At 48.3% G+C, this 70,121-nt stretch overlaps 3 protein-coding genes across 13 annotated transcripts; 2 read left to right on the top strand and 1 right to left on the bottom strand.

Moving 5' to 3' along the window:
- The first annotated feature begins 12,737 nt into the window (after positions 1–12,737).
- On the top strand, positions 12,738–41,235 carry Bmp8b (bone morphogenetic protein 8b). 2 transcript variants are annotated; one of them, XM_063236157.1, is made up of 7 exons: positions 12,738–13,362; positions 26,785–26,900; positions 27,388–27,505; positions 34,307–34,501; positions 34,847–34,926; positions 35,471–35,581; positions 37,954–41,235. In XM_063236157.1, the coding sequence occupies exons 1-7, from the start codon at positions 13,032–13,034 to the stop codon at positions 38,101–38,103; spliced, it is 1,101 nt and encodes a 366-aa protein (XP_063092227.1). In that variant the 5' UTR covers positions 12,738–13,031; the 3' UTR covers positions 38,104–41,235. The 2 variants fall into 2 exon arrangements, with proteins under 2 accessions (XP_063092227.1, XP_063092226.1); XM_063236156.1 differs by having other exon boundaries at positions 26,785–26,974; positions 27,357–27,505.
- Positions 28,450–30,431, top strand: Oxct2 (3-oxoacid CoA-transferase 2). The gene has a single exon (XM_003462270.5). It carries the CDS (start codon positions 28,699–28,701, stop codon positions 30,250–30,252), a length of 1,554 nt encoding a protein of 517 aa, XP_003462318.1. The 5' UTR covers positions 28,450–28,698; the 3' UTR covers positions 30,253–30,431.
- A 625-nt stretch (positions 41,236–41,860) lies between the features above and the next one.
- On the bottom strand, positions 41,861–55,300 carry Ppie (peptidylprolyl isomerase E). 10 transcript variants are annotated; one of them, XM_013142550.3, is made up of 10 exons: positions 55,218–55,300; positions 54,126–54,224; positions 52,623–52,714; positions 51,918–51,944; positions 50,703–50,784; positions 50,090–50,190; positions 48,316–48,439; positions 45,801–45,986; positions 42,377–42,519; positions 41,861–42,225 (listed from the first exon to the last, which is right to left on the bottom strand). In XM_013142550.3, the coding sequence occupies exons 1-10, from the start codon at positions 55,246–55,248 to the stop codon at positions 42,157–42,159; spliced, it is 954 nt and encodes a 317-aa protein (XP_012998004.1). In that variant the 5' UTR covers positions 55,249–55,300; the 3' UTR covers positions 41,861–42,156. The 10 variants fall into 10 exon arrangements, with proteins under 10 accessions (XP_012998004.1, XP_003462317.1, XP_063092228.1 ...); XM_003462269.5 differs by having other exon boundaries at positions 52,623–52,666; XM_063236158.1 differs by having other exon boundaries at positions 54,116–54,224; positions 55,218–55,294.
- Positions 55,301–70,121: the final 14,821 nt, after the last annotated feature.

Genomic DNA, 70,121 nt, shown 5'->3' with positions numbered 1-70,121 from the left:
TTTTTGGTACCAGGGATCGAACTCATGACTGCACGCTTGCAAGGCAGGCACTTATGCCACTGAGCTAAATCCACAGTTCCCCAGTGTCATTCTTGAAGACACATCTATCCGATAATGGAATCTGGAGAGTTTTACCAACACTGTGCCATACCAAGGACATAGGCCTACTCTGTGTGCAACCTGGACCAGCCCTACAGCCTGTGCGTTGCCAATGGATCCCACTGGCACAACACCAGTCTGTAGGCCTTTGATTGGAGGTACCCAATGAGGATATACACAGGGCATCTGGAGATGCGGACTGTCAGATTCTGTCCCAACTCTAACTACTTACCTGTGGGCTCCACCAAGCCCCTTGACCTGTGCAGCAGCATCAAGTGCCTGAGCTCTTTCTTGTGGCTCTTCATGTTCTTGGTGTTAGCTGGCAAGGACTAGGAGGTGAGCTGGAAAAGAAAAGGAGGCATGCACGAGGCCCTGTAGTTCAATCCCTGGCACATTCACCACCCCCACCAAAGATTATAATAGAGGATGATTTGGAGTAAATTGCAAGACAGAATGAGAAAGTGTTGGATTTTGGATTGACCACTGAGCAGAGGTTAACTTTCTAGCTCTTTCTCCCACAGTGAGTGCCTCTTAAAGGGAATCCAGAGTGTTCAACTGCATCCCTGGGAGACAGCAAGTTCCAAGGTACAGGAAAAGGATTAAATAGTTCTGTTTTTCAAAATGAATTATCTTGTATTTTGTTTTCTAGTAAAATGCATTTAGTTTCAAAATAAATAAGTCCAGAACTCTGTGCCATGCACGGTGGTGCACAACTGTAAACCTAGCAATTGGGAGGCTGAGGCAGGAGGATTGTTGCAAGTTCAAGACCAGCCTTGACTACAAAGTGAGTTTAAAGCCTGAACTGCGTAGTAAAAGCCTATCTCAAAAGACCAAAAAAAAAAGAATTCTACTTATAATGGTGAAAAAAGCAATAAAACACATCCCTAAAATGAAAAGAAAGGATATAATAAAGTAAGAAAACCAAGAAAGAGAACACATAAAGAACAAAAAATATTTTAAACTTAGATAGTTGAAAATTAATAAAACACACAAGGTTAGAGAGTTTATGCATAAACAGGTTAATTCTCCCAGGCGAACCAGTACATTTACACCTGAAGTACACAATTGTGGTTTTCAGTAACAAACATCTCTTCTCAGCTTGTAGTCATTACATTCTTTGCTGATGATGGGACTTGCTATCCTGATTGTAGGATCTGGCTTCCGAACACTGGCTAGGCTGTACCCACCCCTGCACAAGCGCTCTGCATGTATTATAGTTCTGAAACTCAGAGAAGTGCAGTGAGATAGATATTATTACCATTTCCCTTTAACAAAGATTGGGATTCATAAGGGTAAGAGCCTTGGCTGAGGTCACAGCAAGTCCTCAGTTTCCTTGGAGTTCCTCAGTGTTCAGCAGGTGCCATGGTTTGCGTCTGGAGATCTCCTCAAAGCCTCATGTGGTCATGGTGGGTAGGCCTTTCAAAGATGGCTGAATCTTGAGGTTGTCATTGGTTCATTGTTCAGTGGTCAGATTGGCCATGTGAGTGCTGCACCCGTCCTAAGGTGGACAGCTTGCATACAGTATAAGGCAGGAAAAGTGGCTTGCTCCTCTCTTTTGTCCTTTTGCTTGTGCCACTCTTGTTATCTGCCACACTGCCCGTCAGCCATGCCACCCTGTCTTGGAGACAGCTGAATATGGACTGAAATCTCCATAAACTGTAAGCTAAATAACCCTTTCTCCCTTCAGTTTGGATATCAGATATTTTGTCTCTGAGAGAAAAGTAAGCAAGACAGAATTTTGTACCAGGAGTGCTGTGACTATACCTGACCACGTAGTTCAAGAGCCTTTGGAAATGGCTTGTGGGAAGAGTTTGGAAAGGTTTGAAGATGTTGCCTCACTACTTAGAGCTGGAACTGCTTAAGATGTTCTAGAGGGGAAATTCTAATCAGAACTTAGAAGACCAGAAAACCAGTAAAGACCAAGCTTCACAGGTTTCTTCTGGAAAGAAGAACTTCATTGGTTTTTGGACTCCACACCACGTGTGCTATGACTTGACAGAAAGTTTGTCTGCATTTTGCTCCTGTCCAGAGAATTTTCTTGAGACTGAGATTAAGGGCATCAGAGTAACTGATCTGGCAGAAGAAATTTCAAGACAGTTAAATGTTGAGGTTGTGGGCATGGCTATTGTTTTAGCCAGATTTATGTTGTGAATGAAGAACAAAGAGCCCAGCAGGATGATTTAAAATGTGATTTTCACCAGAAAGGAAACTCCAGTAAAGCTGTGGACTGTAAAGATGGAATTGAGATCTCAACTGCTGAGATAGAGCAGAAGAATAGAAAAGATGGTGTGGGCATCATGGGAAGCAATGTGTCTCCACTCTTTGCAGCCTCAAAACTTCATGGGTGAAAGATTTTGCTTTGAGGAGAAAGCTGCAGAGCACCAGTTCCAGAATGGCAGTGGAGGCCACGGGAGGTGCCAAAATGGCAGCAGTAGCATCAGGTTCCAGAATGGTGATAATATAGATAATTTGTTCCTCAAAATCAGGTTCAGACTGCTCATCAATCCAGGCACTTGATCCTTACAACCAAGGGAGAAGAAAGCCCGGCTACTGCTCTAACTGGCAACAGATTTTGGCACCATCCATGTGGTGCTGGTTTTAGGTGCATACAGAATGCAAGAGTTCTGAGGTTTAAAAAGGCTTCCACCCCAATTTCAGAAGGCCTAGCAGCCCAGGCGGTACACCCCTGAGAGGGCAATATGCAAAGCTGAGTCTAGCCAAAGGTGCAATGGAGGACTCCGAACTTTAGAAAAGCTAGGAGTGTAAATGTCTAAGGAAACCTGCAAGGAAAAAGCAAAGCAAACCCAAGAGAGAAGCTATGGGAGCTACAATCACCAGAAGTGCTGTGGAGTTGGAGCTACTCAAGCCTTTTGGAGCTCACAACCAGACTGCTTCAGATACTGAATGTGGAACTCCAAGGACTTAATGTTTGCCCTGCTGAATTGTGATCTTACTTTGGTTCCATTCCTTTGTAGCCCCGTTTGTACCCTTTGGAATGGTAATGTTTATCTTGTGCCACTGAATATTGGATGTGTTTAACTTTGTTTTCATTTGTACAGTGGGTTACAACTGAGAGTTTGCCTTTGATCTCAGAGGAGACTTGGGACTTGGAATTTTCAGCAATGCTGAAACTGTTAGGACTTTGGCAACTCTTAAAGATGGACTGAATGCCTTTTTCATAAAAGTATGTGCACAAATCTTTGTGGGGGAGGACAAGGATGCAATGTTATGGTTTGTGTCTGGATGTCCCACAAAGCCTCATGTGGTCATGGGGGCGGGCCTTTCAAAGACGGCTGAATCTTGAGTTTGTAATTGATTTTTTGTCTAGCATTGGGACTGGTGTTGTGAGTGCTGCACGCCTATGAGGTGAGTAACTTGTATACAATATAAGGGAAGGAAAAATGGCTTGCTCTTCCCTTTTGCACTTTCCTTGTGCCAATTTTGGTATCTGCCACAGTCGTCATGAACAATTGCCCCTCAGCCACACCACCCGGACTTAGAGCCAGCTGAGTATGGACTGAAACTTGCACAAACTGTAAGCTAAATAACCTTTCCTCTCTTCATTTTGGACGTCAGGTATTTTGTCACAGCAATGAGAGAAAAGTTACCAAGACATCATTTGCCCTGCATGCTAGGCTGCCCTTGTCCACCAGGGGGCAGAAAGAGGTCAGGGTTTCATACAGGCCCCATCTGAACTTCCTTTATGCTGAGAGATTTTGCTGATCTCTGCTGAGATCTGACACTTTTTCTTACTTGACCCCAGGCTCACCTGAAGGTCAGGAGGGTTAGTGACCAGCCCAGGAGGCAGAGTCAATTAGCGCAGGATTGGGATCAGAACCCAGGTCCCCATCTTGCCAACAGTTTTGGCCCTAAGCCTAGACCCAGCTTACCCTCTGTCCCCTGGAGGAATCTAAGAGAGGTATATGGTAGGCATGGGCTCTGAGCCCAGGCTATGAATTCCACAGGCACTGAGCAGCCACACAACTCCACTGTGCTGTGCACAGAAAGGACAGAGCTGCCACGTCGTAAGCAAGGCTCATGATGACTGAGTCATCTCTGGGTGGGGGTGTGCCTTCCTGGTGGGCTATTGTGATGAGAGGTGCAGGGCCTGAACATGGAGGATGTGCTCGAGAAACAGTAGTTGTGTTATTGCTGCTGTTTTTATCATGCATAGCCAGGTGCCCAGCAGTGGTGCAAGGCAGGTGTCTGTTGTGCCTGTTGTCCTGAGAGCACAGAAGCTGAGTCCCACAGCCTGGGAGAGGTGGGGCTGGAGAGTCACAGGGCCCCAGGCTGTAGCCCTGCCCACCCCTGTCTTAAGAGGGCTGGTCTGCCTGTGGATGTAAGTGTTCTTCCCTGCCCATGGGCAGGCATCTGTGCAGGATGTGCTTTGAATGTGGGCCGCCTAGTGTCATGCCCAATGCCAAGGCCCCTGAGGGTCAGCTGTAATACTATTACCACAGCTGTCTGAGTGGGCACAGTCATGATCCCATGGTATACAGAAGTCGGAGAGTGAGAGAAGTGACATGTAGAGTCTTGGCATGAACTCCAGTCTCTCTAACTACAGAGTTTGTGTTCTTGACTAAACAGCTGCTTGCCCTCACCATCAGCCTATGCTACATGCATGGTGTAAAGGGTTAATGCAGAACTGGGGTCACCAGGATGTGTCCACATGTATAGCCATCACACACTAAGATGCCAGAGACCTCTGTCAATCCACTCTAGAGAGTGACTTAGTACAAATGGCTGGATATTACTCTTGGTTGTGTTTATGGTGTGTAACATAAAGTGACCATTATAGTTATTTTTAGGTTACAGTTCAATGGCATTAAGTGTATTCCCACTGTTGTGCAACACCATCACCATCCGTCTCTAGGACCCATTTATCTTCCCAAACCAAAACTCCAAATCCACTCAACAGCTGCTCGTCTCCCTCCCCAGACTCTGATAACCACTGTTCTATTTTCTACCTGTAAGAATTAGAGTGGCCTAGGTGCCTCATATGAGTGGAGAAGTACAGTGCTCTTTTTGAGTCTGGCTTCACTGATCTAATACAATGTGTTCATGGCTTATCCATACAAGGCTGGAGATTTGGCTCAACAGTGTAAGCGCCTCCCTGGAAAGCGTGATGTCAGGAGTTCGAGCCCCAGTACCAAAAAAAAAAAAAAAAAGATTTATTCATATTGTAGCATGTGTCAGATCTCATTTCTCTTAAGGCTGAATGATGTTTATTGATGGATATACTGTGTTTTGTCCTTTCATTTGTTGTTTTTACCTTTTAGCAATTGTGAGCAATAATGCTATTAATAATACATCAATGCACAGATATCTGCTTTTGCCCTGACTTTTCGTTCTTCTGAGTATATATCTACTAGTGGAACTATTTGCCCTGTTTAATTTTTAAGCAATTCTCATACTGTTTCCCATATAGCGTCACCATTTTTACATTCCCACAAACAATGCACAAGGTTCTAGTTTCTCCACATTCCTACCAAAACTTACTAATTTCTGCTTTGTTTTTAAAATAATAATCCTAGGGGAGAACATGGCAAATAGATAACAGCAGCTATGGAGGCTCTCTGAAATAGCCAGCTTAGATTCCAGGAATGGTGTGGTGTGGGAAGTCCTAACCAGGGGGAGATATACCCTGCTGACCCAGGAACAAACTAAGCTGAGAGAAACCAACTGGAAATGCAATCCCGGTGCTTTAGAACAGCTAAAGTCTCAGTGCTGAAGCTGGAACCCGCACCTCTGGAAATTGCAGCTTGAATTTCCTGCCGCCACTGCTGCATCTGAATCAGCACAGCAGGGATAGAGATGCAAAAGTTCTGAGAGTGGGAATCAGTGAACCAAATTGAGAGCAGAGCTGGCAGGGAGCCCTGAATCGACCTGCGGTGAGTGAGAGGAACGGGGACCCTTCCATAGACTAGGAGGCTCCAAAAGATGACATTCTGGGACTGGGCAGACTAGCCGGAACAGGATGCTGCAGTGACTTCAGTCACACATTCCCCTCTCAAGCAGGATTGGTAGGGAGTGCCTGACCTGGGTGACGCCACGGACTAAGACCCAGTAGGCTAGCCCAAACCAGGTCCCTGCATCTGGCAGTGCACTTTAATGCAGTGAAGCCTTCAGCAGGTTGACTGACCTGGAGGGGCGGGCCCAGCATAGGCTGCTCAGGTCTGTGTCTCCGTAGTACACTGCAGTGGGTGGGAACACCTAGCTGGCACGATTCAAACAAACTATAACTGACAAAAAAAAAGAAATGGGGCCTCCTATATACGCTTGTATGGAAGGAACAAAAAGTATGGGAAGAGGGAGCAACAAGAAAGGGTCCTCGGCCCTCAATCCCGAGAACACTGATCCAGGAAAGGTAAATGTAAAGGAGAATGAGGACAGAAAACATGCAATGTCAGACATGGCATCAACAGTCTTAAGCGATATCTCCGGAGCCTCATAGACGAGTTCAAAAGTGAAGTATTTAACGAAGTAAAGCAAGATATAAGTAGAATAGTTAGAGAAATGCCAAGCATCGCCCAAGAAAAAACGGATGGTGGAATGGAAGAACAGAAAAAAAGGGGAGAATTGTTTGATGGAGAAAATAGAGAAAACATAGAATACATGAAGCAGGTTCAAAGAGATTACCAGGAAACTAAAATTCTATTGAAAGCTGGCATAACAGCTTGAAAGAAACTAAGGATAGATTATCTGAACTGGAGGACAGATTTGTAATATGGGAGCATGAAATAAAAAACTTCTTAAAAATAACAAGGAAGCAAACAGCAATAATACAAAGGCTACAAGATGATAAGAGGATCTATAACTTAAGAATTAAGAACATAAAAGAAGAAGTAGGGACACAAACAAATGAACTACAAAGGCTATTCACAGAAATAATCCAGGAGAATTTCCCTAATATGGGAAAAGGTAAAGATACTCAGATATATGAGACATACAGGACCCCAGCCACCTACAACCTATATACACCCAGGCATATAATAATCAAAATTCCAGAAATCCAATATAAGAACAGAATATTAAAAGCCATCAGAGACAAGAAACAGATCACTTACAAGGGAACACCCATTAGAATTACAGCAGACTTCTTGGCACAAACCATCAAATCACGAAGAGCATGCAGCGAAATAATTCAAGCTTTGAAAGACAATAACCTCCAGCCAAGATTGATATATCCTGCACAACTGTCCCTAGTAATTAATGGATAAAGAGGAACTAGGGGAATTTGCAATCACCAATTCAACTCTACAGAGAATACTGCAGGACATTCTAAAAGAGAAAAATACCAAGATTCCAGAAACAGTGGCAGAGAGGCCACAATGAATGGAGCAGAAAGCGAAATGAAGAAGACAAACTGACACCAAATGACAGAAAAAGAGCTCAACAGAAATGAGGCAGAGAAGGTTGGATGATATGAACAGTCATTTTGGAGAAAACAAGACATCATAATAGCTAGTGCTAATTTAATATCATCTTCTTTTGAAGTCCTGTAATGTCTCCAATGTTTTGGTTTTATTGGTTTTGTTCTTTACTGTTTTGTTTAATTTTATTATAACTGATGATATAGGCAATTCTTTTTAAGATAGCAAGAGGCATTATGGTAACCATTGTTGATCACCTTGTATTCTTTCTACATTATGTACTATGTCCATCCTTTTGATTTGACTGACTCTGTTTTGTTATGTCACATTTGTTTTCATTTTCTTCAAAAAAAAGTAATAAGAACTGTGGGAGTAACAAAACCCAAAATGTGTAATTGTTATTGTAAAAAAGAGAAGAAAAGAAAGTGCTCTAAAGGATATAACTGCACATATATTTAAGGGTATAAGATAGATAACCATATTCCTGAGTTTTTGTTGGATCATTGAACAGAACTGTTTGCAGTCTCACTGTTTGTCTTTTTTTTTTCTTTGTCTTTTTCCTTTTTATCAGTACCGAGGATCGAACTCACGACTGCCTGCTTGTGAGGCAGGCGCTTATGCCTCTGAGCTAAATCCCCAGCCCCAAGTCTTACTGTTTGAATGTCCACTTTATGTGCTTTAATTTTGTAACTTGAACAACTATTTCTAAGATGACAATATGTAATCTATTAACTAGTGATTTCCTACTGTTTATTTTTTTGAAATTCTGTATAACTTGTACCCTTTTTCTGTTTTTTTTTCTACTTAAATAAAATTAAAATAATGATCCTAAAGATGGCTGACGACTGTAGTTTGACTTGCATCTTGCTAATGATTAGTGATACTGACATTCTTTTCATGCACCTATTGGCCAGCTAGATAAGTTCTTTGGGGAAAAAGTTTGGGGGAAAAAGTTCTTTGCCCATTTTTATTTTATTCATTTTTTCTTGGTACCAGGAATCAAATTCAGGACCTTGCACTTGTCAGGCACGTGCTTATGCCACTGAGCTATATCTCCAGCCTCTTTGCCCATTTTTGAATAGTTGTTTTTTTATTGTTGCTAAGTTGAAGTTTTTTGTTTTTTGTTTTTTGTGGGTTTTTTGGTACCAGGGATCGAACTCACAACCTTTCACTTGCAAGGCAGGCGCTTATGCGGCTGAGCTAAATCCCTGGCCCATGTTGAAGTTTTTAAATATATGTTTGTCAGTCACTTAACAGATGCATGATCTGCAAATATTTTCTCCCATTCCATGACTTTCCTTTTACTCTGATGTTGTTCTTTGGTATACAAAAGTTCTCAACTTTAGTGAAGTTGAAAAGTTCAACTGATCTTTTTTTTCCATTGTCTGTGCTTTTGGCGTCATCTGGTCACTTTAACTGTATTTTGTCTATTCCAACATGAGATCCCTCTATATACAGAATTAAAAAACGTTCCTGGTCAGCTGAGCTATTTATTAAAATAGGTCCCTACTAGTGGTAGTTTGGCGTGCTTTTCTCAAGCATCACAAGTTAGAGGAAGCCCTGCAGTTCGAGGCCAGTTTGTGCTTACTTTGCAGGTGTTGATTGACTGGTTGAACAAGATGGAATCATAGCCAGCTGAGGACCAGCCCATGCCTGGGAACCTTGACTGAGACAGGAAACTCACAGATACCCATAAGGCAAGGGCTGGAGGGAAGACTGGTTCCATAGTTAGGTGTGTCTTCTGCTCTGTGTTCCCCACCTAGAGAGAGCCTGGCAGCTTGTATGCTGCTTGACTGAGAGGTGGCTCCCTGCTCTGGGTGCCCTATGTACTTTTGCTGGGATTCTGCATCAGTCACAAAGAATTTGCCAAAATTGATTTGGTTCAGATTTAGTTTTTTGCTGGTTTGTCTTTTGTCTTTTTGAGACAGGATCTCACTGCACAGTTCACTGGCCTCGAGCTCACTTTGTAGCCCAGGCTGATCCCGAACTCACAATGATCTTCCCGCCTCAGTTTCCTAAGTGCTGGAAATACAGGTGTGCGTCACCACACCTGGCTCAGTTCGGTTCAGATCTGGCAATGTGTAAACTTTACTCTGCAAGATTCCCTCTGCCTTAACCCCCCTTATCCAGTCCGTTTATTCATTTATTCATGGGTATTCCTGGCTGAGATTACCCAATGATACTCAGATTCAGGTGAGAATCTTCAGATACTGTTTTCCTCTGCAGGCAAAATAAATATGAAAATTTCTTCATCATGTTTGAACCAGACCAAAATTTAGTGTAGTCTGTGCTTGTTCTGTGGAGATACAAAATGTCCTGTTTTAGTAATATGGATTTTGATTAAGTGACATTTATTATTACCTCTGCTAATGTTCCTTTTCTAGACTCTAGTTTACCTGCCAGCAAGCCACCCAGCCTTCTTTCTCTTTTATTTACACAATAAATCCTTTTTCCACCTACTTATTTCCAACATATCTGCATGTCTTTATATTTATAGAGTATCTCTTGGAGACATCATATCACTTTTTTTATTTAATACATTTGACATCTCTGACTTAACTGAAGCATTAGTTCATTAACAGGGTGACTGATCTATTCCGTGGAGACTGTTCTGAAGACAGAATGGTATTAGTATGATTTGGGGGTGCTGGAGATTGAACCTAGGGCCTTGGTATGTCATTATGTTTATTTGCTTCTTTACAGCTGTGAGCGCAGCCTGGGTACTTGGTGAACTGGATTTTCCCAGCGTGCTGTATGCACCCAGCTGAGAAGACAAGCAAGGGGCCCTCAGCCGTCATCTGAGGAGGAAAGGCGGCCGCAGGGTCTGATACAGGAGCTCAGCACTGGATCCTCTGATGGGATTAAAGAGGCTCCAATCCCAGAATGTCGGTGACAACACTGGATCACCTTTCTTCCAACCTGATGGAAAACTGTTCTCTTTGCTTTTTTGAATTGCTATTTCTTTGTATATTTCTAAAGTAGATCTTGGCAGGCATGAGTGTAACCTTGTGGTTTTACTAACAAAAACTTGAGGGTTTATACTGGGACTGGTGTGCAGAGAATGAGCCTCACAGTTTTAACACATCTTTGTACACTTGACCCTCACTCCCTGTGAGATAAGGATCAGGCTTTGTGTCTGTTAGGCAGGTGTTTTACCACTGAGCTACATCCTTTGTTTTTGTTTTTGTTTTGTTTTGCTTTTGTCTTTTTTGTTTTTATCGGTACCAGGGATCGAACTCACGACTGCCTGCTTGCAAGGCAGGTGCTTATGCCACTGAGCTAAATCCCCAGCCCCAACTGAGCTACATCCAAGTTCACGATGATCACAGCTGTTACAGTAAGGACTGCTCAGGAGTCAGGTCTTGTTCTGCCTCACTCTGCAAGGGCCTGGCTCAGAGCAGAGTATCCTAGTGGCTGTCCAATGAATAACAGGCCAGGCTGCCACTTACAGAGTTACAGGAACATGCTGCCCTCGGGAGAGCACATAGCCACCTACAACACATCCTAAGTGGAAGCCTGATTTCTGTCTTTGCTTTAACACAGGGCTGCTTGCAGTCTGTCTGGCAGCCCAGCGCACAAAATGCAGCCCGAGAACGACAGCCCTTGACTCTGTTCCCTCACCGCGTCCTGTGGAGTCAGCCTCCTAAACAGCTTTCTCCTCCGCCCTCCAACCCTCTGGGACCAGAAGCGACTGTCACCCTCCCGGTGGTTCATTCCTGTACCGCCTGCCAAGTGCAGACTGCAGACCCAGACCCGCCCTCCGCATCCTGGCTCTCATCTTGCCTTGGTCACTTTCCTCTGCTGCTCTGCGTTTTCCTTATAGGTTAAAACCTGTGTCTTTGTGGGGCTTGCAAGCCACGTGGAAATTTACCTGTTGGGTAAAAGACAAATCAGGGATGTGTTTAAAGCACCAGCAGACGATTACGTTAAGAAAGTGAATATTTAAAACTTTGAAGCTATTCCTACATTAAAAGATGATTTTAGGATGGGCAACACACCCTAATGTGTATCGCCTTAATCTCAAATCTACGTGGGAGATGCCACAATTGCCCAGGGGCCTCGTGTAGCCACCTGCAAGGCCCCTCTTAGGCGGCCCTTTCAGCCTGTGTCTGTCCTAGTTCTGCAAACATCTGATCTAACGGTGCCACCTGCCCCATCCCAACTCGGCTGATGCATGACCTGGGAGAAGCCCCTGAACCTCTGCGTGCCTCCTTTCGTCTGTTTAAAAGAAGGGAGTCTAGTGATGTACCCCTCCCCATCACGACCCGTGAGCATTACGGATAAGACAGGACGCAGTACATGCCCGTAAGTGCCACTGCTATGCTCCTCGGAGTCTTAGAGCCTGGACACAGCTCTTCCCTCTGCTGGAGGACTTTGCTCTCACTGAAGCCTGCTGACCCAGGACAGTTCCATGGAGCCTCGGGACTCAGGCCCGATGCGGCTTCCTCCGGCTCAGGGCTTTAACCACTCACCAATCAGGGCAGGGTAGAGCCGCTGGAGGGGTGGGGGCGGGGTGCAGGTGCGCGGAAAGGGCTCAGTCCAGGCGTTTTCGGGAGGCCCCGTCTCTTACCAACCGCTGACAACACAGAGGACGAACCGAAGTGACCCCTGGGTGCTCCGGGAGGGCCCCGGAGCTGCGTGCCAGTGGCGCTGCAGACAGAGGCGGGTGGATCAGGTGCACAGCAGGGACCAGCGGGGGCGGCACCCCGAGCACGCGGGAGCAGGGTGGGTGGGAGCCCCGGGCGAAACGACGGAGCCCAGACCAGACCAGGAGCCATCGCAGCGGCGCCCAGGGACAGCGGGGAAGTCTCGTGGAGAAGGCAAGGAGCAGCGGTGGCCTGGACCCCGAAACTGGTCCGCAGTTTCGTGCAGAGGAATGCGTCCCGGCCTCGGGCCACAGCAGGCACCTGCGCGCGCCTCCCCGGGGAGTAGGGTGCTTGTGGAGCCGGGTGGCGACTCCCCGCTGGCAGGACCAGCTGGGCGATGAAGGCCACGCCCCGCGGGAGCGCAAGTTCCAGCTTTCCCAGGACCGCGCGGAGGCTCGGCCTCCGAGGCCAGGCCGAAGGCGCTCGACGGCGCGGCCAGCGGCTGGGTGGGCGCCCAGGAGAGCCTGCAAGGGTTCGGGGGCTACGGACCCCCGTGCGGCGCGCTCACCACCACCCCGGGGCGGCACCTCCCGGCTCTCACCTTGAGGGGGCGTCGCAGGGTCCTGACCACGCCCCCGCGCCCCCATTGGTCCGCTCGGGTGGGCGGGGTCGAGGGAGCGGGGCCAGGCTGAGGCTCGCTGGCCGCCCCTGCCGCTGTCCGGACCTCGGCCTCGGGGGCTGGCGGTCCGCAGGGACAGGAGGATCAGCCGGTCGCCGCAGGGCCCGCCGGAGACGCTGTCCCGGAGCCACAACAGGTGCCCCGCGGGGGCGCCACGGGCATTTTGCCGCGGACGCAGGCGACCCCCGCCAGGTCCCGCCGGCCGCCAAAGCCGGCCCGCACCCGCCGTCGGGGCGGTCCCGCCCGGCCCAGGGCGCCCCGGAGCACCTGCGCCCGCCCGGCGTGCGCCCCGCCATGGCCGCGCGCCCCGGGCCGCTCTGGCTCCTGGGCCTGGCGCTGTGCGCGCTGGGCAGCAGCCCCGGCCCGCGCCCCCCGCACGGTTGTTCTCAGCGTCGACTGGGCGCGCGCGAGCGCCGCGACATGCAGCGCGAGATCCTGGCGGTGCTCGGGCTTCCCGGGCGACCGCGGCTTCGCGCGTTGCCTGCAGCCGCTAGACTGCCCGCGTCCGCGCCGCTCTTCATGCTGGACCTCTACCACGCCATGGCCGGCGACGACGACGAGGATGCCGGGCCCCCGGGGCGGCGTCTGGGCCGCGCCGACCTGGTCATGAGCTTCGTCAACATGGGTGAGTGCAGCCGCGGGGACGCTGTTAGGGCCCCGACGCTGACAGGGCACTCCCTCCTAGCGGGGAGCTGCTGAGGGCTGTCTGGGAGGTGACTGGTGCCCTCCAGCCTGTCCCTCAGGGAGGGAATGCATGAACAGGACATGTGTGGTTCCAGGGCAGCGTCAACCTCCTGGTCCGGACAAGCAGTAAAGGTGCAGGGGTCAGGATATGGGAGGTCCGAGGGATGACCAGGTCCCTGGGCAATGAGGGGCATAGGAGCAGCGGGGATGTGGTCTGCCAGATGGCCCCTTCAAGTGCCTGTAACACAGCCACGAGTGGAATCTGGTGGTGTTGGGCCACATGGGTGGCACCAAAAGACAGTCCTGGGAGACAGAAGAGTAAACAGAGGCCGGCAGTGGTGCTGTCACCGTGATCAGGGCAGTGCTGAGGAGAGGGACAAAGTTCAGTGGGAAACCCGTGCTCACATCATCAGAGTGACCAGAGCTGACCCGCGTGCCCTGAGTCCACAGCAGCCCTTCTTGTGCAGCAGGAAGCCTGTGGGTGGGGTGCACAGTCAGGAGGCAGCCTGGTAAGGTGTGGACACCCTCGGCTCAGTGGCCTGAGGACTGTGGTCTTGTCGGCTTGGGCCCCAGCTCCTTCAGCCCTCCTCTGTCTCCCAGGCCAAGCCTGGCTCCTCCTCTCTGCAAAGTCCTTTCAAACCATGGACCAGTGGTCCTGAGGTCTCAGAGATATTTTCCCACTGCTCTCTAATCTGCAGGCATTGGTACGTAAGCTAGGTCAGGTCCTCATCCACTTTCTCTCCATCTGTGGCTGGTGACAGGCAGGAGTCTGAGAGCATGGAGAGGACCATTGTCCAGGCCACTAGCCCCTTCACCCACAGTTTGCAATCCTCCCAGCACCTTGTGAGTAGCCATGGCCTTCATCTCCATCTTCTAGGGGAGATGCAGCCGAGCCAGAACAGACCTGGGGATGGCTGGAAATCCAGCACCCTGACATTTCTGACCTGTCAGGCCAGGGTGGAGAGAGCTTTCTGGAGATTTTGGGCAGAGGAACATGAGGGACAAACAGTAGCAGGTTTTGGAGGTCCTCAGCCATGTTTCCTACAATAGGATGGGAAGAGGGGACAGACATACCTCTGTCACCAACCCAGAACTGGCAGTGGCCTGAGGTGGGGGAGCGAGCAGTAGCCCCTCACCAGTGTTGACAGCCAGCCTGGCACAGGGCTCCACCCAGTGGGACCTGGGTGCTGCCTTTCTGCTGGGAGGGGTGGGTGGGGCGTTGAACAGAAGAGACCATATGTGACTGCGACCAGAACTCTGTCCTCAGGACAGGCTGACCCAGGGCTCAGGACCAAGAACAGGGTGAATGGACTTGCCCAAGAATGTCCCCAGGGGAGCCACCCATCAGAATGAGTCACTGCCCAGCCCATGGCCATTTCCCCCAGCATCCCCTGGGTCAAGGCACACACAGCCCTGGTGGGAGCTGTTGCTGGGATGGAGCAGGGCCCAGCCCTGCTGTGTGACTGTTGGAAAATTCCTAGTCCTCTCTGAGCCTCAGGCACCACCTGTGAATGGGGGCTCCCAGACAGCCGGTCTCAAGTTGGAAGTTACCTGACTGCTTGTTGGATGGGCAGGAGTCCCTTCTTTCCTTTTGGAGAGCCAACTTAAACCCAGCCACTTTGGACTCCTGTTCCTCCCAGCTGCACCCTACCTGTGACAGGAAATTCCATGTCTTATAGATGCTGAAACCCAGAAGCAGACTCTAAAAGCTAGGGGTGTTTGCACCTGTGTTTAGGAGAATGACCACATGAACTTTCCCAGACCTGATAATCATTCAGTCCAGGCAATGACACATGACCTTCTTTTGTCAGCTGCATTCCATGGGCTCAGAGAGGTCCAAAGGCCACCCCAGAGCCACACAGCACGTCCAGGGCACATCCACGGCTGTTGGTTCAGGTCCCAGCCTCTTCTCACACTGTCTGTGCGTGTTCCTTTAGGACCTGCGCCTCGGATGCAGCCTCAGATGAACAAGCAGGCCTTTGTTCAGTGGCCGCCCTGCTGTGGGTGGCTCCCGCAGAAGGCCGCCTGGCTTCTACCTTCTCTCTGCACCCTAACTCTCTTGGCCTAAGTTGTTTGACTGGTAGTCACGCAGCCCACCTGGGAAGGTCAGGGCCCAGAACCACTGTGGAGTCTGACGGCTGTGACACTTGGTGTCCACACCCATGCCCGGCTCTCACACCTGCTGCCTCTGGCTCTGCCTCTCCTGTCAGCCCCATCTGGCTCCTGGGCATCTGGGTTTGTGGCTGCCAGGCCTCTGACTGTTGATGGCAGCCTGAGGGTTCCAGAACTGGAGTTCTCTGGGCCTCCTGCCGGGGCTCAGGTCAGTCAGCCAAAAGTGTTTGCAGGGCCTTTGATGGCTCTGTCAGAGCTGGCTGCCTGCCACCTGTCTGTCCATCTCAGCCTGTCCATGTTGGCTCCTCCAGGCAGGACGCAGTCATGAGGGCTGTAATGGTGAGGAGCAGACGAATCTTGTGCCAAGTCTCCTTGTGCTCAGCACACGACCCACTTTCCTGTCCTTCCCTCTGCATATCTTGGGCTTTCCCTCCCCTCCTTGGGCCTCTGCTTTCCATCCAGGCTTCAGGGATGGTGTTAGAAAAACGAGGCGCCTCCCAGCCTGGTCCCATGGCCCTGTCAGAGGCACCTGCTCCCCACACAGGTGGTGCCCTGGGTGTGATTGTCTCAGACCTGTCCAGCCCCAGCTGGGGGAAGGAGGCGAGGAGGACTTAGTCCCTACGGGTCCCTGAATCCTCCCACCTTGGGGCAGTGCAGAGAGGCCACTCCAGCCTGAGCACGCAGGTGCAGGCAGGCCGAGCAGGCTAAAGTCTAGGCTGGATCACAGTGGCACCAGCTTGACTCTGTCCTGAACCAGACTAAATATGCCTGTGGCTCAGGGGCCCGAGGACAGGGTGGTGATAAGCTGAGCTTGCTGGATTTGGGGGATTCGTGGCTGAGTGAAAACTTGGGACCTGGCCCAGACCCTGATCTGCTCTTGCCAGCCCTGTGACCTTGAAGGGTAACACTTTCTCTCCTTGGTTTCAGGGTCACTTTTCTTGGTTCTCTAATAGGGAATACTGTCATTTCACAGTCATGCATTCAACAAACAATTATCAGCCTAGTTCTAGATGCCAGGATGGAACAGAAAACAATGTCTGTGTCCTTAGACCTAAACCATGAAGTCCACTGTCAGGTGAGCTATGCTGACCTTTATGCCCCCATCTGGATGACAGGGCTGGGTTGGGAGTTCTGACCACGGTGTCACACAGACATTATGCATCCTGACTCTACCATCTACTCAGCATAATCTGGACTTTCCCATCCATCTCTTTGAGCCTCAGTTTATTGCTCTGTAAAATGGAGTTACTCATTTTTGAGACTGAGAGGACTTGTGTGAGATGCTGCCCAGTGATGGGCACATATCCAGAACCCGATATCTGTTCCTTCATGTGCATCTCAAAATTACTGTCATGTCTTTGCTTTCAAAAGGCAGAGAATACTGGCAAAATTACTGTCATGTCTTTGCTTTCAAAAGGCAGAGAGTGAGCCACAAAGAAGGTGCACAGTTTCCTAAGGCCACACAGCAGGTCTCCTGCCTCCCGGCTTCCACATCCTGAGTTTGGTCTACAGGGCAGCTGCCTCTCCAGCCGCCCAGGACTGGCCCCATGTTAAATGCAGCGAATGCTGCTGAAATGGACCATATTGAAAGTTGTCTTCGTTACTTTTGTCATTGATGAGACAAAATACCTGACACTCACAAGTTACAGGACGAAAGGCCTGCCTAGCTCACAGCTTATAGAGGGTTCAGTCCATGCTCAGCTGGTCCTCAGGCATGGCAGAGGGGCATCACAGAGGAGAAATCGTCCATTGTAGGACAGGCAGGCAGCAGCATAAAGTGACAGCAGCACCCTCTTTCTGCCCTTGTAGTCTAGCCAGACACACTGCCCTGAGGGCAGGTGCACTCACACCCAGAGTGGGGATTCCTTAATCCCAGGTGAGACCATTCATCCCAGGATCACCTCCTTAATGGCAGCATTACACACTCTAGGTGCAGCCACTTCTGAAACCCCCACCTTTGACCATGAGTCCTGGGGGGGGAATATCGAGATACAAAGTGTAACATTCCACCCCTGGCCTCCAAAAGACTCACGTGCATCCCTTTATACAAAAGCCATCTCTGAGAGTTGCCAAAGTCCTAACAGTTTCAGCATTACTGAAAAGCCCGAGTCCCAAGTCTCCTCTGAGATTTAAGGCAAACTCTTAGCTGTGAGTCCCTAACAAATGAAAAGAAAGTTAAACACTTCCAATGTATAGAGGAACAAGATAGACATAACTATTATAAAAGGTACAAATAAGGAGATATAAAGGAACAAGACCAAAGCAAGTTCCAAATCTGGCAGGACAAACATTAAATCTCACGTCCGGCGTCTGGTGCCAGCTATGGCAAGATGTGAACTCCAAAGGGCTTGGGTGGCTCTGCCCCTTATAGCACTGCTGATGGCTGAGCTCCCATGGCTTCTCTCTTTGGCTGGCTTTGGTCACTCCTTGCAGCTTTCCTCAGGTGGTCCATGTTCCTGGCTTCTGCAAACTTCTGAGGTCTCCACTGCACCTTAGGCTTCACACAGCTTCATAAACTACCCTCAGGGGCACATTGTCTGGCCTCCCAGACCTTCTGAAAATGGTGGAAACCTTCCTGACCACAACGCTGGCATTCTGTATGCACCTAAAACCAGCATCATGTGATGATGCCAATGTCTGCTACCAGCTGGAGCACTAATCAGGTTTTCATCTCTCTTAGCCATAGGGGTAGAGTGTGTGGATTGCAGAACACTAAGAACTCTATCCTAAAGAAAAACTTCCCTGAGCCCCCCTCCATTCTGGAACGTGGTGCACTGGGGCTTTCTCTTCAGAGCAGAGTCTTTTACCTTTGCAATTTTGAGGCTGCAAAGGCTAGAGTCTAGCTGGTTCTTGTGATGTCCTCAGGTCACCTTTTCTATTTTCCTGTTTCTTCTCAGCAACCAAGATCCTTTCTCCATCTTTATAGTCCTCAACTGTATCAGAGCTTCCTTTTGGTCAAACTCAAAACATTTTAAGACACTACTGTGTTCTTTGCTCTTATTTCTCAACATAGATTTGGCTAAAAGCCCAGAACAGTAGCCATGCCACTTCCTCAACATTAGACTGCCTTGAAGTTTCTTCCACAAGGTTAGTCAACCACTTTTAGTTTCAGCCTCAGGCATGAGCAAAATGTGAACAAATTTTCTGACAAAGCATAGTGTGATTTAGAGTCCAATAGCCAGTGAGGTCCTTCTTCCCAATAGAAACCTCTCAAGCCAAGCAGCAGCAGAAGCAGAAACAGCCAGCAAGCGACAGCAGAAGCTTTCTTCTGTCCCTCTATATTCTATCTGGGCTGGAAGCCTGTTGATTAGTGCCACCCACACCCAGGGTGAGGTCCCTTAATCTTAGCATCACACTTTTAAGTCCAGCCACCTCCAAAAAGCCCTACCTATGACTGAAGTGGAATTGGTGTACTGGGGGACATCAAAATACAAGTTATGACAAAAGTGAATCTGTGCTATACACAGAGATGTTTTTAAAAAATGAGTTTTGTTAATGTATATGCCTTATAAATAATGCAGACCATATAAATTATAAATTTTCATTGTACAAAAATTCAGACCTCCTACTCAGAATTGTAGTGTGGAATCCCCTAGTAATCTAATCTGTACTTCAGTGAAAACCACTGTTAATTCTTTGGTGTTACACCTCCAAAACCAAACAAGCACTGATATTTTGTCATTATAAATCCTGACGTTTGTATGTGTTTATATTTTTAACAGTGTGGGATATAGATGCCATGTTTTTTGCCATTTTTCTTTTATTTAACAATAAATCTTTTGTCTAAACGTGACTATTACTGTGATCATGGAGCAGAAGACATTTATCTTTCTCTAGGTTGAAAGTGGGTCCCTTTCCCCCAAACCCTGCCTGGATGCTGTGGCCTTGTAGATTCCAAGGTTGATCCCTGCACCTCTGAAAATAAATGATTCTTTCTCATCCAACCCTGCTGACCAAGGAGGAAGCTGAGTCTCAGAGAGTTTAAGTGACGGCCCAGGTCCTGCGTACAGGATCTGCAGGGACAGGCATGGAACCAGATCCCAGAGTGGGCCCGTGGGCCCCGAGGCGGGCAGCAGAGTGCTGGACTACTGCGGAGTGGGCAGGCCGGCTCGTGCACCTGAGAGCTGCAAGGCGGTGCACAGATTAAAGCCTGCATGTTTCCTCACCTTTACCTTGGGATACCTTCCCACAGCACGATGTCAGGTGAAGGTCCTGAGAACTGCCCGAGTGCCCGCCTGCCGGGCCCTGCAGCCAGCGTGCAGAGGGAGGGGCTGCTGTGCTCGCTTAGCCTCACCACGCCCACCCCTGCCAAGTCATCTACTGTGAGGATGGTAGAAGGAGCTGCTCCGGGATCAGGAGGTCTGGGTCCCACCCTGTCCCCCCAGGGGACACTGCGGTGGCTGCCTCCATCTTCCCTTCAGAGTGGTTCAGTCATTGACCGGCTGCCTGCTGGGCACACTGCTGACAGCTCACAGCTGAGTTCTTCTCCCAGCACTGATTGCCTGGGTCTGAAGTTAGAGCCCTCCCAGGACACCCTGCCTCCAGGGAGCGCTCCATGAAGCTGTGAATATCTGGCTGCCATGCACTGAGGAGGAACAGCTCGAAAGAGCCACTTGGCCCAGAGCTCCCAGTGCACTGGCAGTTGGCTTAGGCTTTTGTCATGACTGCATCACCATTTGGCTGTGTTCAAACCTGCTCCCTTCATTCCCTGCAAAGACAGTGGTGACCCATCCCCATCAACCTTCCCGCTGAGTCTGTGCTCCCAGGAGCCCAACCTAAGATGATGTTGACAGCATTATTGTCTAAATTATTTCATCTCCCTCAAAAAAACAATTATCCCTTCCCTTGTGCCTCAGTTTCCTCATCTGTGTCACAGGCTGGTTAGGAGTATAAATGAGTTCAAGGTACCAGCTTATAACAGGCTGAAAAGAGAGTCTGGCAAATGCCCAGTAAATGTCAGCTTTGTTGGTTTCTGTTTGGCCAGTGGGCAGCTGGTTATTGGTGAGACCCAAATAAAACAGCCATGGCCTTTATGGGCTAGCTCCATCTGAACAGCCCAGGACCCTTACACAGTAGGTTTGGGGAAGCTGAAGGCTGTGAGACCTGAGGATGGAAAGTGGAATTGGCAAGAGCTTTAAAGTAGCTGTGGCAGTCTTTAGGGAACACTGCCCACTGTGTACTGTTCCCTTCCTGGTTATCTCAGGAGCCAATAGGAAGCATGCCAGGCCCCAGTTCTAGTTTTACTGGGAAGATAGGTTCACAGATGGTGTAAGTTGCCAGGGAATGGAGGAAATGGCCATTCACCATGCCACCAACCTGGGAGTGAGGGTTCAGCCAAGCCAAAGATGGATCACTCATTTTTGGGAGAAAATTAGGCCAGAAGAAGAGGGAGATTGGCCATTTGTTCTGGAGCAGACATTTGTGCTGGATCCTAGAAGTAGACGGAGTTGGCTTGGAAGGAGGGGACAGGAGGAGGTGTCCAGGCAGAGGGGAAGGGTAAGGAGAAGGTGGGCTCTGTGTTCTCAGAATGCCAGTTCCTCAGGCGAAATCTAATCCTGGCTTTTCCTGCTCAGGACACTTCCGTGTGTCCCCTCAGGCCAGAAGAGAATTCAGGTTCCCCGGCCTGGCATTCAGAGTGCAGAATTCCAGCCCAGCTCTGGCCTCTGTGTCCCCGTGACGCATCCCCCAGCCCTCAGGGCCCTGCTAGGCAAACAGATATGTTAGCGTCCAGGCGCACCTGGGTTCCGATCCCACCTTGGTCACCTCTAGCTGTGGCCTTATGCAAACTAGCTGTCTTCCTTGATCTTCAGTGTTCTCATCTATAAAACAGGGTGAATAATGCATCTCCCAGCATCGCATGGTAGCCAGCCTCCATCATAGACTTTGGTGACGCCCACTCCCTGGCGTGCACACCATTGGGTAGACCCCTCTCTCATGATACTACCACTGCTCTGTGTGACCAGTGGTGATAATATGTCACCGTCCAGAGCAGGTTCTAAAAGACTACAGCTTCTGTGTTCTTGCTTTCCTGTACTGGGGGAGCACGGACCCAATAGAGATGCCCACAAGTGGGGAACACAGGTTGGCTGCCATCAGCCACATGTGTGAGCTCAGAAATGAGTGCTGTGAGTCCGTCAGGTCTTCAGAGAGACTGACACCTTGGCTGTGACTTCATGAGGACCCTGACCTAGACCCACACACCTAGACTGCCGGCTCCAAGAAATAATGTGAAATGAATAACTGCTGTTTTAAGCTGCTCCATCTGAGTATGTGTCACAAGGCAATGATAGCTAATGTATAGTATTCACACAAGCGTTAACAGGAATGGCATCTGTAGCATGCCGAACACGGTGCCGGGCACTTGGTTCCGTGCTTTCAAGGTGGGAATCAGCGTGTTACTTCACCTCAGTGCCTTTGCCGAGATGACTGCTCTCCATTTCTGCCTGTCAGAACTTTTCTGCCATACTTGAATGTTTCTAGAAGAGCGTTCTCTGACCTCTCCTGCCCAGGCACCCCTGTGGATAGAGAGTGCCTCGTCCACTGTGTGGCTGTTAGGCCCCGAGTCTCTCTGCTTGTCTGCAGAGCCAGCCCTCTTCCCCTGAATCCTGAAGAACCTGAATAGCCTCTGTGGTAATCAGGGTGTGCAAGGAAAACAATTTAATACAGGACACATAATTCACAGGATTATTTGATAATAATCATGCAAAGAGTCAAATACAAAAAAGTACATGAAATTGTCTACACACTGGTGACTCAAAGAATCCAGCTGAAGATGTAGAGCCCATGACAGTGGCCCCTGAGTCCAACTGGAGGCCTAGAACCCATGACAGTGTCTCATGAAAGTCTATTTCATGGATCTGTGCTGGGAAAGGGCCCAAAGGTCAGTGGAGGAAGCTAGAAAGTCCATGCCAGGGGATGAAGGATCTGTGCAGTGGGCTGAGGGATCTGTACCGAAGCCAGGAAGTGAAGCTCAAAGTAAGGACCGGGCTCTCCTGAACAGTACTGCAGCCATCCTCAGCGACAGCAAGGTGCCGAGCTCTCTGATGATAACAGCGAGTTCTTATCAGGAAGCTGGTGTGACAACTTTCTCCAAGAGATCGAACTGCACACCATCTTCAGGTCCGGAAAGCGGCTCTCCTCCCGCAGGACCAACACCACCACGCCTTTCTCTTCAGGTCTCCTTTTGATGTTGTCAGCACCACTCTCACGGGCCCTCCACCCCCAGCACCACGCTGACTGCATTCAGCTGGGTGTTAGAAGCTGCCCACCAGTTGTCAACCCACCACAACCTCAAATGGCCAAATCAGACTCTTCCGGCACCCCGTGCGCTCTGTCCTAGCCCCAGCCTGGGAGGTGCTCTGCGCAGACTGGTAGGGGCAAAGGCAAGAGGAGCTTGGCAGGAGGCAGAGAGCCCCTGGGCAGGGGAGGCTGGGGCTCTGGGGTGGGACAGCGGCGGGCTGGCCCTCCCTGTCTTTGTGGTGCTGACAGTGACTGCAGCACCTCCCTGAGCCCTTCCCTGGGCCCAGCACTGCAGGCCCTGCTGGAGGAAGGTGGCTTCAGCAGCCCTCTGCGGCCCCTGATGACAGAGGAGCCTTGCTCACAGGTGACCCCTCCATCCAAGTGTTGCCATCTGCTGAACTCCAGGCCACTCACGTCACATTGGCCCCAAGCCTGAAAGTTCACAGTAGGGACCCTAACCTCACATGTGACCAGTCAGCAAATTACTGCCTCTTCTGGGCCTCAGTTTTCCCGTCTTGGCAGGGTTGCCCCAAAGGTCTTTCCAGGTCTGCATAAAGAAGGTGCCGCCCCTGCTCACAGATGGGGGTCCCTTTGGGGTGAGCCACAGAGCTGAGAGGCCCACCCAATCCATCTCCTCATGGAAGCCTCTTTCCCACAGCAAGACAGGATGTGTCTCCATGACCGTGCCTTTCTGGAAACACCCAACAGTTCAGTTCTTTCCTGGGTTTCAACTGGAGGAGTCGCGTTCTTTTTGCTCATATCTCCTGGGAACTATTTTTGACTTGGTGGACTTGATGTGGTGGCCTGTGTGGGTGTTCCCTTTTAATTTGGGGTCTGAAGCCATCTGAGGACTGGGCCAGTAATTATGTGTACAGAGCCCTTTATGGAAACAGCTCGTAAAGAAGTCAGTAATGAGACTCGGCTGGGAATACCTCAGAAGAGACCCTGGGCCTGCTCTCCACAGGGCTGAGATTTCTGGCAGGAGAAAGCCCTTCAGCACATAGAAGGGACAGGTTACCAGTCCTGTGGCTCCTCCAGGGGCCTGCAGGGTCCACAGAGATGGGATCTTATTTTAGGTGTGAAGTGGGCCCCCAGGTCTTTGCTACTAGCAGGACCAGCCAGACAGGCCCAGCCTGTCCACCTCAGGGGTTCTGGGGAGCCTGTCCCCACCCTCAGAGGCCAGGCTTGGAGAAGAAGCAAGTCTCACAGCAGTGTGAAAATATCAGTGGCTTCTCAGGGAGACACACTTGACATGAAAGTCACTTCCAGACCAGTGTTGCCTGAGCCCAAGGGGCTGTGAATGCCGGACACAGAGGTGCTGTCCTGGACACACACAGCCCTAGGAAGGACAGGGCTTATCTGGGCCCCTGGGACCCAGGGCCTTGATGAGTGGGCTGCTGGAGCCTCCCATATCACTTACGTGTTCAACCTCTGCCCTCAAAGAGCTCACTGTCCAAAGGGGCATCTATGCCAGGAGCATGACCCCCTGGCTCAGGGAAGAGGGACAGACCAACAGCCTGGACTGTGAGCAGCCAGAGGGGAGGACGCAGTTCGTCAGTGGGTCTGATGGGAAAGCAGTCTTTAGAAATGACAGGAAAGGGCCTCTTGAGGGGTCCTCTGGAAGATGTCTCTAGGCAGAGGGTGCAAGAGGTCACGATAGACAGACAGACCTACAGACATCTGGCCAAGTGTCCTTCTATGGGGTGGCGGGGGGCACTGGAAGGGTTTGCTCGAAGGCAAGATGGGTCAGACAGCACAGAAGAATCTGTTCTCCTGATAGCCACTCTGAGCTGGAGCTTTGTCTTTTGAAGTCTTAACTTACGGTCAGAAACGAGACGGATTTTAGGTCTCCTGGGTGAGTCTAATTTCACCTAGGGAAGAAAAATAGCCAATACTTTGTTGATGCCAGGCAGATGAATGCAGGGTTTGGCATCAGGAGATGTAGCCTGTGAGTGGGGGGCACAGGTCCTGGGATGTGGACGGGCAGTGTGGCCAGGGATGCCGCCTCCTGCCCACAGTGGACCTTTCCTGGAAGCGTGGGAGCCGGAGGTGGTTTCGTCAGAGGGGGGAGGATGAGGCCCAGGGTTCTGTCGGCACATGTTGGTGATTCATAATTGTTTATTTTCCTGAGAGCCACATTAAGGCAATTTAAAAAGTAAATCTATTTGTTGCTTCCTCAGACAGAAGTGGGTTCACTGAACATTTTGGGCAGCTTTTATAAATTTGTGGAAAACAAACTTTTAGCAGTACCCATGGAACCAGACCTAGCTTAACTGTTTCTCAGTAGTCCTGTGAAAAGCACAGGTGCCCTCTCCATTGCTCCTGAACACATGGCCTTATCTTGTTCATATCACCTACAAAAGAAGCGACATTGCTATTTTACCTATTTCTTTTTAAAATCATAGTCCATTTCCCTCATCAGACCTTCAATTCCTTTAGTGCAAAGACCTTATCAGCCATGTTCACTGCAGCCTTCTCAGTGCCCAGAGCAGTTTTGTACATAAACAAATGAATGAGTAAATATAGCCATTTAGAAAAAAGATATTTAAAAATCCTTTTCTGATTGAAAAGTGGGCACTCAGAGATACCCTGACATGCTGGAGACCCTGCACGCGCCATTTCTTCTCTTCCCTGGTCTGAGGATGGAGCCTCCCACCTGCTCCTGCCCAAATGTGCCCATCCTGCCCTGCCCTGCCTAGCACAGCTGTGTGCCTGTCCATCCCTGGACCAAGTCCCCACCAAGAGGACAGGAAGTGCTCCCCACATCCGCCCGGCTGCACAACCTGGTGCTTTTCTAAACTTGACTTGTGGTCACTGAGCCCAGTAGCCAGAGAGGGTTTTTTAAAAGACTCACACACATATAATTAAAATCTCAGTGTTGGGTTGTGGGCAGGGCACTTGGGCGGCTCCCACCCCTGCTTTCCGGAAACACAGATTTTTGGCTTTTGAAAGTGACAAGAGCTAAAGGGAGACTGCCTAAATATACCACCCTGGGCATTTCTGTGCAGCTGGGCAAATGTGGGATTTATTCCTGAGGGCGGCCTTTGCACAGACAGATAGGCTGCCTCTGCCAGTTTGGCCCACTCAGCCCTCACTGCTGCCTCTGCAGGATCCTACATCCCCCCCCCCCCCCGCAGCCTGCACTGCCCCTCACTGGCCAGAGGCACAGCCACATCCCCAGCCCAGGATTCCAGCTCACAGGCGGGCCCAGCCAGACCCACTGAGGCCTCACGGCAGCCGTGGGGAGGTCCCAGCCTCCTCACCTCACACACCAGAGCCCTCTGCCTGCCAAGATGCCTGCCCATCCTTCAAGGCCAGTTCACAAGTCACCTCCCCTGAGAAGCCTGCTAGGATTCTGCCACGTGTGGGTCCCTCCAGCTTCCCACACTTTGACTGGGCTTCTCCAGGAGCTTGTTGTCCTACCCTGGGATTTATTCTTTATTCTGCCTTCCTCCTACCTCCTCCCCTTATCCTCTAAAGGAAATTTACAGCTTCTTCCCTTCTGCCAGGGAATCTCCTTCCCCGCCCTTGGGATCGGATGCCCTCAGCCTTGCTCTGCTGGGCTGTGCTCTGCAGCCTCTCCGTGGACACTGAGGCAGATTCCCACTCAGCCCTCAGGTCGAGCTCAGCTGTCAGATCAGATCTCTCTCCTCCCCCACTTCCTGCCCAGGAGCTGGATGGGCCTGGAATGGCCCCTGTCCCACCGCAATGCAGCCACTTCTGTGTCTGCTCCCTTTCACCCTGGGCTCCCACAGCTGGGCCTTGGGGCTCCCAGGACCAGTACGGGACTAGTAGGGAGTGGCAAGTGGGTTTGGGGCATGGGGTCTGTTGAGCATTTGCTAGAGCTGCTCACTAAGTGACCTGGTGGAGCCTTGTCTACATCTGGGGCAGAGCCTGGAACAGGCTGTTTGTAGAAGAGAAAGCAGCCCTGACCTGGCTGCGTGGGTTCCTGCTCCAGAGCCCACGCCATTCCAGCTGCTCCTAACCACCTGTCTCTGGCTTTGTTTTCCAGTGGAGCATGACCATTCCCTGGGCCACCAGGAACCCCACTGGAAGGAGTTCCACTTCGATTTGATGCAGATTCCGGCAGGAGAGGCAGTCACGGCTGCCGAGTTCCGGATTTATAAGGTGCCCAGCACCCACCCACTCAACACGACTCTACATGTCAGCGTGTTCGAGGTGGTTCGGGAGCGCTCCAACAGGTGCCTCCCCTCAGCCCAGGCCCATCCTCCCGTGCCTTGGTCAAGGCTCAGGCAGGACATACTGCCTGACACGGGGTGCGGGGGAGTGTGTCCCAAAGGAGGAAGGGGAGCTGCCTGGGAGGACAGCCTCAGAGGTGGGAAGGATGCTGGGCCTGAGCAGCCCTGCCTTGCCTTCCTGGCTGTGGGGCTTTGGGTGGGTCCCGAGCCATTGCGCCTCAGTCTCCCACCTTCACGTGGGCACATAGTTTGGGGTGGCGTATGAGTGGCATACAGCAGAGGAGCCCATCCCAGGGCCAGGGCAGGGTGGCTGCCTCAATAAGGGTCCCCAGAGGTAGTGGGACTGGCCCTCTACCCTTGGTTAATTGTTCTTTCGTGTCCACAGGGAGTCTGACTTGTTCTTTTTGGATCTTCAGACCCTCAGAGCAGGAGACGAGGGCTGGCTGGTGCTGGACGTCACGGCAGCCAGTGATCGCTGGTTGTTGAACCGTAACAAGGACCTGGGACTCCGCCTCCATGTGGAAACCTTGGATGGTGAGACTTAGGGGCTCAATGAGGGCTCTCACCTGGGCTCCAGCAGGTGGTTCCAGCAGAGGCCCTAGTGCTGGGGAGCAGCCTCCCTGTGCCCTAGGTGCCTGTTCTATCCCAGTTTGGCCCACTGTGAGGACTTGGTGTGGGGAGCATAAGGTCCTGGATCGAAAGGACTCCAGACAAGGCCACCATCCCCCTGTCCTCCTACAGAAGCTGTGAGCTGCCAAGGGGGAGTGGCAGCCTCCTCCCAAGGAATGGGGCAGCCTTGGCACTGGGCAGGTCTGGCGGGAAGGGGTGGGGCAACCAGACCATTGGCTCTGAGTGGGAGGGCCCGGGTTGGAGTCCTGCCAGCCGGCTCTCTGATGTCCTGACCTGGTGACTTCGGCATGTTACTGACCTCCCCACACCTCAGTTTTCTCATCTGCAGATGAGGTTTGCTCACTGGCACACAGGTGTTGGGGAAAGCTCCCTTTGTACCAGGCTGTGAGGGCAGAAGGGCCAAGGTGGCACAAGACTGGCTGCCTGAGGTCCAGCAGGGGGCCACATGGAGGAGTAGGTTGGGGCTGGGAGGAGGCTGGGAGGGGTCGGCAGAGGTCACTGAGTTAGGGGAACCAGGACAAGGTGTTTGGAGGTTTGAGGGAAGTTGATCTAACAGCGGTGAGGGATGACAGGCTGTCACTTAGGTGTTTATTGTTGTTAACCCAGCAATGGTGATGGAACCCAGAGTCTCCAGTGCTAGGCAAATGCTCTACCGCTCAGCAGTGACTCTGGTGTTTGAGAGACTCCCTCTGAGTCCAGTTCCTGGGAGGAGCCCAACTCCTGTCGCCTACAGGGAGCTCCAGCAGGGAGCAGAGGTGGGGCCACCCTCACCCTCCCAAGTGCCAACGGGATGAAACACGTGCGCCACCTAGCATACAGTGACCATTCCTTGAAGGTGGCTATCGCCTTCCCCAGCAAGGCACCCGGCAACCTGGACATTAAATCCTCACCGTCTCCGAAGTCCGCAGGGCCTGGAGTGCCTGGCCAGGCTCTGGGGCAGGGAGGGCAGCGGGAACCCAAGCAGGCGCCGCCCACAGAGCGTGACCCCACGCAGGGGTCCTGCCGCAGCCCTCCCGGCTCTGTGACGCACGGTGGCGCTGCGGGGGTTGCTGGCGGCCAGGCACCCAGCCAGTGCCCGCCTGGCCGGCCTCGGGACGATGGCGGCGCTGCGGCTCCTGGCGGCGGCTCTGGGCAGCCGCGTCCCTGCCAGGTGCTCGGGGCCCGCGCGGTCCCTGGGCCGCGCGCGCCGCTTCGCCACCAGTTCCCCTGTGCGCGTCCAGTTCTACTCCGGCCCGGGGGAGGCGCTGAAGGGCGTCTCGGACGGAGCGACCGTCATGATCGGGGGCTTCGGGCTCTGCGGGATCCCTGAGAACCTGATTGCTGCGCTGCGGGACACGGGCGTGAAGAACCTGACGGTGATCAGCACCAACGCGGGCGTGGCCGACTTTGGCCTCGGCGTCCTGCTGACCACCAAGCAGGTGCGCCGCGTGGTCTGCTCCTACCTGGGCGAGAGCCCGGTGTGCGAGCAGCAGTACCTGGCCGGCGAGCTGGAGCTGGAGATGACGCCGCAGGGCACCCTAGCCGAGCGCATCCGCGCTGGCGGCGCCGGGGTGCCCGCCTTCTACACGCCCACGGGCTACGGCACGTTGGTGCAAGAGGGCGGCGCCCCCATCGCCTACTACCCAGACGGCCACTTGGCAGTGCTGAGCCAGCCCCGGGAGGTGCGGGAGTTCGGCGGGAAACACTACCTGCTGGAGCACGCCATCCGCGCCGACTTCGCCCTGGTCAAGGGCTGGAAGGCGGACCGCGCAGGCAACGTGATCTTCCGCGGGAGCGCCAGGAACTTCAACGTGCCCATGTGCAAGGCGGCCGACGTCTCGGTGGTGGAGGTGGAAGAAATCGTGGATGTGGGCACTTTCGCCCCAGAAGACATCCACGTGCCCAACATTTATGTTGATCGCGTGATAAAGGGGGCCAAATACGAGAAAAGGATCGAACGTTTAACCACACGGAATGGGCAAAGAGCGCAAGCCAAGGACGCAGGCGACATCAGGACTCGGATCATCAAGCGGGCGGCTCTGGAATTTGAGGACGGCATGTATGCCAATCTGGGCATAGGGATCCCTCTCTTGGCCAGCAACTACATCAGCCCCAAGATGACAGTTCATCTGCACAGCGAGAACGGGATTCTGGGCCTGGGCCCGTTTCCCTTAAAAAAGGAGGTGGACGCGGACATCATAAATGCAGGCAAGCAGACAGTCACCGTGATTCCCGGGGGCTCTTTCTTTGCCAGCGATGACTCCTTTGCTATGATTCGTGGGGGACACATCCAACTGACCATGCTGGGAGCCATGCAGGTTTCCAAATACGGAGACCTGGCCAACTGGATGATACCCGGAAAGAAGGTCAAAGGGATGGGCGGAGCCATGGATCTGGTGTCCAGTACCAAAACCAAGGTGGTGGTCACTATGGAGCACTGCACGAAGGCAAATACTCCCAAAATCTTGGATAAGTGCACCATGCCGCTGACTGGGAAACGTTGCGTGGACCGAATCATCACCGAGAAGGCAGTGTTCAACGTGCACCCGAACAGAGGGCTGACACTGGTGGAGCTCTGGCAGGACTCCACGGTAGAGGAGGTCAAAGCCAGCACAGGCTGTGCCTTTGCCGTGTCCCCAGACCTTAAACCCATGCAGCAGGTGGCAACATGAGCGAGAAGCAGCCTGGGCCACACTGTGCTTCCTGGGCCTCTCCTGGGATTTGATGGGAGGGAGTGTTAACCGCAGGGGGCGCTGTCAGGCTCCCAGCCTGGTGTTGCTGTCCTCTCAGCTTTTTACTGCTTATTTTAGCAGCTTTCTACTGCTAATTTAATTAAAAACTAAAGGAGTCACCGAGTCTACTCATGTGTCCTGTGAGTACTCCAGGGCCCCTACTACCATCACTGAGGATGTTGGTGCCTGCTCCATCATCAGTGATGTTTACAGTGAATCACTTGGGTCCCACATGGTCCCCCAGCAGGCTTCTGGCCCACTGTTCCCCCTCACAACTGAATCACGATGATGCAGGAGAAAAGAACCCGACTCAGAGCTCATCTAAGGTACCATTTTACTGGTGCTATGAAAGGGTGCACAGCTCAGTGTGACTGTGCGGCACAAGGGCTGCCTCGGGAAGCTCTTCCCTGCAGACCCTCTGCTCTTCTCCTGGGCCTTTTGTCCCTGGTTCAGCTTCCCTCTGTCCTGACTCTTCCTCCTGTGTGCCTCTCTGAGGGAAGACAAGGCCATCTCCATGGGACAGGAACTGGTAGTGGGAGGGATGGAGGGTGGACTGTGGTGCTGAGACTCACCTGGAAGGGCCTCTCCACACAGTCCCCGTGTGTCACCCAAGGCTGTGGCTCGTTCTAGGAGAAAATCTAGGAGTCTAACCAATGGCAGAGTCGTGGTGTCTCTGCTCAAAGTGCTGCAGCACACAGAACCCACACCAGACAGTTCTGATGCCCCAAACTGGCCTTTGAGACATCCTCCTTCCTAACCCAGCAGGGCTGTGGGACATGCATGCCACCCTTAATCTACTGTCTCTCACACTGATATGAAAAAGAGAAAGAACCCACATGAAGCAGGGGATGCAAGCTGTTGCAAGGGCTCCATCAGACTGTCACCCAAAGAAAAGGCCAGGTACTGGACTCCAGAAATAGAGGGGAAACTGGGAAGGTGCCACAGCCAGTCGGAGTGGATAGGATGTCATCTGGCACAGCAAGCTGTACCTCTTGGGCTTCTTGGGGCATCTGATCTGCACTGAGCATCAGGAGGAATCTCTAGCAGCAGTGGGAAAAAAAGCTGAGGTCCAGAGCAGGCAGGTGGGAGGGCTGCCAGGGAGGAGATGAATGGGCCCTTGCTCCTCAGATGACCGTGTCTGAGGAGGTGACCTAAAGGACTAGGGAGTTACCACATCTGGAATTCCCTTGAGACTTCAACCAGGCCTCTGGACTGCCCCTCAGTGTGACTCTGGAGTCACTTCCTCTTGCAGGCTGGGGTGGGGCAGAGGCTGCAGAAAGAAGCCTTGCAGAGGTGGAGGCAAAATGTGGTCCAGCACTGTTGGGGAGTGGGCGTAACCTAGGCAGAGAGCCTGGTCCCTGAGCTTCTACCTGTCTTCCTGGGGTGGTGGTTGCCCATAGCTGAACCCCACCACCACCACCACCAGCGGGCCTGATAGATCTTCCCTGCAGCCAGCAGAAGCCGGGACCCTGCCCAGGGATGTGCTGGCAAAGAGCAGAGCTGTGGCAACAGGGAGCTCTGAGCTCAAGAAGGGGCTGCTTCTCCAGTTCTGACAGAAGACAGTGCCAGTCCCCTAGCCGCCCTGCCTCTGCCGCAGACAGGCCACTGCCACCTACTGGAGAAGCACTGAATAGCATGGCTCTGCTTGCTCTGCTCTCTCTGGGCCTTAGTTTCCACTTCTGTAAAATGAGAACCTGGGATGAGCTGTATCCAGGGGGCATCAGTCTTGCTTACCTGATGTACCAGAGGTACCCAGACTCACTCAGTCCGCTCTGAGGATCTCTGCAGGGCTCTTCTCTGTAATGGATCTAATATGTCATTTGTGCTGCACTCAGGGAACCTCAGGAGGCTCTCAAAACAGCTGCACAGAAGCAAAGCCAACCCAGAAGTGGTCCAGAATACTGAACACACCCTGCCCACAGGGGCCAGGGCTCCAGGGGCCCAGAGGGAGCCGTGGCCTGCACACAGGGCTGCAGGCTGCCCTGAGTCTAGGCCATCTGTGTGTCAGCAGTCTGTGGGGTCTGCTCCAGTGCCTGGCATTGTGCACATGGCGTCCTTGCTCTCACCCATTTCGTCCCCTGCCTGAGGCGACCTCCCTCACCTTAACCTCTGAGCCTGCAGCTCTGCTTCCTTACAGCACTGCTGCTTCTCAGTGGCTGCAGCTGCCATGTCCCACAACCTCTGCATGGCTTCTCTGGGCTTCCTCCAAGTGCCAGCCAGGCAGCTCACAGCCCCTGTCCCTGCAGCTCTGCCCACATCCCTGAGGCAGCCTCAGGGCCCAGCGTCTTTCTTTGTGGCAGGTGATGTCACAGGTCAAAGGTTGCTTCTGGTGATAAGTTGTTCTATTGAGTGGGCCATGGACTCCTGGTCTGAGATCCCACTGATGAGGGGTGACTTTCTAGTGCACTGTGAGTGGCGCTGGCAGTGTCCTGACCCTGGTAGTCTGCAGCTGGGGTGGATGGACCTGTGTATACACCATGCCTGTAAATGTACACATGTCTGTGTGCTTATGTGCATGCAAACATAGGCAAGTCCTTGTGTTGGTGCTCACAGTGGGAGATGCATGTACTCTTATGTCAGTGAGTGTGGCTTAAAGATACAAGAGTGAACAGCAGTGTGTAACTGAGGGTGAGCATTTCCACACAGGTTCAGTGAGAAGAAGGGTGTGTTTTCATCCTCATAAGCAAGGCAAGGAAACCTGACTCTAACGAGAAGCTCCTATCTGTGTGGAAGGGAAGGCAGATCTGCTCAAAGGCATTTTATGCATTTAAACCATTTATTGTGGCAATGTATTTTAATAGCTGCAGAAAGGGTTATATAGAAAGTTGAAAAAGTACAAACTTCTTTGCTATACTGGAAACTGTGTAAAATGTAAGTCAGCACATGATAATAGAAAATTAGAAGAGTATGGGAGTTGGAGAGAGACTTTATGTATCATACAGTTTTTTTTTTCAGAAGTTCTTTTACTGTGGTTTTTATAGTGCTTTTACAATAAAAGATAAATAAAAATGAAAAAACAGGCTATGCACCAGCCACATCAGCATAGGAGGACAGTCTGGGGGCGCAGGTGTCCCTCTCCAGCAGGTCACCCCAAGGAAGGGCCATCCCTGGACCCCAGTGGGGGATCTCTGGTATGTGGAGAAGTGGCTGGTTGGGGTGGGTGGAATGTCACCTGGCACTATGAGCTATACTTTTGGGGCTTCTGGGGGCACCGGATCTGCCCTTGGTATCAGAAATCTCCAGCAGCAGTGGGAAGAGGCCGAGGTCCAGAGCAGGCAGGAGGGCAGCCAGGAGATCCTAGTGTTACAGGCTGGTGACCGCCTCAGGTCTCTGCACCCTTCTTCCTTCTAACCATCACCTTGGCCTAGTGGACATGGACTAGGGTGTCCCAAAGGGGCTGATGTGGGTGAGCCGGGCTCTGGACTTTGTCCTGATGTCTGTTCTGCTGGCACTGCTGCCTCCTGTTGGGGGCAGTGACTGCCCTGCTCTGGGGCCACGCTGGCAGAGGTGGGCTGAGTGCTCAGTGCCTTGGGCTAGTGCTGCTGTTAATCCCACATTCCTCCTCAGAAACACAGCAGAGAACAGGCCGTGGGCCTTGTGTCCCGAGGAGGGACCCTGGTTCTGAAAGTCACCAGCAGCGGACCCTGGTCATCAGTGAGTGGGCCTGAGGGTCTTCTGCAAAGTAGGAAATATGGGGCTGCTGTGGAGACTAAAGAAGGAATTAGTGGGGAAACTGAAGCCAGCTCCGTGCTTCACACCTGCCCAGGTCATAGTTATCCCTGACTGTGACACCCGCGCACCCAGCACCCCCTTCCCAGACCTGCCCTTCAGAGACCTGGGCTGCAGCTACCACTGCTGGCTTAGATGAGGAAAATGAGGCTCAGGGTGCCTGCAGGTCCTCAGCCTCCAGCTTCACTGAGAAGCAGAGGTCCCTGCTGTGTGTCTGCATCAGGGCCACCCCCATGAGTGCACCTCTGTCCTGTCTCTCTCTCAGGGCACAGCGTGGACCCGGGTCTGGCCGGTCTGCTGGGGCAACGGGCACCACGCTCCAGACAACCTTTCATGGTCACCTTCTTCAGGGCCAGCCCGAGTCCCATCCGTGCCCCTCGTGCAGTGCGGCCCCTGAAGAGGAGGCAACCAAAGAAAACCAACGAGCTGCCACACCCCAACAGACTCCCGGGGATCTTTGGTGAGGGCTGGGCAGGCCCTTGGTGGTCTTGCTGAGAGTCACTTGACCCTGTGTGCCAGAGTGGCAGGGAGGGCGGGCCGCAGTCCCAGGCATCTCCAGGACCAAGCAGGAGAGGCGTGGGGTGGCTGAGGGTGTTGTGGGGCTGCCTGTTGGAGGTGCTAGAGCCTCCCAGGCTGAATACAAGGCAGCTGCGGCTGGGCACAGGGCTGCAATTTATGAAAACCAAGGGTTTCGTTTTCTGTTGCTCATTTTTGACTGAGTCTGTGAGGGTACCCCGCACAGCCTGGGATCCCCCTTAGTAACTGCACAGAGCCCAGAAAAGACCTGTGCTGTCTGTCCCTGCAGATGACATCCATGGCTCCCATGGCCAACAGGTTTGCCGGCGGCATGAGCTCTACGTCAGCTTCCGGGACCTGGGCTGGCTGGTGAGTGTGACTCTCCTGACTGCCGTCCACTTGTGCGTCTCCAGGGAGGAGGGACGAGCACATTCCCTTCTTCTGGGGCCTCCAAGGTTTCTAAAGTGTGGCTGTGTCACTTTCATGGTATGATTGTGGCTTTTTATATACAAAAGAGCCACAAGCATGGGACTACTGAGTCCTCAGCTAACTAAACCCTCAGCCCTGCAAAAGGGAAAATGAGCTGGGTGGGCAGCGCCTCCAGGCATGTGCTGAGACTGCAGCTCCAGGATGGGTGGGCAGGTGAGACAGGCTGGGGTGCAGTGGGGACAGAGCTGGGGCCAGCCCTCTGTGTAAGGGTCATTGGATGGATGAGGCCTCTGGGGTTGGACACTGCCCAGGAGGGCTGAGAGTGGAATTGGGGGCCCGAGAGTGGAATTGGGGGCCCGAGAGTGGAATTGGGGGCCCAGAGGCTGAGGGAGCAGGTGGGGCTGCCTTGAGTCATCCTGAGACAGGTGCTGGGCTGGGGGCTCTGGGAACACACAGATGGGACTTACCTTCTCCATTTCCCCAGGACTGGGTCATCGCCCCCCAAGGCTACTCAGCCTACTACTGTGAGGGAGAGTGTGCCTTTCCGCTGGACTCCTGCATGAACGCCACCAACCACGCCATCCTGCAGTCCCTGGTCAGTACTGCAGCCATCCTGCCCAGCTTGCTAGTGGGGGCCCTGCAAATAGGGGGCTGGTCAGCCGAGAAGGAAGTGACAGCAGCTACACAGAGGGGCTAAATCTGCAGGGACTCAGTCAAGCAGATTGGACTCCACATGGTGGGGTCGGGTGGGCAGGTGGATCTGTGCATCCGGAGCTGAAAGTGAGACTCAGGAGTCCTGAGAGATGCAGCTCATGGATGGTCTTTAAGTCCCGAGAGCAGATGAGACCTCAGGGAGAGCCAGCAACCCCAAGAGCCTGGACAGGAAAAAAAGCCATGGGGGTGGTGGGGCTGGAGGGGGCCACAGCACAGAAGGGGAGGGAGCCTTGAGGTCCAAGGGCCGAGATGAGAAAGTGGGTCCCTGCAGGCTGACCTCTCACTGTTGCTGCCCACACGGTACCCGTGGGTCTTCCTACCACAGGGACCTAACCATGTCCTTCTCAGCCAGGAAACTGTGTCCTTCCTGTCATTCCCAGATGAGGTCAGCTGCCCCATCCAGTATCCCCCTGCCACAAGTGTTTTGATTTATTTTGTTTTTGACACACAGTCTCGCCACGTAATCCAGGCTGGCCTTGAGTTCACTGTGTAGCCCAGGCCAGGCTCAAGCTCATAGCAATCCTCCTGTCTCAGCCTTCTAAGTACTGAGATTACAGGCGTGTGTCACCACACCAGGCCCAGGTGTCCTTCTTGAATTCTGGTTGTTACCAGGGCTCCTGCTGCAGCTGCTGAGGACCTGCATTTGTCACTGGGTTGCTGCATGTATTCATAAAATGCTGCTGTTCAGGGCCTGGGAGTCTTGGGCTCCCCTCCTGGCTCATGTCTAGATATGTATGTTGGTAATGAGGTCAGTGTGATTCTACTTTTGGCAGAGAAAACTGTGGCCCACAGGCATGGGATGAACTCCACAACTTCCGGTTTCATTTCCCACTTGGTGTGTTACTCAGAAATGAATGGAATGGGGCCTAGGGGTGCAGCTCAGTGGTAGGGCCCTAACCTAGCATGGAAGGTTTCAATCCCCAGCTCTGCAAAAATAAAAACAAACACACAAAAAACCTCCCTGGAACAAACAAGCCAATGGTGGATGGATGGGACCATGCACAGCAGGAGTGGGGCTACGATGCCAGGTGGGTCACAGCCCCTTCCTTGGCGCGTCCCTGTGTGACGCTCAGGGCTGTAGAGGAGGCAGGAAGGCAGCACCCAGGGTGCCAACTTCTCTCTCCAGTGCCCCACTCAGGGGAAGCTCCTGTCCGGGCTGTGGCTACCTAGGGCCCATTGGTCCTCATAGGCACTGGAGCCTCCTAGTTCCAGCTGGGGAGCAGCAGTCCCTGGGCCCTCCAGAGGCCTGTGTGCCCCATGGCTCAGCAAGGCTACAGCCCACACCAAGCCCATCCATGAAGACCTCCTCACAGAGCAGCTTAGAACTGGGGGCACGAGAGGCAGCGTCCTCCAGACAGTTCCATCTGCGTCCTGGTTGGAGCCTCCTGGGAGCCCTGGGAGGGCCTGGGCCTCTCAACTGGCCAATATACACACAACAGAAGTGGATTCCTTCTCCCCTCTGCCCCACTGCCCAGTAGGTTGCAGTGCACCTCTCAGGGTCCTTTGTGAGGCCCCTTCAGCCCATATAAACTGCAGTTTCTCCCCGTCTCAGGGGTGTGTGCGTTAGGCTGAAAATAGCTCATAAAATCAAAGTCCTTCTGGTAGGAAAGCTGATTCAGAAAAGGGTAGCAGGATTCAGTGCCTGGTTCAAGTCCTGCCTCGCTGTCAGATAGCTGTGGGCCTCAGACCTTAGTGCCTCCGTTTGCTACCTGCAAGGATAATCGTTGTCTTGGGAGTTGTTAGGTGCAGGGAAACACATCAAGGGGGCTCTGGAGCCCTAGGTCTTATCTACTGGCCCTGTGTATGTTCCTGGCTTGCAGTCTGGAGGGGAGACAACCTGTCCACAGCTCAGGTTAGGACCCTGGGGATGTGGTTGTGGTGCAGAGAAGAGTGGGAAGCGGAGGCCTCAGAGAAGCTGGTGCTGCAGAGGGCGCCCAGGTGCAGTGGTTCTGGGGACCCCCAGGATTGTGCACATCGGGGTAGTGGATGTGGCAAGGCGTGGCTGAGGGGCCTGGAGAGCTAAGCGGAACGTGTCTGGGCCTGAGCAGTGCCCAAGAGTGGTGGGCAGGACAGGTGTGCACAGAATACCCTGGCTACAGGTATAGAATGACCTTGGGAGAGGCAAGGGGACTGAGACCTGCAAGATGGGTGGAGGATGACAAATACAGGACCTGGAGGGGCTGGGTGGGGCCTGGATGGGTGGGGCCTGGAGCTCCAGGCTCATGTCTCTGCCTGATCGCTCTCTCTGGCCAGGTGCATCTGATGAAGCCTGATGCAGTCCCCAAGGCGTGCTGTGCACCCACCAAACTGAGTGCCACCTCTGTGCTCTACTATGACAGCAGCAACAACGTCATCCTGCGGAAGCACCGCAACATGGTGGTCAAGGCCTGTGGCTGCCACTGAGGACTGCCCTCCTGTTCCGCTGCAGCTGTCTCTCCCTGACCAGGACCCTCTGCACAGGCAAGAAACCCTTAAACCCAACCACACATAAGGCAGGGTTGGCATGCAGGGCCTTCAGACCTGTGTCCCTGCCTCGTCATCCTCCTCAGAGATAATGCTTGGGCCTCTCCAGGGCCTGTGCTCAACTCTCCTGCCATGGAATGGTCAGATGGCCTTATCTCCAACCATGGTGGTCTGAGTCCTGGGGCAGCAGTTCATCCCGTCACCTCTAGGCTGTGGGCAGATGTGTGAGAGGTACCTGGAGCTCTAGATTGGCCATCTTGGGCTCTTTCATGTCCAGTATAGAGTTAGAAATGTGTGAGAAGCGTCTGGTCCAGTCATTCTTTACCTGCTTGCCTCTCCCACATGCAACACTGGCCGTTTCTAGAGAATGATGAAAAGCATGGACTTTACCTCAGTGCCTATTTATATATCTGAATTACCAAACCTCTGACCACAGGCATGTGGGTCAGCTCAAGAAAAAGATGCTTTGTGCCTGCCTCTGCTGCCTATAGAAAATGTACATGGATGGACATTTTGCTTTCGAGAAACAGAAAAATCATGGAGGCTTCCAGAGAACTCATCTGTTTGCTGCCATGTTCACCTGTTAGTTGAAGCTTGTGGGGAAGTGGGGAAGTTTCTTTTACACATAAGGTGATTGCACCGAGTGGCCCATGATGCCAATGGCCAGCACAGATGCCATCTCCCCTTTTCTTCTGCATGGCAAACATCAATAATCAATCCTGATTTTTTTTTTTTCTGAGTCTGAATTTCCAAATGATCCCACAACTCCAGGCAGGACTTCGGGACTCCAAAGTTGGCATGTGAAGCAAGAACTGTTTGCCATTTTCTGCAATGCATAAATGCAACCTGTATTTCTAGAGATGTATCTGCAATGCCAGGGAGCCTGTGAGCAGGTCTGGGTCCAGCCAGCAGCTTGGCAGCACTGCTTGTGTTGTCAGAAATGAGCTGATTACCAAAGTCTGCATCACCCTGGGTGTCCAGCAGCTCTGTCCCATTTCTTGCACCTGTGAGTCAAAGAATAACGCCCCCTCCAATCCCAGGGGAGTCACAGGGACTAATTGGCTGGGTTGGGTGAGGATCTTTGTCTCAGCCTCTCTTCTGTTTCTGGAAACCACTGTTCTCCTTAGAGCAGCTGCTGGGAGTTGCAGTGTTTGGTTTCAGATGGCTCAGCCTGTAATTTACCTGCTGAACAGACGAAGTACAGCTACCTGAACTGTGTCATTAAGAACAGGTCCTGGACCCGCCCCTGTCCCACACCCAGCCTCAACAGACCCACCTGTGAGCCCTGGGATACACATCTCTGGGGTTCAGGCTCTGTTCCTTGTGGATGGGTCTTGGGAAGGGGAGGTGTGGCAGCAGGGGATAGGCTGGGGCCACGCTGCAGGACAGCAACCCCAAGAATAATCTCCCTTGGCATTACCCTCTCACAAATGGAAAGGTGGGCCCAGACAGTCTGGAAGTTTCCCTGTCAGCTGGGGATCCAGCTCTGGGCTGGATATAAGGAGATCTGACTTGATCTGGACCTTTTCCCCTAACATGCGGGAGTTGGACTTCATGGTTTCCAAAGGACCTTCAGTCAAGGAATCTGGTCACCCAGACTGCAGGACAATGGGCTGGGATATAGCCTTAGGGCCCTGCATGTGGAGCCCACCCTTGTCTCTGCCAGCTGGCAGGTAACAAAAGACCTATTTGCTATTCTAGCACTTTGCTAACAATCTTCTCAACATCAAGGATTATCTGTTAGCTCAATCAACCAACTATTCTGACAACTGACTTTTTTACTTCTAATAACTTTAGTGCCCATCCAATGATCTGGCATACCATAGGTGGCACCAGGGACCCAGAGGTTTGTACGCACGGACCAGACCTTAACCTATCAAGCCACATAGCAGGTATGGATAGCAGTTGCCATCCTCATTCAGAATAAATGAAAAAACAAGACATCATCTAATTATCTTGCCATCAGACTTCTATTAATTTTTGCACCCAGATGGTCACAAAAGGAAATCAAATAGAAAAATCCCTGAACAGCAAAAGCCCATGTGTCTGACTGTAGTTGTTTGCTGAGCCAAGAATGGCAGCTGCACTGAGCAGCCCGCCTGGCAACACCCATGGCACTGTTTCCCCTTTCGTTGCTGAGTCAGCCTCTTTACCTGGTTGTCCCACACTAAGTTAAACCAGAGTGGTCAGTTCATATCCCCTGACAGCTGATAGGAAGACACAAAATTAGAAGTGCCTGGCACTGTAATACTCACCTTGGGCCACAGCCTCAGAGGACTGGTATTCACTGCCTTCTAAGAAAGTAACGTGTTCCTCAAAAACTCCTAAGCCAAGAAAACAATCAGTGCAGCCAGTCTTTGTTTGTTTGTAGATAGGGTCTCACTATGTTGCCCAGGCTAGCTTTGAAGTTGTAGTGGTCCTCCTGCCTCAGCCTCCTGAGTACTGGGATTATGGGCATGACCACTCTGCCCAGGAAAATGTCCAGATGGCTTTGATCCAAGTTCTGCTTTTTCCCTCTGGAAAGTAGGCTATTGGTTCTTCCCTCCTGTAAGTACTATAATTAAATGTGTGCAAGCACTTGGGCCATCTGACAAATACACAGTAACTGTGGTCATTATTACAAGATTTGCTCATTTGGGACCACCTCTGTGCCTGTCCATTAAACCAAAATATGTTTCACAAGTAATGGTATACTTATTTTAAGGCTGTGTTTTTTTCTAAAACATGCAACCTGGCTTTCCTTAGCGCGCAGGACCTCACCACCTTTACAGGCCCGATGAGTGTCTGGTAGGCAGGCTGTGAAACTGTGTTTGTTTCCATATCCCAGTGTACTGTGGATCATCCACATCCACACTCACAGGGCAATGTGGATGTGGGAATTGACCACCCAGGGTCTGACCAGTGAGAGACTTTATGCAAGCACTTGGACTTTTTTTTCATTTATTAAAATACAGTTTTGGAGGAATGTGGATAATACAAAAATAAAATATAATTCAAATCACCATAGTCCTATGACTCAGGATAAATATATCTAATATTTTTATCACTTTATTTCTAGGTTTTCTTAAAATACACATATAGCTGTTTATGTGTAATTTTACCAGACTGTACTATATAAATTGCTTTGTAATCTTTTTTTACTTTATTAGTGAAAATTTCTTAAGTTTTTGAAAACATAGCTCTTTAGTTTCTCCTGACTTGAACTGTGTTGTACAATTCCATTTTCACCAAGTAGTCTGTCCTCGTTCCTCCCTCAGGGCTTTGTATTTGCAAAAATAGGCAGTGGCTGGATTAGGGCATGTATTTTGCTAATTTGTCTCCTGACATAGTATCTGCACACAGAAAGCACTTTTGAGCTATAAAATATCATTTACAAAACCTATAAAAGTAAACATATGACTGAGGCTGAGCATATTCACTAGGAACAAGACTGGCAGTGGCTTCTCACCAGAGGCGAGGGAGCGGAAAACAAGAACTTCTGTACCATCTTTGATTGTCACTGCCCCTGCAATGCCTCACAAGGCATCAGGCATAAAGATGTATCACTGCCCCCTAAGGGGCAGCTGTTGCCCACAGAGGAAACAAAAACTGTGGGAAGGAACTGTGCCCTACTCACTTGCCAGCCTGTCTCAGGGGTACAGCTTAGCCACAGATGCTATCTCTGGCAGCTCCCAGGAACTCTCTGGAGGCAGCAATATTAGAATCAGGATTTATTTTAGCAAAGAAAGTGTCCAGGAGCCCCAGGTGGGCCAGGGCAGATCTGGGAAAGCCCATGGACACACTCAGCTGCCCTGGCTGCACAGGCAGGCTGCACCTGGCAGGAGCCCAGAATAAGCCCAGGCCGTGCTGTGGAGGAGCTGCTCCAAGCTGGCCCCGAGGAGGAGCTAGGACGCAGTGCTGCCTGCTCACACAGGACGCCCTCGGTGTCTGCTGAGCGGGCAGCTCCTTCCTGGGCACACAGGACGAGCTCGAGAGGGAGTGAGTGACACAGCCTCACATGTACTCCCCACAGTCGGCGATGATCACCTTCTGCTTTGGTTTCCCGTCCTTGCTGCCCTGGGCCTTTGTGGGAGAAACAGGAGAGGAGGCTGAGTCAGGGGAGTGTGTGTGTGGAGGAGATAAAGAGGCCGGGGAAACCCCCCTGCCCCTGGCCCATCTTCCCACTGGGCTGGGGTCCAGGGCCTGGGAAGGGGACCTGTTCCCCGCCACCTACTTCAATCTGCCGCAAGACATCCAGACCTTCGGTGACCTCTCCAAACACCACGTGCTTGCCATCCAGCCAGTCCGTCTTGTCACAGGTCAGGAAGAACTGGGAGCCGTTGGTATTTGGGCCAGAGTTGGCCATGGAGAGGAGGCCTGGGAGACAATGACCTGTCAGCTCCCTCTACCCCATCCCCCAGCCCTACAGGCAGGCGTGAGACAGCCTGTGTGCACATAGCCCTTCCACCACAGCCTCACCCGGGGCACAGACCTGTGGGTGCGCCCACACCGTGTCTGTCCATCAGTGAAACAGAGTAGTGGGCTGTTTTAATCATTTATACCAGTCTGTCTTTTCACGCGTTAATTTAACAATTCTTAAGTATAATTAGGCCCATTAAGCTCTGTGACACTGATGAGAAAACTTTACTGGAGTAAAGTTCAATCAGTGGAAAAGGGTCATTAAAGGACCGTGCGTGTCACGCTGCTGACCCACAAGGTGATGTGAAGGGACAGTTGTGCTGTATGGGTGGCAGAAGAGAGGAGTCAAGGGTGAGCCCTAAGTTTCTGATCAGCATGCAAATGGACATTGGTATCAGTAGTGTCAAAACAGGGAAGAGGAGGAGGAAGAGTGTGGAGAGAGGAGTAAGAGCTGTTTTGGCCCTGTGACGTTTGAGGGGCCCGTGGGATACCCAGTGAAGACCAGGGGAGGACAGCAGGACAGGAGCTCAGAAGACAGGGATCCAGGAGACTCAAATGTGGACAAAGTCAATGTAGATCTTAGTGAAAGCCCAGGGACTGAATATGGTTCTTTAGTGCAGTGACCAAGTGGGGTTGGTCACTCCCCAGGGCTGTTTAGACACTGAATGTGTTTTTGATTGTCAGACACACTGAGAGTTTAGTGCTACTGGCATTTAGTGAGCAAAGCACCAACTGCCACATATTCCCCAATGTCCTGACAATGAGGAACCTGCTAGTACTGGTCAAAGTAAAAATGTGTTCATAAATACCCGTACTAAGGTCTAATCCCAATGTTTTTGAGGGTTTTTATTTCCTATAGAATCTTCTAGGAATACAACTACTATATAAATCAACAGAAAATGTCTCATCCACTTGGAATCTCAGCCTTCTCTCTCACTTTACAAGCTCTTGTCACCTCACATCTCAGCAGCTGACTGACACCTGTCTGCATTTTTAACTGATGCAGCTGAGGGCAGGTACATGCAGCTGAGTAACACCTGCTTATCTCCTGGCATGGCTGTACTTGCACATTTACATCCAGAAACATTCTTTCTATTACTAACTTTCATGTTCTTTCCTAGTAGCTGAAGAACAGTATCAATTTCTAAAATGTCTAGGGCAGGTAAGCCATAGCATCTATGCTTTTCCACTCAGCACAGTAAAGAAGGGTAGTACAAACTACCAGAAAAAGGAGTAGGGAGCAGAGTCCTATGGAGAAAAAAGGCTGAGCTTGGAGCCACTTTAATTTTCAGAGGTCAGGAAACGGGAGATGGCAAAGTCAGAAAAAGCTGCCAATTAAGTAACAGGAAACCAGAAAAGGGAGGAGTCCTGCCAGCAAAGTGAAGAAAGCTGCAAGGAGCAGAGGGTAATGGTACAAATTGCTGTTGGCAGGTGGAGTAAGATGAGGACCAACAACAGGCTGCTGGCAAGATGGAAGCAGTTGGCATCTTTGATAAAGAGTGGTTGCAACATGAGGCAGGATTAGAAGCCTGGCTAAAAAGGTTTAGAGAATGAAGACAATGACTCTACACTTTTCAAGTGTAGTCTAAATTGTTTGTTCTGTTTTGTATTCAGAGACAAGGTCTCGCTCTGCAGTTCAGGCTGGCCTTGAATGCATTAGTAACCCAGGCTGGCCTCAAATTTGCAACGATCCTCCTGTCTTAGCCTGAGTGCTGGAATTACAAGCATGTGGCATCATGCCTGGCAGTCTAAACTTTTTCAGGTTTTACTAAAGTAGACCAATGGCAGACACAGTGGCACACGGTTGTAATCCTATGCAGGAGGCTGAGACAGAAGGACTACATGTTTGAGACCAGAGTAGCCAATTTTGCAAGCCTCCGTCTCAAAGTAAAAAGGGGTGAGAATGTAGTTCAATCATAAAATAAAGGATGTTGCCTAGGATGTTGTAGGCGCTGGGCTTGGTCCTTAGTACTGCATTAAAAAAATAAAAAGGGGGAAAAAATAAAAGGAGATCAGAAATATGGGTGATAGCTATGGGGGGATATAAGTCCAAGGATGCCTTAGCGGCATAAGCGCCTGCCTTGCATGCAGGCAGTCGTGAGTTCGATCCCTGGTACCGATAAAAAGGAAAAAGACAAAAAGAAAAAAATTTGTTTTGAGACAGCGTCTCACTATGTATTCCAGGCTGCCCTTGAAATCATGGTAACTGTTCTGTCTCAGCCTCCCAAGTACTGGAATTACAAAGATGTACCACCACAGCTGGCTATACGTTTTTACCAGTCCCTTTGAGGGAAGGTTGTTTGTTTTTATTTTGTATGGTACTAGGGATTAAACCTAGAGGGGCCCAAACATTTTTATTTTGAGGCAAAACCTCACTAACTTGCCCAGGCTGGCCTTAAACTTGCTGCCTTTATACCTTTTTTGCTGGTATTCTCCACCAAGCTCTCAAGGATGCTTTTTAAAAAGACTGGTACTGCCAGGTATGGTGGTATATGTCTGTAATCCCAGCACTCGGGAAGCTGAGGCAGGAGGCTTGCCATGAGTTCAAGGCCAGCCTGAACTATATATTGAAACCTGTCTGAAAAAAGCCTGAACAAAATAAATTAAATCCAATATAGGTACTGATTATAAGCTGATGGAATGATTTGGTACAGCAGGGCAAGCAGATTATAGAGGCAGAGGAAAACATTAGCCAAGTTCCTAAGTAGGGGAGGGGATGGGATAGAGTCCACAGCACAGCAGCTGGCCTTTGTGCCTGGGGGATAGTCAGAACATATGGATGTGGGGAAAGGTGGGTGGTGAGACACCAGGCAAAACCGGAGGGTGCTCAAGAGGCCTCGGCAATGAAGGCAGGGATGGAACTGTCATCTCTGATGGGACTGAGCATCAGCAAGGGAGAGCTGCTTGGAACTGCAGCCGTAAAGTTCATATGGATCATGCAGGACAATTCTGTGTTTTCCTCTAGTTGCAGGAGGACCAATCACTGAGATTTTACTAGGCAAGTCTGACAAGGTGGGGGAGAAACAAAGGGGTTCAGGGCACAAGAGACAGCTCACAATGGCACATCCCAGAGTCGAAGCTAGGCTAGCAGAAGTGTGACATGGTTGGAAACAGACAATGCAGAAGGTGAGCAAGTGAGGTCATCCCAGTCTTCCCTAGGCTCCTGCCTCACAGCCAGAACCACAGCTCTCCCCCAGCCCAGCCTGGCCTCACTTGTCCCCACTCCCCACACCTTCTACCTGGTCCTGTGTGTTTGAGGATAAAATTTTCATCATCAAACTTCTTCCCGTAGATGGACTTGCCCCCGGTGCCATTGTGGTTTGTGAAATCCCCACCCTGGCACATGAACTGGGGGATGATGCGGTGGAAGCTGCTTCCCTTGAAGCCATAGCCCTTTTCGTGGGTACACAGGCAGCGGAAATTCTCTGGGGTTGAGAAAGGACAAAGTGCTGAGGTTAGAAGAGAAAACCAGACAAATAAACACTCTAAAATGTTCTCTTTAATGTTTAAATGTTCATCCTTTGGTATTCACATGGGATTGATTCTAGGACCCTTTGGAGATAACAAACTCTGGGGATACTCATACTCAAAAGTCCCTTATAATCTATGCACACATACATACACATATGCATATGTACTTCAGGCAGGCCTTGAATTCATTCTGTAGCCCAGGCTGGCCTCGAACTTGGGACAATCTTCCTACCTCAGCCTCCTGCGTGGTGGGATTACAGCTGTGTGCCTTCATAGAGTACTCTCTTTATATCTGAAATAACTTCTAGATAACTTACAGTACCTCATACAATGAAAATGCTACATGAGTAGCTGGTATATTGTATTGTCTAGGGAAAAATGACAAGAAAAAAATGAAGAGTTCAGCATAGGCTGGGTGTGGCGACGCATGCCTATAACCCCAGGATCACTGAGTTCGAAAATCTTCATGGCTTGGGATTTGGTGATGGTAGTTTAACTATGACTCCAAAGCATAGGTAACAAAGGAAAAATACATTTCATCAAAATTAAAAACTTCTATGCAAAGGAGGACTCTAATCAATACAGTGAAAAGCAAACCACAGAATGGGAGAAAATATGTGCATCTATATTCGATAAGGGTTTAATCTCCAGATGTATATACTAAACCACTATAATTCAACAACAAAGCTGGACATGGTGGTGCATGACTGTAATTCCAGCACTTGGGAGGCTGAGGCAGGAGGATCACAAGTTTGAGGCCAGCCTTGGGCTCTTTACTGAGTTGAGGCTGATCTAGACTACAAAGGAAGATTGTGTCTGAAACAAGAACCAAAAAAACAAAAATATACCAATACAGTTAATAAATGGACCAAAGAGTTGAAGAAGATACACAAGTAGGCAATAAATTCCCAAAAAGATGCTCAACAGCTATGAATCACTAGGGAAGTGGAAATCAAGACCACAATGAGATAACCACTTCCCAAGTGCTGAAAAAGATGGAGAAATTGGGAAACTCCACACGTTGTTGGTGGGAATGAGGGTAATGACACATTTAAAAATGGTGAGTGCAATCAAAATAAATAAGGAGAAGGGGAAAGTTAGGTGTGGCAGTGCATGCCTATAACCCCAGCACTTTGGCAGGGTGAGGCAAGAGAACTATAGGTTCAATTTCTGCCTGGACAACTTAGCAAGACTGTCTCAAAATAAAAAAAGGCTAGGGTTGTAGCTCCATAGCAGAGTGCCAATGAGTTTGAGTCCCAGTAGCATAAAACAAACAAACAAAAATGGGGAGTGGGGGAGACAACAACAACAGAAAAATTTGAAAGCTAGATAACAAATACACAAGTTATTACTGACTTTACAGATCTGAGAAAGCTGAATCTCAAGCTAGTAAAACCCAACAAACAAGTCAGTTTATATTCCAAACACTCAGATGTAAACCTGATGGTAATTCTGAAACAGCAAGTCGGGGTGACCCGTGTTTAAAAGAGCAGTGGACTTCTAAGAGGCTTTCCTTGGTCCTGCGGGTCAAGGCTGCTCCTCCTCTGCCCTGGAATACAGTGGAGGCCCACTGGCTGGTGGCTGAAAGCAGGACTCTGGATCAGAACACCCTAAACACAGAGGAGGCTGAGGTACCATCATACAAAGGGAAGTGGAAGTTTATAGACTGAATCTCCTGTCTCCTCACTAAGATGGCAAATGGCTGGATGCAGAGCCTTCAGTCTGGGAGAGAATCAAGAAGGCAGTACGAATCCAGGGAAGTGGGTACTACAAGGGATTTTAAAAAACTAATTCCTTAGGCGGATGCAGTGGCAGAAAGATGACACATGTGAGTGCCACTTGGGCAACTTTTAGTGAGTTCCTGTTTAATTCCCGTATGGTGGGGGGAAAGTGAATTCCTGAAACAGAAAGTCAAAAGATAATGTCTAAAATGAAACAAACAAACAAATCAAAATACTACAAATACAAAACATCTACTCATACGAAGTAAAAACCAAAAGAACTGGAGAATATCTGAACTCAGCTGTCTCCAAGGAATAACAAGTCGTGTTGAAATGGGCAGGGTTCAGAGACAGAGTCGGAGGACGGCTGGGGTTTTTTTTGTTTTGTACATGTCTGCCACATATAACGATCACATTCACTGTAGGAGAACCACTGTTTTTATTAAAACAAACTTTTGAAACTGACTCTGTCAGGGGCATTAGAACTGAGGCAACAAGAACCCCAGGAAGCCACTGGTTAGTTACCCACTCACCACCCTGACCGCAACAGGGCCCTGCTCACCCGCTGTCATGGGCACAACATCAGAACGCAGGAGCATCTGGATGCGGCCGGCTGGCTTGTTCCCAATCTTGATGTCCATGTACACCTGAGGATTTGACCGGGCCTTTTTTGCAGGGGGCTCTCCCTAGGTGCAGAGGAAACTGTTAGTTAGAGATCACTCTCTGACTCCCCAAGCAGGAGTGCAAATATTGTTCTGCACACACCCAGAACACAATACCAGTGGGAAGGCTGGGCAAATGTGCTGAAGGGAAGGTACCAGGCCTCGATGGGGCTGTGCGAGGGGGAGCCCACTGCACTCAGTCTGTTCTGAGACATGGCCACTCACTCTCCCCACCCTGCAGTCCACTCACAGGACATCACCCATCCTCGACCCCCAGCGTGAGCCCACACGGTGCACTCCTTAGTGGACCCACTTGGGTCCTGTCAGCTCCTCCCTCCAATCCCAGCCTGCACTATCATAGGCCGGCACACGAAAGCAGGGGGAGCTGTCCTGTTCAGGCCTAAGAGCTCAGAGGATGGTGGAGGTTGGCACACTGCTTTGGGCTCCAAGTTGGTCAGACACCTGGCTATCTGGCCTTAACTTAAAAGAAGGCTGAGGATGACCTACTGGGATTCCACTGACTGTGAGGGACACTTCAAGCATTCTGCTGTACATCTAAATTTCTGGCTTGGGAAAATAGTGGCAAATTAACCAAGAGTGAGAACACAGAAGATGGGAGTAGAGAAAGGGAAGGAGGTCCATTCTAGGCAACTTTAAGGCACCTGTGAGAACCTGCGGGATGAAATATCTAAAGCTTAGCACTAGAAACACAGGCCACAAAAGTCAACAGCATAGGAGGTACTGCACGCTCAGAGAATGACTACTGGCGAAGACAAAAGTTGCAAGAAGAGAGAACTGTTGCAAGCCAAAGATGAAGCACAGAAGGCTGATGAAGCTCACAAGGATGTAGAGGAGGGAAAGCCCAAGAAGCACTGGTCTGGAAGGTGTGCTGGGAACCAGGGAAGTGCCAGGAAGGGCTCTCCTAGTGGGGAGAAGCTTGATCCCACTCTGGCTGAGGGGAGGGTCCACTACTCTGTGTCTCCCCTGTGACAGGGCAGACACAGGCGACTGTCTGGCACCAGACTCCTCAGTGCAGGAGCAGCTGCCAGGCAGTGTAAGGAGTACCTTGGACTCCCTCATTTCAGATGGTGCTGCAAATCTGCGGCACAGACACAGATAAGGGGTCTCCCTTTTATTCACTTAACACTGCCTTCACCAAAGTGCCACAGTCAGTATCTAGCTTCTGTATTTCTATAGTACATATTTGCAATTTCCATAAAAACTTTAAGAAGATGTTCCCTATGCAAAGTGTCAGTTCCTCTGGAAGCAAGAGCCTTCTTCCTCACCTTTTGGGAGGCCAGGTATAATGGTGCATGCCTGTAATCCCAGCACTCTGGAGGCTGAGGCAAGATCACTGTAAGTTCCAGGCCAGCATGGGCAACACAACGAGTTCAAGATCTGCCTGAACCACACAGTGAGTTCAAGCCCAGCCTACTATGTAGCAAGACCCTGTCTCAAACAAAAACAAAAAATAAACAAAAAAGCTGGTGTGATGATGGCACATGCCTATAATCCTAACACTCAGAAGACTAAAGCAGGAGAATTGTTGCAATTTTGAGACCAGTCTACAAAGTGAGCTCAAGACTAGCCTGAACTACATAGTGAGACCCTGTTTCAAAAAGACAAAATAAATAGATCGATAGATAAAATTTTTTTTAAAAGTGCTAATCTCACCTCCTGGGTTTCTGCTTTGGGAGTTTCTGTCCCTTCTTCCTCTTTATTCTCTTCAAGAGTCTTCCCAGAAAACTTCTTTAGCCAGTCATCGTCTGACCAAACTGAAAGGAAAGAATCAAACTCATGTCAAGAAAGTCGAACAACTGGGCCTGTGTCAAGTAGCTACTTTGGTCAGTGAGATGGAAAATTTATGTCACCCTTTCAGCCAAAGGAGTCCTTCTGGAGAGCTCCCAAGGGCAAGGAAAATTCCCACTGGGAAAAATCCCCTGAGCTCCAGCTCTTAAAAGAATTAAATTTAAAAAAATACTAAAGGCAAAGATACGCCTTTGCTGACTCCAGACCCTAATGGGGCACTCTTGAAATAATATCTTTGCTGGTTCCAGACCCTAATGGGGCACTCTTGAAATAAGAGTTCTGAGAAAACTAGGAAGACAAAGGGCCAGGAAAGATTTCTCTCATAAAAGAAACAATTACACATCAAGATGATATACACTCTTTGCCACTGACTGCTATAAAGTAGCATTTAGCAACAACTTCCTAGTAAATGGGGATAAAACACAACTAAGCCATAACTGGAGGACAGAGTAGGGATCTGTGAGTTGCTCCTGCTCACCTGGTCTAGAAGAGCCCTCTTTAATTCTCATTGGTTTAGCCAAATTGACACGAATTGTCCGTCCAAAGAGCTCAGATTCATTCTGAAAAAAACGATACTCCAGCTACTTAAACTCTACCAGATTTTTTAAAAGTCAGTTATTTCTAAAACATGTTCATGATTTCTCCTTCTTTGAGTCTGAACACCTAACAGCAAGTTACATCCTCAACATAAAGGACCTATCATGGGAGGGTGGAACTGTCAAACACATCCTTCTGCAATACCAGCAAAGGTTTGTACTACCAAAAGGAGCTCTGAGCTCTGGGCAATGGGACAAGGATAAATGCATTTTCTTAAAACTCAAGTTCTTCAAAAGCCCAGATCAGATTTATAATGGTGAAAAATAATCTGTCTCTAACAGCTAATGAATATAGTTGGTGAATGGATAACACAGAACAGGGAATAAAGGAAAACTTCATTATCCAAAGATAATTTGCACCGAGAAAGGTCACTTAATATAAATCCACTTAAGGCAGTAAGGAAAATTTCATAGCAAAAGGGAAAAAGAGAATTTTTCTTTTTGACTATGACTTTGTGATACAACTAGACGTAATAAAAATGTAAGTTTCTTAAAGTTATTATTCAGGATGAACTATGCATTGCTTGATAATACAAACATGTAACAAGCACTTCTTAGTTTGAAGTATTTTTCCCAACAAAATTCTACCAACAGTATGCATTTTGATTCTGACATGAAAATTGCATGTAAGGAGCTCAAGGAGGGCACAAATACTGAAGAGCACCATCATTTTTTAAGGACTCTCCCAGGTTATTTGAATCACTTACATCAGCAGCATACCCTGTCATTATCCTTGAGTTTCTCTTCTCAGTTATTAACTAGTTGAACACTTGATGAAATTCTGCCTCTTTTGCAAAATAAGCAGTTTCAGTTCAATCAATCTACATTGTGTTTGTAATTTATTATCTTAGACATCAGGAAGCCAATACGAAATAGCCCAACATTGATTATTAGAACTTACATTATTGTTAAATGGGGAAAGAGGTATGAATAAAGAATAATTTTATAAGTACTCAATTGACAGTGAATATTTTCACAGTACAGAATTTTTACTACCTTACACAACCTGACATTCTATTTTAAGAAAACCAATATACAAACAAAAACCTTTGTACCACCAAAAGCAATTTCAGTTAGAATGAGATTTCCAGTCATACCATGTTGTCAATAGCTGCTGCTGCATCCTGCAAGACAAGGTATATGTTTAGGCTTGTAGCTGAACGTTTTTTGTGTGCCTAAACACATACAAACACACACACACACACACACAGTAACAAAGAATCAAACAGGAAAAAGTCACGCCTGTACTTCTTGCCTACACTGTATGTGTGTCTAACAAAGTCCACTTCTGAGCTGACTTTTAAACTGGTAGGGCTACAGCGTGCTATTCAGCTGAAGACACAAAGAATGTCAGGCCAAAAATGCTCAATGAACAGGGCTACAGGAAAGCTGTGCAGAACACACAGGGCAAGGCCTGACAAAAGGTTTGTGACATTTATTATTCACAGTCCACAGTCTGATTAAACCACAGAAGCTTTCTCCAATCAGCACTTCTGAGTCACACACCTATAATCCCAGCATTCAGGAGGCTGAGCCAGGAGGACCACTGCAAATTTGAGGTCAGCATAGGCTATATATTCAAGACCAGCTAAACTATATAGTGAAACCCTGCCTCAAAAAGAGAAACACAAAAAAATGAAAAAAAAAAACAAAAAAAACAAAAAAAACCCAGCACTTTTGATCTCTCTGGAAGCATCAATCTAAGGCCCAGAAAATTTAGCTAAAAACATGACAGCTTCCTTTACAGTTAATAATGATAAACATAAACCAGACTATATAGAGATAGCACAGAATTTTCTCACCTCTGCCAACTCAAATTCAACAAAAGCAAATCCTCGGTGCTTTTCTGAAAAAACAAACAAACAAACAAAACCCCAAATAATTACCAGGTGCGCTGCAATGAGAAGAAAGAGAATGGTCACAAAGAAAGTGAAGTCAACTATATGTCATTCAGATACTAGAAATTCTATTCAGTTGCTATTTAAGAAGGAATCTTTTTTTTTTTTTTTTGGTACCAGGAATCAAATTCAGGACTTCATGCTTGCCAGGCATGCCCTGTGCCAATGAGCTAAATCCTCAACCCTTAAAATGGAATCTCATTCCTTGATTCCTCTTAAGCAATAATAAACTTAATTAATGGACATAACTAGTACACTATGTTTTTACTCTTTAAAATTGGCATTTAATTCTAGTACAGCCAAACTTAAGCCTTAATCTTGGCATGCAAGATAACTAGAAAAGTGAAGTCATTTTCACATATCAATTACTCATCCACACCACAATTTGAGCATCCACTGGACATGATCCATAAATTGTAAAACCATGTAAGATATTCAGATTTTAGGCAAATGTTGATCTAACTAGAAAGGCCAAACATGACAGTGTTAATTCAATGACAGTATTCAGAGACTAGAAAGGCCCTGGGAAAGCTAACATAACTTTATTGTTTTTTGCAAATAAAGATTCCCTAGGCCCAGAGAGTTTAATGACTGCTAATGATCACCTGCAAGGTTGACAATGACAGAGCTAGGCCTAAAACTCTTACTTAAAAATTACAATAAAGATATAATAGAAAACTGATGCCAGCTGAAGGACAGCCTTCCAAGTACATAGAAGCCAAAGCCTCAATGCAGGACCAGGCTTTCCTGCTGCCCCATTTGTTAGCACAGCTGCCAAGAAAGGTACAGGTGTGATGAGGAACCCAACAAATAGTTTGAAAGAACACTCAGACCTCAATGCAGTTCATTCCTATTTGTCCACTGAAAAAATTGACAAATTTCAAATCCAGAAAAATGGAGACTGCAGTTTACAGTCCACCACCACACAGCCTGAGACTAGTCTTTCAGTAGCCAGGGACATAGCTCAGCGGCACACCACCTACCTAGCAAACGTGAAGTTTTGAGTTTGATTCCCAGTACCAAAAAAAAAAAAAAAAAAAAAAAAAGTCTTTCAGCATCAAGATCAGTCATGAGAAGCACCTAGAGAAGCACCTTCGGTTCTTTCTTTTTTTTGGTACCGGGATCGAACTCATGACCTCGCACTCGCAAGACAGGCACTTTTGCCGCTGAGCTAAATCCCCAGTCCACCTTCTGTTCCTATATACCAATCATATTTAAAATGCACTTATATTTATTGTACTGAGGATTACACCCAGGGCTTTGCTTGTGCTTGGCAAGTATACTCTCCCAATGAGATGCTCCCAGCCTGAGCCATATATATTCAGAACTGTAATGTGATTTTAATTTTTTTAGTAAGTGTTTTCCTTAGGTAGGTGAGATCTGAACAAGACACACACCAAAATTCACCTGTTTCATAATCCAGAGGAATCTGAATATCTGTGATGTCTCCAAAAGGAATAAAAGCAGCATGTAGAACTTTGTCATCCACCTCTTCTGCCAGCCCTCCTGCAAACAAGTTAAGAGCTTTCTGAACCACCATCCTCAATAATTTTGCAGAAGTCTTTGCAGCCAATTAGCATGTAGCCCAAGGGAAAGGGTCTTTTCATCTAGTCCTTTGGTCACACAGACATCTCTCATCTACTGCCCACTCACACATATGAAGCTAATTTCTTTATTCTTCTTTCACACTTTCATTTTCAGGATTCCTGCAATAGTTTCATAACTACTGCCTCCATCTTCCCTGTCAGCTCCACAAAGCAAATCAGAGAGCTCTTGGGAAAATGCAAATTTGGGCCTATCATTTCTGCTTAAACTCTTTCACAGGTTTCTCACTGTCCCCAGGACAAAGTGTAAACTCCTTAACCATGTACACAACCTTCCTGTGTTGTGTACAAAGCCTTGTTTACCTGTCCTGTATCTTTCACTTTGTCCCTCTAATTTCCCATTTCCCTGGGTCAGTGTCAGACGTTTCAACATCTTTGGGTTTCTGCTCTTGCGGCAATAAATAGCTTTGTCTCTACGTGGCTCCCTGGCTATCTTATCAAATCTAGCATCACCGCATCCGCAAAGGTTGTTGTCGCCTCTCCTGATGGATAGGTCATTTCCTTCCGCATCTATGCCCGTTATCCTCGTCCGTCCCCACCACAGCGCTTACCGAATTGTGATACTGACTTTATTCCCACTGGCCAATATGGGTACTCCTTCCTCTAGGGCAGGAGTTGAGCCACTGCTGCACTGAATGTATATAAATGAATGGGCGTGAGGGTTTGGAAATCTATATTCCTCTACAATTTCTGAAGGCCCTTAGCGGACTAGGAATGAAGCCGGAAGGACCCGCTGTTTCGAGCTTCTGTCATGAACCAAAGCAGTACTGCCACAGACCCGGCCTTGACTGCTGCTCGCCACCCACCCATCCAGGGACTCGTCCCTCCCCGAGTACCGCTCCCCCACTAGGGATCCATTCGCCAAGACTCCGCCTAGCTCCCCGCGCTTGCTCACCCACGTACAGCACGCGCTTCGTAGTGGCCATCTTGCTCCAGCGCGCTTCCGCCGGAAGCTGGCGTTAGACCCGCCCCTCTCCCTGCCTCGCCCCCTACAGTCCCCGCCCCCATCAAATTGCCTCAGACCCGCCCACTCCCGCTTTGGTGTTCCGCAGTGCTGTGTCCTTTCAGCATCCCCCGCGGTGAGAGTGCTTTGTGCGCGAAGACAGGTGTGAACCTGGCCCTCCCAGTGCCGGCGGTGCTGTGGGAGTTAAACCGTGGCCTAAACAGCAGGAATATTATCAACAAACGATCAACTGCAACTAACCTATGACTCACCTAGGCCACCCGCCGCCTATTTTTTAACAACCTAGGAGCTAAGAATCGTTTGTACCTTGTGAAATAATGGGGGAGGGGAGATAAAAACAATAACACTTAATACATGAAATTATTTGAAATTAAGATACCGTGACCTAAAGTTTTATTGGAACACAGCCATTCACATTCCTTTAAGTACTATGGTCCATGACTACTTCATGCTACAAGGATAGGCCACCTATGGCCTGCAAAGCCCATGATATTCATCATGGGACCCTTTAGAAAAAAATTTATGGGGGCTGGATTTAGCTCAGCGGCATAACGCCTCCCTGGCAAGCACAAGGTCGTGAGTTTGATTCCAGTTACAAAAAAAAAAAGAATTTGCTAACCATTGGGCAAACCATATAGTGCATAAATGCAGACTGACATAACAGGTGGAAAATAATGTGGTCATCTATTTTAGATAGAGCAGGGTATGAAGACTTCCCTGAAGTGATATTAAAATGAAACATGAAGGAAAAAGGGGATAGAGAGTGAAGGAAGCAGGGAAAAGAGTTCAAGAGGCAGCTAATGCACACTCAGGGAATAAAAGACAAGGAAGCGGAGAACCTGAAATCTCTTGTGGGCTAAGCCCTTAAGCAACAGGGTCTGCATTAGCTCAGAATTAAGTTGAATTGAATAGTTGGGCATCCAATTTGTGTCACAGAACTGCAGAATTGATTGGCATCAGGAAAAAAAAACCCCACACAGTGGGAAACTGTTGTTTGCCCTTTATAATTTACATGCTCTCCTTTCTCCTTACTAACTTCAAATGACAGGTAAGGCACAAAGGCAGCTTTTCGCTTGACTGTCACCCTCTGCCTTCCAAACTGAAAGCCAAAGCTATAGGGTCTGAGAAGCAGCTCAGGTTGGAGTGGAAAGACTTGGGGACCTCCGCAGCATTCACAAGCATGGAGTTCCCATGATCTTTCTAGCCAGGTTCAAACATTATTTGGATGCAAGAGCAAATGTTCTCCTGTGGGCAGGCCAGTTGATAAAAAGCCAAGGCAAATCTTAAGTGAGAAATGGACCCTGGGCACCAGTTTCTGGCCCCTCTTCCCGTGAAAGCTTGTGGGACACTCACTCAGATCTGCTTCTGCTCCAGGCAGCATGGTAGCCAGCATGGAAATGGACAAGGGCCACAGGCTGAGGGCCACAGGCTGGGGTGCTTGGGAACGGGGCAAAGCAGTGGATTAGTACTAAGGAAAGGGTCCTGGATGATGGTAAGGCTAGGTCTCTGTAACAATTTGACACCTGAATGGTACCACTCCACATGCTAGGGGAAGGGGAGAAAGGCAGCAGCTTCTGATCAAATGTAGTCCATGTAGAGGGAGCCGTGCTAATGTAGAACTTATCTAGGTTCCCACGTACATTTATAAAAATGCAGCACAATCAGAAAGGGGAAGTGAAATGAACTATTCAGGACATTCAGTGTCAGGCCTTATGCTTGGGAGGTATTTCCACAGACATTTGCGGGGATGGGGGTACTGTGAATCGAACTCAAGACCTTGTGCTTGTTAGGCAGGTGCTGTGCCACTGAGCTATATCCCCAACATCCATAGATATTTAGTCTGTGTCCAGCACCAACGAAACTTTTTCAGGTACAGATTAACACCCTATTTTATGCATGACACCCAGTGAAGTCAGGCAATTTACTCACATTAGCACAATAATAATAATAATAATAATAATAATAATAATGTTTGTGCATTATAAAGAGCTATAGTAACTATCTTTAACGTTTTTCTAAAGACCACATTGCCCCCTTAGAAAGATTCTCAGAAGTGACTGTGTTAGAAGGTATGAATATCAGAACAGTAAAAATGATTGTGTACCATGCTATCTCATTAAATACTCCAGAAATGTTAGCACATAATGTCAGCGATGAGCTCAAGACTAGAAACAGATCCCTGAAGACAACAGGAAGGATTCATCTTTTCACGTGGAATTAATTTTTGGAAATTCTGTAGAGAGCTTCAGATAGGTGAAATGAATGGGAGAGTGGGAAGCATTATGTTCTTTATTTCCCTAGGGAGCAGTTAGCCATCACAATCACACTTAGCACAATTTATATTTGTATTTGCTCTTTACATCCCCTTTTCTTCTTCCAACGAAAAAGTATTTTGAGAGCAGGAACCATGTCAGTTTGTTTACCCCCGTAACTCCAGCCCACTGTGCATTGCCTTGGCATTTAGTAGAGTTTTAATATCTGATGAATGAAGTAGAGAAAAGCTTCTTTCAAATAAAGTCAAGATGGAAAATTCTATTCTTAGCACATTGGGTGCTTTGGCCTCCCCCACAGAGACTGAATCATAGGCCGTGGGCTGCCAACGTTGGAGGTGTGTTTATACAGAGCAACAGCCCAGGGAGGAGTAGAAAGGGTAAGTGTGGTGACTCGGGTACCAAGAGCTGCACATCAGTGAACTCCCTAAAGAAAAGAACAAACTAAATGGAACCCCATTGCTTCTGGAAATCCAGTTTCCAGGAATCATTTTTTGATTCGTAACTGAGGCAGCCCTCACGGAGACTGAGGGCCTAGAAGCTGAAACATTCTAGCTGCCAGCCAGGGACATTTTTCTCCACTGGCAGTAGGAGACAGAGATGTCCAAGTCTGCCAGAACCTAGAGCTGGAGGTCACGTTTCCTGTCTCACATTTTATCTCACAGCACTGGATTGGCCAATGCCTAGACTCCTATCTCCTAGGTGTAACTGGTTCCATATCCTAAGACAGTGGTCCTAAAACCTGAGCCTGCATCAGAATCATCCAGAGCTTATTCAAACTCAGATGTCTGGGCTCCACTCCTGATTGTAGGGCTTGGGTAGAATCAAGAATGTCCATATTTAACAAAATGCCAAGCCCATGGAAGCTGGTAGTCTAGGGGTCATGCTTTGAGAGCTACTTTTTCTAAGGAAAGTAGTAGCATATTAAGAACAGGGCAGTAGAAGTGGTCCATTATGGGTGCAATCAAAAAAGTAATGTGTGTGTGTATGTGTTGGTACCAAGAACCAAGAATCTTGCACGCACCAAGCAGGTGCCATGTCACTAGCTATATTCCCAGCCCATGTAGAGCACTTTAAAACAACGGTAAAGGAATTTATCAGGGCACAGTGGTACACACCTGTAGTCTTAGCACTAGGGAGTAGAGGAAAAGCTGAGGCAGAAAAAGTGCTGTGAGTTCAAAGCTGACCTGGGCTACATAGTGAGTTCAAAGCTAGCCTAAACTATGTAGTGAGATCCTGTCTCAAAAAAGTCCCACTTTTTTTTTTCAAAGCTTTGGAAATTGATTAATTGTACCTGACAAATCATGAAATAAGGCTGAGCTTCAGGCAAGAAGATCAGGACTCTAGCCTTCTTGTCTGGGGCTGCTTGCATCTCTCTCCTCCACTAGCACCTACAGCGCAGCAGTGGCCCCCTGGAAGGGCTGTTTGTGAAAACCAGCAGCTTTGCTGCTGCTGCTGCTGCTGTTTAAAAAAACCAACCTGACTTAGAATGGGGGACAAAATCATGCCCAAATGTGTGTGTGTGTGTGTGTGTGTGTGTGTGTGTGTGTGTGTGTGATGCTGGAACTGGAAACCATGACCCAAAACATGCTAAGCAAGCACTCTAACACCAAGCTACAGTCCCTACTCATGACAAAGTGATATTGTCAGTAAAAATATTAAACTCTGTAGGAACTGAATGGAGAAAGCCCTGTCTCTGTAGCCTAACATTGTAGAAATGAGTAGGGAAATCTTAGGTATGAGAAAGCTGTGGAGGGGCTGGATGAGCACCTCTCGCATCCCTGGCTACCTTGAAAGCTGCATCACACACGTATTCATACGACTTCCTAGTGGACTTGGCTGAGCACAGCTGTGAGGAAGCGCTTGGAAGGCCTAGTGGAAAAACAAAGCCTGTGGAGGACTTGGAACTACCTGAACTTTCAGTGCACCCCGCAACCCACATGCAGATTTATAGGCAAAGAGTGGAAACTTTACTGGCACTAGGTATTTGGGCAAAACCTCTGACTAATCACTGGTTTACCACTAAAATATTTAGACACAAGGATGGCCTGTGGGAAGCCAAGATAAATAAGAATTAAAAAGCACCAACCAGCTGAATGTGGTAGCGCACACTTATAATTCCAGTACTCAGGAGGCTGAGGTAGGAGGATCATTGCAAGTTCGAGCTCAGCCTCGGCTCCAAAGTGAGTCCAAGGCCAGCATCCACTACATAGCGAGATCTTGTCTCAAAAACAAAACAACAACCAAGAATCATAACTCTAGAACAAATGCTGGGTAGACAGATTCTATAGATTTACTCCAGGCAATTATGAAACATCAAATCAAAACAAACAAACAGAAACCTACAAGCAACAAAAACAGCCCTCAGGGAAACAAAATCAGAATCTACAGTTGCTACAATATATTACCTTAAATGTCTCCTCAACAAAAATATACGAAACATGCAAACAAACAGGAACACGTGACTCATACTCAGGAAAAAAAAAGCCATCAATAGAGCTGTTCCTGAAAAAGCCTGGACATTATATTTAACGAAAACATCAAAGAACTATTATAAATAAATTCAAAGAATTAAAAATAACTGTTTAGAAAATTAAAAGACGGCAGTGACTCAAAAAATAGGAAATATCATGAAACAATTATGGAAACTATAAAAAGAATCAAATACAAATTCTAGAATCAAAAAGTAAAATGAAGACTTGGCTAGATGGAGTCAACAGCAGATCTGAGATGGCAGAAGAAAAAATAATCAGTGAACTTAAAGGTGGTACAACAGAAATAATTTAATCTGAAGAATTAATTTGGAACAGATCCTCACAGATGGAGTACAGTATCAAGCATCCCAACATATGTATGACAGGAGCCCTAAGATAAGATGAAAATGAAAGGGAAAAAAACAAATATTGACTGTAAAAAAGGCCCATAACTTTCCAAACTTGTAAAAAAGTCACTTACATACAGATCCAACAACTCAAGGAAATCCAAATAGGATCAATGTAAGGAAAACACACATTTAGACACAGTGATGACCTCCAGGAAGCCAAGATAAATAATAGAAATTAAAGTTGAAGAACAACAACCAAGAATTAAACTTCTGAAAGCCAGAGACAGAGAAAATCTTGAAAGTGGCAATCTTAGAAAAACAATTGTAAAGTACAGAGGTGAGAAACCCTAAAGTAATGGAGTATATCAGACACTAGAATAGTACTCAAGATGCGGAAGGAAAACAAAGCTATCACACAAGATTTTATTGTTCAGGAAAAGTTCTTCATAAATGACTTAACCTTAAAATATTATTTCATTTTCCTTTTTTGATATCTTAATATTAATATATTTTAATTGGCATGCTCATATAAGCAAAGTTCTGTCTGCTTTTTATTTTCTGGACTATATTATTATTATATTTCATGATTTAACTGAAAATGATTTTGTCATGTGAATGAGAGGGAGAGTAAAAAATTATGCACTCCAGCTGCCAAATATGCTAAATACACTTCAGGGGTGGGGGGAATTTCTGTATTTCTGTATGTACTCATTCATTAAAGAAATATTTACCAAGCAACTGCAGTATGCCAGATAATGTCCTACCTAGGGTGCTGGGGATACAAGGAAATCTGTATCTTTATGGAGTTTATTTTCAAGTGATTTATTCAGGAAACATTTCTGGAGTGCTATCATTCTATATGAGCCCAGGGCTGTGTTGGTGCTGGCTTGCCCTGGCTTGTGAGAACTACTTGTGTGCTTGTTTTGTTCAACTCCCTAGTGATGTTATGATAGTAGCTTGGGACTGGCCATAGGGGAACATTTACATCATAGAAATGGGCAGAAGCTACACTCTATGGTTTTTGTGTTTGGAGAGCCAGTTGCTAATGATCATTGCAGTAATCCACCCAGTCACATTATCCTTCGCTGACCATTCAGTCTATAGCACCCTGCCCCTGTTACTCTCCGTCATGTCACCCTGTGCTATTTGCTTCCTAGCAGTTGTTACTATTAGTAATTATCTTGTTCCATTGATTTATTCCACCTGTATATATTCCTCCTCCTCCTTCCCCTCCTCCTCCTCCTCCTCCTCCTCCTCCTCCTCCTCTTCTTCTTCTTCTTCTTTTTCTTCTTCTCCAACTTTGGATGCTGGTAATAAAATCTAGGATCTCATACATACCAGCAAGTGCTCTACCACTGACTTATAGTACTAGCCCCTACTGGTATTTATTTAGTGCCTACTATATGCCAGGAACTGTTATAGTACTAGTACTGACGTAACAAAACAAGGATTCCTACTCTCATGGGGTGTCTTACATTCTAGCCAGAAGAGACAGATTTAAAAATAAGAAAACAGTGAAGACAACGAGGCAAAGATGCAGGATATTAAAAAGTGATAAATTCTGTGCGAAAAAGATGAAAAAGTACAAGAGGGGAAGTAGGATCTGAGTTATGGCATGAACTATGATGCTAAGTGGAACAGGCTGGGGTGGTCTCATTAAGAAAGTTGCATTTAAGTGAAAACCAGGGGAAGGTAAGGGAATGATCTGTTTCAAGAGTATTCCAGACAGAGGGAACAGTCCGTGGAAGTCTCTAGATGGGAGTGGTCTGGCATCCAAGAAGCAGCAAGGCCAGTGTCCCTGAAGTGAACAAACCAGAGCTGATGAGCCAAAGGTGAGGTCAGAGGTCACTTGGAGGTCAGAGACCTTTAGGGACTGTAAGGCCAATATCTGAGCTCTTTGCATCTTTAGATTGAGCTGAATTAGTTCTATTCTACTTGAGTTCTATAGTTTAATAACAAAACTTTTATTTTGATACTAGCAATTGAACTGAGGACCTCACACTTGTCAGGCAATAAATGTTAATATATGATGTATTGTTCATTTTCAGAATTATCTTGGATATTCAGAGTATTTTTTATTCTTTCATATGAATCTTAGAATGAATTTAATTAGTTCTATAAGTCCTGTTGGGTTTTTATTGGAATAAATACCCAACAGGATTAAATTTCTGGGTTTATTTTGTGGGACAAGTGATGGCTTTACAAGCATGACTGTTGCCATCAACAAGCATATTAAAGTTTTGTATTCCTTTTATGTCTTTAAAGTGTTTTATATTATCTTCCATAAAGGCCCAGCACATCTTCTGTATGTTCCTAAGATGTATTCCTAAATGTATTATAGTTTTTATTGACATCACGAATGGATCTTTTTGCTAATATATCTTCTAGTTTATTTCTAGGCATACAGAGATATTGATTTTTGTATGTTGATCTTGTATCTAGCAGTTCTGCCAATTCTTACTAGTTCAGATGGTTTTTGTCTAGATTTTCTTGTTTTTTCTAAATTGATAATAATATCAACTAGTAAAGATAGTTGTCTTTTTCTAACCCTTATCCCCCTTACTTATCTCCTAATTATCCTAATTATCCCAGTACAATGTTAATAATATGTTGACAGAGAACAATCATAGATTTCTGCCAAACATTCATGTTAAGCATAAAGTATATGTTTAGGGTAGATACTCCTTAAAGAACTGAAGAAGTTCCCTTTCATTCTTAATTTGCTGTGAGTTTTTACTATGAATCCATGCTTACTTGTTTTTGTTTTATGTTTTTTGACACAGGAATCGAACTCATGACTGCATTTGCTAGGCAAGCACTGTGCTGCTGAGCTATCTCCCTGACCCTCTATGCTTACTTTTATTGATTTTTCTGCATCGTAGAAATATTCTCCTTTATCAGCTAACTGGCAATTACAGTGACAGATTTCCTAATGTTAAGTGATCATTTTGCAAATAAAGGAAAAATTAATATTAGGCTGGGGCTGATGCAAGCCTGCCTGCATCTGATATTGGTCTTGCACAACACTATTTCCTTGGAAACTGCAGAATTAAGATAAACATGGGATACTGTGTATGCAGCCTTAGTTGTGTCAATTTGGTGACAGTGTTCGTAGACCTGCAAGCCATGAGTGATACAGGTGGAATGTAAGAAACACTGGCAGGAGATGGGGTCTGTAGCTTCTGTGAGTCAGGATGACCATCCCACATTTCTTGGCTGTCTTGGAAGCTGTACATTTTCTGTGAGGCAGTGACAAAGGGATTTGGGGGTTTGCATAGTTGTTGGCCTCCCAGTGACATGAAGGTGCAGCACCTTCCATATCTCCTTCCTCCTGTTCTAGGTTATAACCCATTTGTGTCTTGTGAGTCTTGTTGTCATCTTGAACCCATAATCACATTGTGGTGCTGCATTTCCATTTTGATATTTATGTACTGCCAGATTCTACTTACCAGCTGTTATGGCTGGTGTCTGCATGTCCCCCCAAAGCCTCACGCAGTCATAGGTGGGATTTTTACATAGGTGGCTGGATCTAGAATACGTGATGTTGGGATTGATTCATGGTGCAATGCTGGCTCCAGGGCAAAAGGATTAAGGGTATAAGCGCTACTCATCCTGAGTAGCCTGGATAAGATACAAGGGGCAGAAAAAGCTGTGGTCATCCCTTGTTGCTTTGCTACTTCTGCCCACCATGAACTGTTCTCCTCTGCAATGCCACAGTGCTTTGGAGCCAGCTGATTATGGACTGAAACCACTATGGCCTGTGAGCTAAATAAACCTTTTCTCTTATCTTTGGGTGTTAGATATTTTACCTTAACAATGAAACAATTAACTAGGACACCAGCGTTTTACTTTAGATTTCTTTGCCAATATATAATTGAGCTTGGGCTAAATTTTATTTATTTTTTGTCTTTTTCCTTTTTATCAGTACCGGGGATCAAACTAATGACTCCCTGCTTGCAAGGTAGGAGCTTATACCGCTGAGCTAAATCCCCAGCCCCAAATTTTATTTTCTTATACTGCCTGGATTGGTTTGGCATCAGTTATATTGGTCCATAGTTTTTATTTGCAGTTCCTAAATTCAAAAATCCTTAAAAATAGTATTAGTTTTTTTGAGAGAGGTTGTTCATCAAATTCATTTGGCAGCAAAATCTGATCTGAATCGATTTTATTTATCCCACTTAGTACGTTTTACCCTAAAAATATTTGACTATGAGAAAGTAGTTCAGACCGGGCTGGGATGTTGTATATTACCACACACACTGTATTATTCTTATAAATTCTCAAACTCTCAAAATTTGAAATGAAGAAAAAAAATTTGAAATGAAGGATGATGGATCTTTTTTAACCTGATAAGATAAATTGGACCACATTTAATTGGGATTGTCTGTTTAGATGGTTATTTGGTGAAGTTTGGGAAGACAACAATAAATTGTTTTGGATTTGGCTTTTGGATGTTTTTTCTTTGTGTTTTTTGAGACAGAATATAGTTCAGACTGTATAGTTCAGGCTGGTCTTGAGCTCACTATGTAGCCTTGGCTGGCGTTGAACTCAAGTGATCCTCCTGCCTCAGCCTCCAGAGTGCTGGGGTTACAGGCATGCACTATCACGCCCAATTTGAATTGCTTTTTTTTTTAAGTGTGGGAAATTTGTTTAGGAAGCTATGTGGGTTTCCTCTGTGTGTGTGTGTGTGTGTGTGTGTGTGTGTGTGTGGTTGTTGTCATTCTTGTAGGAAGTATCTTGGAGGCAGCAATTACCTGAGGCAACCCACCATTCCTAGGGCTGAGAGAACAAAGGGCAGGTATTTAAATTATCAAAACTCAAGCTTAGGGGCTTAGGATTTAGCTCAGCAGCACCTGCCTGATAAGCATCAGTTGGCCATAAGTTCGATCCCCAGTACCACAAAAAACAAAACAAAACAAACAAACAAAAAACCCCTCAGGCTTAGCTGAGAGGCCCTGCAGAGCTGAATCTCAGATCTCCATGAAGGGGCATTACTCAGCTCTTGCTGGAGTTTCTGAATGAAAGCACTGAACTGTTAATTCTCCAGTGACCTGCCATGTCATATCCAGTTTGATCAGTTGTCATGATTCCCTGGTCTTGCAATTCAAGATCTGAGACACCAACAACCAGTTGTTAACAAAGTATTTCACTTCCCAGAAACTACTGGAGAGAATGGGAAGAAAAAGGCTTTCTGGGATTTTCTTTAGCATAGTTATGGAGTCAGTGTCTCAACTTTACCTCCAGGGGGCAATCATGGATCACATATTGGTATAGTATATTTTCAAAAATTCCCTAGAATTGATTAAACTAAGTGCTCTTTAGGTTTGTATTTTCTGCATTTTACAGATTAAAAACTGGCAGCTTACAAAAGCTAAGTAATTTGCTTATGTGGGTTGCAAGTCCAGAATTCTAACCTACATCTATTTGCCACCCATCTCTATACCCTAACAATAGTCAGTCTATCTGTGTATCTGTCTGTGTGTCTCTCTCTCCTCCCTCCCTAGTTTTTCTTTCTCAAAGAAGCCATTCACCAACGTTGGTTATAAGTACCAACTCTGAGATCAATCTGCTTGACCAGAAAGTCTTGGTCTATATGGGCACCTGCAGGGCAGGATGATGTCAGCTAAACGATTCATATGAAAAATAAATTCTCTGTCATCCTTGCCAAAGTCTGGCTAGACTGATAGACTTACTAGCAATGTGACCAAAAATGATTACTTATTTGTTCTAATGGCCCAGGTTCCTTGTCCCTATAAATGGAATGACAAAGAAATTTTTGCCAAGCTGTGAGCATACGCAGATGGACTTACCCACCGTGTAGCACACTGAGCCTGGTTAGATGATAAAATGCAGGTAAGAAAAAGACATTAAAGTATCTTAGAGGCAACAATCACAGGAAGCAAGTATCACTCCTTGGGGTAGGAGAGCGAAGGGAAGGTTTTTAAGTTATTAAAATTCAAGCTTGGCTGAGAGGTCCTGCAGAGATCTCCAAAGAGGGGCGCTACTCAGCTGTTGCTGTAGTTTCTGAAGGAAGCTGAGTGAGTCTGACTTAGGGGTGCTGGGGAAGCTGAAACCTGGCTTCGCCATCTGTGCCTGGAACTGCTGTGGCCAGGGTGAGGCGGGGTTGGTGGATGATCTCAGAAGTTCAGGAGGCCAGAAACCATTCCCTTCTTCTCTTTCAGTCTTGTACTCTTCCTCTCCTGTCACACACTGACAGAGCCTAATAGAAAGCTGCACTGGCAAAGCAGAAAGGTAGTCCAGAGTCCCTGCTCCAGTGCAGCATAAAAGCTAAGGATGGACAAAAAAAAGTAAAGGGTGGAGCTACTCAATACCCATTTGCCTCTTTCTTCACATATTTCGCTGCCATAAGATAATAAAAACAGCTCTATGTTTTTGTCTAATAGGATACAACCATCCAACAAAGCATCTAATCCTCTCCTGTAAATAGGAGATGCAAAGCTTCAATATCCATAGTATCCGTCTTTGGGGGACATTCATATTATCCATTTCTAAGACATGTTAATTCTTCCTCAAATTTGGTTATAATCCTGATTGAATATATAGTTGAAATTGTCATTTTCCTCTCTTTTTTTTTTTTTTTTTTTTGTCTTTTTCCTTTTTATCGGTACCAGGGATCGAACTCAGGACTGTCTGCTTGCAAGTTAGGCGCTTATGCCACTGAGCTAAATCCCCAGCCCCTATCATTTTCCTCTTATAAGCAGCCTACAATCATTCAAAACATCTATCTCACACCCTACTCTGAGCATCTATTTCATAACATAATCCAGGTATGGTATGAAATAGTATATGTTATGACTGCCGTAATGACAAGCAGAATAGGCATTTCGTCTCCTAAGAAAGTGTCAATAGATCCTAGGTGATAGCATGAATAACTGTGACATCACTGCATCCTGGGGAATTCTGGCATCTTTCTTTCCATGGGCAAGGAGTTCATCACTGAATTCAAGACCAAGAATACAATCAAAGCAATGTCCAAAACTATTCCATCTTGTGTTTCCAGGAGCCACCCCTGGTACCAGTTTCTCAATCAGCCAGGACCCAATCAGGAGACAGAACCTCACAGAGAACAGAGAAAAATGTAAATAAGTATGCTAACTAGTTATAAGTAGTTAAAACAGTAATTAAGAGGGCAGTAAAACAACACTAATATATCACAGAGGTAGGAATTTCAGGAAGCAGCTACCACCCCAGAGCTGAAGAAACAAAGAAGAGAAAGGTGTTTGAATTATTAAAATGTATGAGTTTAGAAAGGAGCTGAGGTGAAATGCATACTTCTAGGGATAGCTCACTGCTTGGATGATGCTGGTCTCTGAACTGGAAAGAGGGTCCTGTGAGGCTGAAACCCAGACTCTTGGAGGCCTGCTACTGGCTGCTGCTGCCGCTGGTGTCTCTGAGAGGTGCACAATGGCATGGCTCTGTCAAGTGGTGGGTATATAAAGGAGTCTCAGGTGCTGCTACAGGAAAACACTGCTGTTGCCAGGGAATGAAACAGAAGCACTATGGGAGTGATGTTCACTTAAATACAAGCCATCAGAAAACCCACTGCAAGTTCACAGGGAACAAAAAGAGGAAATGAGAAAAGCATGCATTCTCTCTGTGTATTAACTACGCCTTTTAATTTTCTTTTATATGGAGCTTTGACATCTTGGGGCCTTACTGACCATAGAGGGACTGTCCCTTCGAGGGCTAGCTAATTCTAGGGATAGCAAATAGCTGACCCTAGAACTCAGGGTCAGCTGAGTCAGGGTCAATTTGTTTGCAAACACAGCTTGTAACCCCAATCACTGATTGCTCCCATCTGGAACTGGGCTACTGTCCACTTGCCATAGTAATCACCAGCCTCAGATAGCAGACAACCAAGGACAGCCCTGTACTCCAGAGTCTGCTAAAATTATTCAAACCAGCCAATCCTGAGGCTGTTTATCCTGTCCTGCCTACTCCTCCGAATTAAAGCCACAGTGAAGGCCCTAGTCCCATTGTTACCCTCTGCCACTCCCTCTGCTTCAGACTGATCCTGATCTCCATGGGCCCCCTGCTCCTGCTATAGAGTAGCTTCCATTCTGGGGAACCAAGGCACTTCCTCCTTTGTGACAGTCATTTCTGTGTCTGCAGATCTTACCATACCTGATTAGAACAAAATCAGCTGCCCTAAAACACTCCATACAAGCCCTTATGAGAGCCTAACAGACCTAGTGGAGCAGAAATGTGGTTTTCAGAGCTCTAACCCCAGCCTCGCAAAGCAGATTATAGAAGGGAGGGTTTGAGGGATAATAACTTAATCACTGACACAGTGTTCAAGTTAGATAAGGCCCAAACTATTAATGAGCTTATAGTCCAGGGCAAAATTGTTTATGAATAGAATGTAACAGAGTAAAATGCATGCCTTTGAGGCATGCCACACTTGAGACCACCACACACAGAAGCCCAGCAGAAGGGGTTGGGGACAGCTTACAATGGGCTATCAGCGGGCTGCTGCACTGACATCCAGAAAAACACCAAAGAGGTGAAGAAACCCATTATGCAGAAGTCACAAAACCTTGTGAGTATCTGAGTGAAGTCAAGTGACCTTTTGAGTGAACCTTTGAGCAGAGAGGAGAGTAAGTTTAAAGGCCCTGAGATAGAATTTACCCCCACCTTCAGGAAGAGCAAAGAGGCCTTGTGATGTTTGTTTTAGTGTCAATTTAGTCCAGCTGTGGTGTCTGGTTGTTAGTAAAACACTGGTGCATTTTTTACCACGGAGTATTGTTTTAATGGGATCAGCGTTTAAATCAGTAGACTCTGAGTAAGCAGATTATCCTCCATAACGTGAGTAGGCTTCATCAAATCAGTTGAAAGCTTTAAGAGCAAAGACTGAAGAAGGAGTTTTGTCTCCACAAGGGAGCACAGAAATTTTGCTCGAATTTCCAGTCTTCTCGGTAGAAACTGCAAAATCAGCTCCTGCCTGCGTTTCCAGCCTGTCGGCCTGCTCTGCAGATTTCAGACTTGCTTCTCTCCCAATCTCGTGAGCCAATTCCTTAAAACGCATCTCTCTCCGTAGAGAATAGCCATCCCCTCGGTTCTGCGTCTCTGGAGTGCCCTGATCGGTGCGGGTCAGGGTAGCAGAGACCGAATGACAGGGAGATGGAGCGAGAGCTTCGAAATGGGCCAGAGGTGAGGCAGGAGGATGGACTGAGAGAACAATTTTTGCTTTTGGAAGATCCCTCTGGTTTCTGTCGGGGGAATAAATAGACACTACAGGAACAGTGAAGGAAGGCAACCAGTTCCCAGTCTGTTCCGGTTATCCAAGCGGGAGGCGATGGCAGTTGGAACGAGAGATGTGAAAGCCGCTGTCTTTATCCTGGGTGTTTGTTAGCTTTTAAAATGTTTCCCCGGGCTCCGCATCTTTTAAGAAAACCAAACCCTGCTCACTTACTACAAAGTATATAGTGCACAGATAGTGCACCAAAAGAAAGACCAGACTCTGTAGAAGCAAAAACAAGTGAGTAATTTGAGGATAAAGATAAACTGATGACTTCCTCCAAAGCCCCAAATTCCTCATGAAGATGAGCAATGCAGCGGCGCTGTCTGCTGCGCCCAGCGAGCACTGCTCATGTTTCTCAAACGTCGCTATTTTAGGATGCTCATTTATCAATGGCGAGGATGTGTCCTAATGAGTTTACACTGTAACTTATAAAGAATTAATTTTACTAGGTATTGAAGTTACCATTTAGCACTTGCCAA

This window comes from Cavia porcellus, unplaced genomic scaffold (assembly GCF_034190915.1).
Source record: "Cavia porcellus strain 051 isolate PalLab524CR breed Dunkin Hartley unplaced genomic scaffold, mCavPor4.1 scaffold_25, whole genome shotgun sequence".
NCBI classification, from domain to species: domain Eukaryota; kingdom Metazoa; phylum Chordata; class Mammalia; order Rodentia; family Caviidae; genus Cavia; species Cavia porcellus.
The sequence above is the reverse complement of the archived record's forward strand: the minus strand, read 5'-3'. Positions and strand labels throughout refer to the sequence as shown.

Excerpts from the sequence above, each read along its gene's own strand:
- Ppie (XM_013142550.3), bottom strand. The coding sequence starts at position 55,248 with ATGGCCACTACGAAGCGCGTGCTGTACGTGG. Across the intron at positions 48,440-50,089 it reads CCAAAGCAGAAACCCAGGAG|GGAGAGCCCCCTGCAAAAAA; the intron begins GTGAGATTAGCA and ends CTCTGCACCTAG. Across the intron at positions 45,987-48,315 it reads TGTTGTGCCCATGACAGCGG|AGAATTTCCGCTGCCTGTGT; the intron begins GTGAGCAGGGCC and ends TCTCAACCCCAG.
- Bmp8b (XM_063236156.1), top strand. The coding sequence starts at position 13,032 with ATGGCCGCGCGCCCCGGGCCGCTCTGGCTCCTGGGCCTGGCGCTGTGC. Across the intron at positions 27,506-34,306 it reads CCATGTGGAAACCTTGGATG|GGCACAGCGTGGACCCGGGT; the intron begins GTGAGACTTAGG and ends TCTCTCTCTCAG. Across the intron at positions 34,927-35,470 it reads TCCGGGACCTGGGCTGGCTG|GACTGGGTCATCGCCCCCCA; the intron begins GTGAGTGTGACT and ends CCATTTCCCCAG.
- Oxct2 (XM_003462270.5), top strand. The coding sequence starts at position 28,699 with ATGGCGGCGCTGCGGCTCCTGGCGGCGGCTCTGGGCAGCCGCGTCCCT.